The following is a 72,089-nucleotide window of genomic DNA, read 5'->3' on the forward strand; positions in this document are numbered from 1 at the left end:
TAAAATCTGGCCGCCACGAAATAGCCAAAAGTGCTAAAAGTGGCGTTAAACACCAAAAATTAATCAATCAATCTAAACAATCACCAAATTATAAACGCATGACGTTAGCCCAAAACCGCAATTTTGACAGAATTTGCGCATTTATCCCAAAAATGTAAAAAAAAAATGTCCGTCTGATGGGGACGTTAATTCCGAGGTCCCGTGTTCAGGGAGTAACACGCTCTTTGCACGTTAAAGATCCTTCTCAACAAGCTCTTTTTGAGTGATCCATATATAAGTGACCGATTGTTTGGCAAAATTATTTCATACTGGTTTTGGCTTTGATATATTTTTTCTGTGGTTTATAATTTAACTATTTGGTAATTTGGTTTTCATGGTCTAACTTTTGTCTAAAATCTGTTGGTATTCATACTTTGATGAGTTGAGCCTTTTCAAGTTCAATTAATGTTTTATAGTGTGTCCTTTTATGTCGCATTGTTACACCACTGTCTCGGGTTAGGGTGAAATTGGCGCCAGATAAAACGTTCATACCCGCTGCATTTGTTTGCGACTGTCCTAAGTCAGGAACCTGATGTTCAGTGGTTGTCGTTTGTTGATGTGGTTCATACGTGTTTCTCATTTCTCGTTTTTTATATAAATTAGACCGTTGGTTTTCCTATTTCAATGGTTTTACGATAGTCATTTTTGGGGCCCTTTATAGCTTGCTGTTTGGTGTGAGCCAAGGCTCCGTGTTAAAGGCTGTACTTTGACCTATAATGAGGCTTGCATAGGGTATATTGGGATACCGGATATTTGCCATTTTAATTTTAGGGATATGGGATATTTGTCCTAAAAATAAATGGGATATGGGATATTGGGGCATTTTTAGGGATATTGAATTTTGAAAATGAAAAATGAAAAAAAAATATGTGAAAATTAAAAGTTAAGTACAGAAATATTTACATCTCACTTGATAAAATTGCCAAAAAAAAAATTTACTAGAAAAAGTTATTTAAGTGCTTTGTTGATTTTCATTGAGTTTTGTTATTATAAAACACCCATGCAACCACGCATCCCAAATTGCATGATAGGACCCAACACGCACTATTGATTACTATTTTAGTGTTTCGGCAGTTAAAGCTTGGGGTTAGAGGCTCTGGCTTGGGATGGTCATTTTAGATGCATTATTTTGATATAATCAAATATGAAAATCATTCATGTATATATTGATAAATTTATATTTTAATTCTTCATCAATAGGTCTACTTATTATGACAGATCTGCCATCATCAGGGGTCCAACTGTCAATTTTATGTTAAAGTCTTCAACTTTGATCTACTAAGCATATCTCCAATACTTTTATGTTTGCTATACGCAACTATTGGTGCAGCATTGAATATTTATACACAATCTTCGTCAAACTGTAATAAATGCCCGTTTCTTTATTTTATATATATATGGGTTATATTTAGTTATCAAAACTAACGGAATATTTTCTTTTTCCTTCGATTTATTTTGTTGTAATAATTCAGTACGGTCACTTGATAAAGCATCAGTAATACTATCATCTATTTCGACGTTGTCATAGCCCCTATCTAATAATTTCACTTTGAAATTAGTTAGATTGTTTATAAAATTGTTATGGTCATTTGTGTTTCTAATTTGCCGTATTGCTTCACCTTTAATAAATCCTCGGAATACATGTTGTGAGTGACAGCTATTTCTATGCAGATAGAGATAAGAATTTGTTTCTTTAAAATGTATTTCAAGGTCAAGAATGCCATGTGTTGTAAATCTTTGACCTTTAATTACATGAACATCTAAGAACGACATTTTGTCGTTTGAGATTTCATAGGTGGACTTCAATAAGACGAAAAGAATCTGCAATTTCATCTGATGTTCCATCATATATTATGAATCCATCGTCCCTATATTTTTAACCTATAATATAAAATTAAACAGACCTAGAAAAACCTATTGCACGAGTTTGCTATCTATTTATATCTATATTTATGTTTATAAATCGCTTATATGACCGTCGGCAGTCTTCGGAGGTCAACTCGATAGTTAATTAGATGGCGTCTTGACTAAAATATACAAGAAACGATGAAACATATTATCGAGCCCATGCCTTGTAAATTGTTTATTTTATACTTTTTATAATTTGGATATATGTTTTAGTATGCTATAAATCAAATATGAGAATTTGAGTCAAATCGATGAACATGAATTTGACAACCAATGCCCCTTTAAATGAATCTAATGGCAGTAATGTTGAGTATTTAGTTGTCTTGTGACTTCTGTTATGTAGTCTAGTCTGTCTGAAATAACACAATTTGAATTGTTATCTGCCTTTTTTATCACTATTGTTTCATCATTTTTCAAATTGCGTACTTGCTATTCTTTCGACCTTAGTAAGATTGATTTTTTTTTTATTTATTAGAAAAGATAATTCAAGCTTTGTTAAATCGATATAATTTTCCGACGTATGGCACGTAGAAGTAGGTTTATATCCTGCATTGCTATGAAATGAATGACGGTCATTTTTGTCGAGCCTTCGACTTTTGTCGAAAAGCGAGACATAGCGATCCTACATTCCGTCGGCGTCGGCGGCGGCGTCCACAAATATTCACTCTGTGGTTAAAAGTTTTTGAAATTTTAATAACTTTCTTAAACTATCCTGGATTTCTACCAAACTTGGACAGAAGCTTGTTTGTGATCATAAGATAGTATCCAGAAGTTAATTTAGTAAATAAAAAAATCAATTTTTTCCGTATTTTACTTATAAATGGACTTAGTTTTTCTGCCAGGAAATATAACATTCACTCTGTTGTTAAGGTTTTTAAAATTTTAATAACTTTCTTAAACTATCTTGGATTTGTACCAAACTTGGACAGAAGCGTGTTTATGATCAAAAGCTAGTATCTAGAAGGAAATTTTGTTAAAATTTTGTACCTGTTTTTCTGTATTTTACTTATAAATGGACTTGGCTTTTCTTCCAGTTAACATTACATACAATCTGCAATTAAAGTTTTTAAAACATTTATTAGACTCATAAACTATCCTGGATTTTTACCAAACTTGGAAAGAAGCTTCTTACAATCAAAAGATAGTATCGAGAGGAATATTTTTATTAATTTGTTTCCTCATTTTTGTTGAGCCTGCGATTAACAGCAAAAGTAGGCGAGACACTGGGTTCCGCGGAACCCTTACAAATTTTTTTCTTCATGACTGAACATATATCGACATCGCAGTTGTCTAGCAAATTCACTGTAAAATTGAGAATGGAAATGGGGAATGTGTCAAAGAGACAACAACCCGACCATAGAGCAGACAACAGCCGAAGGCCACCAATGGGTCTTCAATGCAGCGAGTAGTCTTTTAGTATAGACATTTTTGCATTTTTGCTTGATGGCGTTGGTATAAATTTCAAGCCTTTCTCCAACAGAATATATTCCTGATTTGATAATTTGCGTTTTAATAGATTAACTACATGCTTTTTTGCATGTGCAGCTCTTTGCTGCATATTATATTCATACCGTTCTTTTTTTTATTGTAGAATTGGATTTTTTGCTTCTTAACATTTTTATTAAAACGACGTGTCATCTGTGAGTTCACATTGGAGGATTCTCTTAGCTACGTGCCTTTGATGAGCTCACATTTGGTGGCGACCGCTTATCTCTACAGTAACTTTTTATTTGTTACAAACGCTTAGTTATATATTGGTTATTCCAGACATGTATATTAAAATTTAAAGGTCTCTGGATAATTCTGAATGATTAACTTTTCTCTGTGAAAAAGTCCACATCCTTGACATCCATACTACAACGCACAACATGTATTTACGAATGTTGTATACAAAAATGGGTTTGGGAAAGAATTAATGATTTTTTGGGATATTTCAAAATAGTTTTAGGGATACGGGATATTTGTAAAAAAAAAATATTGGGATATTAGGGGTAAACATTATAGGGATATGGGATATTGGGACAAAAACTTAATGGGATATGGGATATTGATACCCCCCCTAAACAAGCCTCTATAATGGTTTACTTTTACAAATTGTGACTTGGATGGAAAGTTGTCTCATTGGCACTCATACCACATCTTCTTATATCAAGTTAACAAATACCAAATTTCTGTTTGAGTTAAAGCTATGACTTGCCTTTTGGATACAAATTGATTCATTTTGGTTAGCGACGTCCTTTCGATTCAAATTTGCAAGTTGTAACAAAATGCCTTAAACAGCAACATTTTGATTTTATGGAAACATGTAAAATTGTGAAACAAAACAAGAAGTAAATGATATAGACTCTTTTGTCATTTGGGGGCATTTTATAGCTGACTATGCGGTATGGGCTTTGTTCTTTGTTGAAGGCCATACGGTGACCTATGATAGTTGTTAATTTCTGTGTCATTTGGTCTCTTGTGAAGATTTTTCTCATTGGCAATCATACCACATCTTCTTTTTATCTTTAATATTCAATTTAAAGTAGGATTTGACCATTTTTAGATTTTATAGAATGATAGACCAAAATATAATGTGTAAAAAAATGACCAAAAACGATAAAGAATACAGAATTGAAGGAGCCTCCATCCAGATCCTCGTTTGTGTGTGTGCAAATACTAGTACTAAACATGCAAAACTGCATTATCATTTAGACCAGGTAGATCGATAACATTTGATGTTTTCAATTGAGGAAATTTAAAGTAATTGTCTTTATCTTTTAAAATTGTCTTTTTCCTCAATTTTAAGATATATTTGTGGTGATTGAATGGATATAATTGTGGATGTGACTGAGACTCAATTCTGTTATTAAACGGCAAATACATATTAAACAAGAGGCTCTCAAGAGCCTGAATCGCTCACATTTAATTTTTTGCTTTAATCTTTCATCAATGATTATTTTTGCTTTTCAATATATATTAATGAGTGGCTTAAACATGCCATTTAAATGATCTTTGTGTCTGTCATATTTTCTTCAAAAGCAAAAACATGTATTTTATCCCTATGTTCCATTTTAGTCATAGTGGCTATGTTTCTTGACGGACAAGGATATGAAATACAAAATTTATACTAGATACTCTGAAACTCATTCAGCCCAAGTTTGGCTGAAATTGATTCAGCAGTTTCAAAGGAGAAGATTTTTTAAAGTAAGCAAACTAGATGAACAAATTGTGGAAAATTGTCTTTAAAGGGCAATAACTCCTTAAGGAGTCAATTGACAATTTTTGTCATTAAACTTATTTGTAGATCTTAATTTGTTGAACATTTTTGCTGTTAACAGTTTATCTTTATCTATAATAATATTCAAGATAATAACCGAAAACTGCAAAATTTCCTTAAATTCATCAATTCAGGGGCAATAACCTAAAAATTAGATACCCGATTTGGCTGATAATTTCAGGGCAGGTAGACCTTGACCTAATGAATACTGTAACTCTTGTCTGATTTGCTCTAAATGCTTTAGTTTTTGAGATATAAGTCAAAAACTGCATTTTACCCTATGTTCTATGTTTAGCCATTGTGGCCATGTTTTCTGAGGAAACAGAAAAGAAAACACAAACTTTATTCTAGATAACCTAAGAATCATTCAGGCAGAGACATATAATACAATTGTATTATATGTCTCTGATTCAGGTTAAGTTTGGTTTAATTTGGTTCAGAAGTTTCAGAGGAGAAGAAAAAAAGTTAGAAAACATGATAAACAAATTGTGTAAAATTAATTTAAAGGGCAATAACTTCTTCAGGGTTCAATTGACAATTTTGGTCATAAAACTTATTTGAAGATCTTACTTTGCTGAACATTTTTGCTGTTTACAGTTTATCTTTATCTATCTATAATAATATTCAAGATAATAACCAAAAACTGCAAAATTTCCTTACAACTACCAATTAAGTGGCAGCAACCCAACAATGGGTTGTTAGATTAATCTGAAAATTACAGGGCTGATAGAACTTGACCTAATGAACATTTTTACCACTGTCAGATTTGCTCTAAATGCTTTAGTTTTTGAGATATAAGCCAAAAACTGCTTTTTACCCCTATCTTCTTTTTTTAGCCATGGCGGCCATGTTTTTTGACGAAACAGAAAATAAAACACTAAATTTATTCTAGATACCCTAAGGATCATTCAGCTCAAGTTTGGTTGGAATTGGTTCAGTAGTTTCAGAGGAGAAGATCTTTGAAATAGTTAACACTGGACGGACCACGGACGACTGACGCCAAGTGATGGCTAAAGCTCACATTTCCTTTTAGGAAAGTTGAGCTTACAAAACACAAATTAATCCCAAGAGAAAATAAGAGGCCAAAAGATGTGTTTATATGTCACACAGGTGTCTTTACCACCGTGACATCAAGCTCCGAATATCACCATTTGCCCAGTAGCCAATGCTTTTGATGATACATTTTGTCTGTGGAGTGTCTGTTGAGTTTTATGAGGCACTGGCGTAGTAACGAGGTAGGGGGGAATATTATGTTTTTTTCCCTCCCCCACTTTTTGGTCGACATTTTTCAGTTATTGAAAATAAAAAATGAAAGGCCACTAACTACTAGATGAAAGAAAGGCTATTTGTTCTCTGCTTATCACTTTCATGATTCCCCCACTTTTTAGTCCATTGCTATGCTACTGCGATGATCTGGATCGTGTTTACAGAATAGAGATTCTGGATAATAGGCCAACACTACAGTAAATGGGCCAAAAAGATTAAGAATAGAGGAAAATATACCCTCATAAAATTAGAATAGATTGGGGTACTATATAGAATATAAAGAATAGAGAATAATGGCAAAGTTGATAAAGAATAGATATATAAAAATGGCCTAAAAAATTAAAGAATACAAAAATGAAGACACCCCACCCAGGCCATCTTATGTAGGGGCAATATTAGTTTTATATTGCAAATCCGTTTATATTTTTTGGCTTACCAAACTGTTGGTTTGAGCGTTAAATTTTTTTGATTTAGGTTATACTAGAAACATCCGAAATAGCACATCAGTATGCACACGCAGAAATCAGTGTCATTTATTTTTGATAAACCCGTTGCTTTCTGCATGTGCTTATCCTTAGTTATGAGTTGTAATCCAATGGTTGTCATTGACTGCCCGTTTGTCACGTTTGTTTTGCGTTGTTTTTGTTTTTGTTTTTTTTTATTGTATCAGATTTTGCTACCCTGGGCCTTTTATAATAGCTTACTATATGGTGCGGGTTTTTCTAATTGTTGAAGGTCGTACGTTGACCGATAATCGTTTCCATCCTTGCCCTTTTGTTATTTTGGATATTCGTCTCATACACCTTATCGCTATTTGTCCGCCATTACTGTACATCACACAAGTTCCCGTAAAATTTTGACGTCATAATAGAAAATATCTGACGCCACAATGGAAAAGTGATTGTTGTATGACGTCAAAAGTTCGAGCGGGACTGATTATCGGGTCAAGCGGGATTAGCGATAAGGTGTATTGTATGGCATCTTATTTCTATATTGAGATAGAATAAGCTTCTTTATGTCAGCGTTTAAAACACTTTTAACTTTTGAAAATGTAATTATCTGACTGATCAAAGATCATCGTAAATCCAAGTCATTTGAACCATATACTGCATCGCCTTATTTTTTAGAAATTTGTTTTCTCTATACACCTTATCGCTATTTGTCCGCCATTACTGGACATCACAAAGGTTCCCGTAAAATTTTGACGTCATAATAGAAAATATCTGACGCCACAATGTAAAAGTGATTGTTGTATGACGTCAATAGTTCAAGAGGCGCAGATTCTCGGGTCAGATTTCCAAAATAGCGATAAGGTCTATACATAAGCTATAATTACTCCAATCCGCAATGAGTTGGAGAAAAGAACAATCGCACTGGCTGACTCGATATTAGACAGTTACCGATTTTTTTTCTTATCTGTATTCAAATTGCAGTGTTTCTTAGACCATTAAAAAATAATGTGCTAGTCCCAGAATATACACTGTAAACGGCAAAACAGTTAAACATAAATATGAAACTTCATCATAATCTTAATTGTCCCTTTTTTCACAGTACTTGGTTAACTTTTATGTTTGGTTCAAAAATAATTCTGCATTAGTAAGTAAGTGTAGCATATAAAACATATGTGCCCTATTATAGCTGACTATACGGTATGGGTTTTTCTCATTGCTGAAGGCTGTACGGTTGCCTATAATTGCTTACACCCACTTTATTTGAACTTTGGTGGATGGTTGTCTCATTGGCAATCATACCATAACTCCTTCTTTTTACACTTATTTGAAAAGTGCTAGCGAGCGTTGTTATTACATACTATTTAACAAATACATTGTTAAGTTTGTGTTGCTCAGTCTTTGTTTTTCTATGTTGTGTTATGTATACTGTTGTTCGTCTTTTCGTCGTTTTTCGGGATTTTTTTGCCATAGAGTTGTCAGTTTGTTCCCGACTTGTGGGTTTGAATGTCCCTTTGGTATCTTTCGCCTCTCTAGTACTTAAAAAACATGAGAATTGAAAAAAACGATACGTATCAATGAGTATCAAAATTAAACTGATAATCAATGTCAATGCCAAGAAGTTTTACGGTTGACTTCACCACAGGGACTCGGTTAGCAGATTAAAATTTTGTTGATCAATGTTTTTCAAATCTATTTTCGTAGTTCCTGATAATCTGCTAACCGAGTCCATGAAAATCGGATCAGCATTTTGAATATGTATATATGGGATTTTATTACGTGTCTTTTCCCCAACTGCTAAAACTTGAAATTTGCCAGGACATGTCTGCACATTTATTTTGAAAATTTCGATAAGTCTATGATTCTACAGTAGAAATTAAAACATTATAATCTCGGGATTATAGTAAGATAATGCTTTAAAATTTTGTAGTAATATACTTATGCGTTTAGATTTTTTTATGCTGTAATTTTTAGATGTGCTTTTAATCTTAATTGATTTTCTTAACATAGTAGTTTTTTTTTTATATATTTGAATAAGCATGACACATGTATACCACTCTCCAACCTCAGTTTGCACTCTGAACCGGCCTTTGGTTCGTGTTAGGACATGATTAAATTCCGCTTACTGGTTATTGGGGAAATTATTTTGTGTCCAACTACTTCCGGCTTGGCTGGGAAAGCACGCTTATTATTTTTATTGATGTTTTCATATCTAAATCTTGAACTATGACACTGGATTTTGTGTCCGAAGTTGACAGAAAATTCTACTCCAACAACTTACTCACAAACGATGACTGGGGTAAGAACAATACTATCAAAATTAACGTGCAAGTTGGATGACATATGACACTAACAGTCAAAATGTTGAACGAAAAATGTTTGTAAAAATATTTAAATCAACATTGTTAAAATACATTATAATTGTGTGTTTTATATTTTGTATACACTACGATACAATCATCATTTCTATATGAATGACATTGTCTTGCTCTATTTTTTGTTTGTTTTGTTTACCTAATAATATAAAATCCTGTTGAACTTTATAATGGGTTGGGAATTCCCCACTCGTTTAACACCTTACAGTTCATACATGTATACATTTATAGATTAGAAATTTGCAGTAACTTTTGAAATCTCACGATCATGTTATTGAAAGTAAAATATATTTATTTATACCCAAAAGACTAATTAGATTATACATGCATCAAGATAATAATCATGATAATGATCAAAAGTTCTTATAATATATATCTGTAGCTGGTTTTAAATTTAAATGACCCCTGCATTGTGGTGATGTAAAGTTCCTCACTGCTTCCTTTTAATATATTTTATATTTTTATAAAATTGACCTCATTATACTACACACTTAATTTTATTTCTTTGTGTATTTTTGAATGAATACTTTTATTCTTGCATGTTTTATAATAATTATTGTTTTATGTTTATGTATCTTGCCTGACAATGGCCCATGGTCATGATTGGTAAAATAACAATGTCTTATGTCTATCAATACAATACAATATTTTATTGGAAAGAGCACAAAAGGGACGTGATTCAAATACAGATGCATTTAACTATTAGTATTTCATGATCTAATACAAATACATTGTATAATAACTGTAAAAATTTACTAGTTAACATGTATTAGTCTGAAAATTAATATATGGAACTTGCCTTCAGAAAAAGAAGAATATGGTTTTAATCACAAAAAAAAGTGCAATGATTTTTTTTTATTTTTAAAGCCAAAGGTATTATTAATGTTTAAACCTCAGACTACTCTTTACATACAACACTCAAGATTTAAAAATGCTATAAATTTATTTTGTTAGACTAAAAGTTAATAACATCGATGTAATTTGGCTTTTGGTCTTGTACATGTACATTGTACACTTTAAAAGAGATCAAAATAATAATATGTTAGAACATGAAATCCTTTGAGTTGTTCCTCCTTAGGGATCAATATAAATGGTATTGATGATCATTGATTGGTGTGGACAATAGATACCTGGACAACAATTAACCATCTGAATAGACCAGATGTTTGATGAGTGGACAATATCAAAGATCAATTTTACTTGACTCTGTCAACAAGAACAAACCAGAAAATCCAAATGTAAAAAATGTCTATGAAATTAAAGTTTTTGTTTCTGAAACTGAAAAAGTATTCCAATTTTATAAATCTAATCCTATAGCTACTATTTAGAAAAAGACTTAAAAGTTCTGCAACAATGCACAATTAGTGTATTTATTTAGTCATGATATATAATGTATTCATTTGTACATAGACATTTTTAGTTTTCCATAGATGTCTTTTCACTTTTTATACGACCACAAAAAAAATTTTGTGGTCGTATATTGGTATGACGTTGGCCTCGTCGTCGTCCGAAGACACATTAGTTTTTGCACTCTAACTTTAGTTTAAGTGAATGGATCTCTATGAAATGTTACCATAAGGTCCAATACCACAAAAGGAAGGTGGGGATTGATTTTGGGGGTTATGGTACCAACAGTTAAGGAATTAGGGGCCAAAAATAAGCATTTTTGTAACTTCCAGACATAACTTGTGTGTAAGTGTATGGATCTCTCTGACATTGTATCACAAGGTTCCATATCACAAAGGGAATGCTGGGATTGATTTTGGGGGTAATTGCCTCCAAATTTTAGGAATTAGGGGCCAAAAAGGGGCAAAAAACAAGCATTTTTCTTGTTTCATGACAATAACTTGTGTGTAAGTGTATGGATCTCTCTGACATTGTATCACAAGGTTCCATATCACAAAGGGAATGCTGGGATTGATTTTGGGGGTAATTGCCTCCAAATTTTAGGAATTAGGGGCCAAAAAGGGGCAAAAAACAAGCATTTTTCTAGTTTCATGACAATAACTTGTGTGTAAGTGTATGGATTTTTATGAAATTGTACTACAAGGTTCCATATCACAAAGGGAAAGCTGGGTTTGAGTTTGGGGGTAATTGCCCTTAATGTTTAGGAATTTGGGGCCAAAAAGGGGCCAAAAAACAAGCATTTTTCTAGTTTCCAGACAATAACTTGTGTTCAAGAGTATGGATCGCTCTGAAATTGTACTGCAAGGTACCATACCTCAAAGGGAAGGCTGGGATTGAGTTTGGGGGTGATGCATCATAAGGGGGTTCAAAAAAATTGGGGGGGGGGGGATTTTTTTTCCTTTTTTTTTTCTTTAAAATTTTTCATTTTAAATTGGTTATTTCTGATTTATATATAAAAGCAAATAATAATGATATGGTTTGAATAGGTAAATTAAAAATTTTTAAGTTCTTAGACCACTTTCATTCTGTGTCAGAAACCTATGCTGTGTCAAATATTTAATTACAATCCAAATTCAGTGCTGTATCAAGCTTGAATGTTGTGTCCATACTTGCCCCAACTGTTCAGGGTTCGACCTCTGCGGTCATATCAAGCTGCGCCCCAGCGGAGCATTTTATTGGTATTTAGCTGGATTTTGTCTCTGAATGACCCTTGTCAATGTTTTGTATTGTGATGCAATATTTTGCTGGAACTTATGTGGTTTTAAGTAACCGCAGAAACATTCGCATAAAAGGCCACCCTTAGAAAATTCTTTGTTGGATGTTGCCTACGTATACCCATTCCTTTTAGGGTTGGGTAGGTAGGTAGGGCTTTAATTTTTTTTTGCCAACAACATGTTTTACACAAGAAAATGTATAGAGCAGGAAGAAATCTTTGAAAAAAAATTTTTCAAACAATTTGTGTCATAAAATTTTGCTTTGCTTTTTAACTAAGTAGGCAACATCAAACAATTTCAATTTATTTTTTGGCCCAATTGTAAATACCTCCATAATGTGAGGTCACAAATGTCAGTGTTCTCCCCAGGATTTTTAGATAGCACCAGGGTAATCAAGGAGACAAATTAGATATATGCATCGAACATAATTTGCATCGCGTCACAACTCTTTTCCTCTGTCCTCCTTAAAGTTAGTTCCCATAGAGTTCTCTCTTTTTTTATTAACCTTTTATCCGTTTAAGTTTAAATATATTCAAAGAGGAAGAAAAACATGATGCATTTCCTGGGAGATTAATCTAACCACATGAGCAATATAACCAGATTACTGCAATAAATTTAAATGAAAGTTTTATTGATTTCCAGGTACCGGTATATAAAATGTACACAAAACATACAATCTGAATCAATATTGTCAACATTTAATATAAATTTTTAAAATCTCTCCAAGTCTATTAGAACATGGAAAAGATCAGAAAATCATTACATTTCTTGAAGTAAAATGGCAGTGTACATTTACATATCCATATATTTACGTGAAAACTTATTGTTTTCTTATTTAATTATTAAATATTTTACCGTCAGATCCCAAATTAAAAAAAAAAAAAAGAAAAGATGTTGAAATGTTCATGATGTTAGATTTGACATTTTTTGTAAAAACACTTAAAATATTTAATAAAAAAAATGATATTTGTTTGTTTGGAAATCTCCCATATTCTGCATGCTTTTGTAAAATCCATTTATGGTTGTGATGAGAGACCAGGGAAATTGTACATAAAGAATTTTATTGATTTTGTAACTGTTAGTTGACATCTTATTGTTGTCTCGTTTAATTTTCCCAGTGATGTTGAATACATGTATGTAAGTCTTTAATGATCTTTTATCATTGATCTCATACATGTAGATTTGACCACAGTCATCTGAATTTCTAGCAATCAGTGATCAATATTTTTTTTTTTGGGTGGGGGGGGGATGGAATTATGTTTAACACATTTGTTGTATGCATAAAGGTCAGATATAAAAATGTATTTTCTCAATTTTTAATCATTTTTTGCTAGAAATCCAGGTTTATATATTATTTTTTTCCTGAATTTTCAATCATTTATTGTGTTTATTGCAATAAAACCAGCTTAAACATTATTTTTTACACGAATTTCAATCATTAATGAAAATCAGGTGACTGTGATTCAACATAATGTTAAAGCAGCTTTAATTATTTATGATTCTATGAACGACCTGTGTTCAGTAGGAAGTCTTTCTCAGATCCAGAAACTTTTATGAAAATATATAATCCTTGTGCATGTTGTGGTGACCTGGAAACTAACTATGTATTCATGTACTTTGTATATAAGAAAATGCTATTGTTTTAGTATTTTAACACGATTAATGATATTCATGCTATTAGAAAATTAAAACATTGTTGAGATAACACCAAATGTCCTTATAATTAACTGAAATTATATAATTATTTGAAGTTGTACATGTTATGATGCACATGAATAACTAAATTGTGTCACAGTGTATAATATTCTAATTTTGGACATCAATCTTAATGTGTGTTTAACATATTTAACTTCTAGCTAGATTTGTTTGGTTTGTACTTTAATTTGTTTAAGTGCAGAAATGCCAAGGTTAGACAATATATTGAATTTTTCCATAAAATCATGGATGTTGCAACGTATGCAGGAAATTCTACCAAATGCAGGACAACAGTTATCCTAACACTGTCTGATTTGTGACATTTGTGCATTCTTCATCCACAGAATTGTACTGTGAATTCAGAAACTTTTGTGGTGTTTTATTTTATTGACATGATTGAAAGCAATGCGACATGTAACATGGGTAAAGTCTCAAAAAAATAAAAACTCACATTTTAAATTTGGATAAAATTATTGTTGATTTGTGTCTGTCGTTCAACACAAATGCATGCAAACCAGGGGCGGATCCAGCCATTATTAAAGGGGGGGGGGGTGTTCCCAACCCAGGATAAAGAGAGGGGGGGGGGTTCCAACTATATGTCCCCATTCAAATGCATTGATAGTAAAAAAAAAAAGAGGGGGGGTCTGAACATCCCCCCTGGATCCGCCACTGCAAACATTTCTGAATTGACAGTTATTTAGCTGGGATCTCATCTGTAACAACTATTGTTCATATATATGTAACACTCAGAAACGTGTCCTTCCCCCCAAACGTGTCCGATTCCCCCAAACGTGTCCACATGACGTCACTGAACTGCAAAACATGTCTTAATGTCAAAGGGCGCCAAAGCGTGTCATTTGTATAAACACCCAAACGTGCCCGATACCCCAAACGTGTCCAATCCCCCAAACGTGTCCATATCAAGCTTAATTTTTTTCCTTTACTGGAACTATCATTCGTGTCCATATTATAAATTCGTATGTTATATTGCTTTTTCATTAACGTATACACATTTTACTATTTCATTAAAAAAATACAAATAAATTACTTTAGGTCTTTTTTTAACCGGCAGTATAATCTGAGTAAAAGTGCCAATATGTTCGGCTATGTTGGATGTAAATGTAAGCAGCCATGCTCAGTTCATTTGTAGATATTAAATCAAATACCTCGTGTAGGGAGAATGTCACTCTCTCTGCGCATTAAAACCTGTGTAGCAATTCACTCTTTCATGGTGCCATCAGTTGTATTTTGGAAGGCAACATTCTTTTTTTTTTAATTTCCGCAACTTTTATTTAAAACGGCCTCTTACATAACGGAGATTGAAGTAGTTTCTTACTGAAGTCATAAAAAATTTGGTTGTTACTGGCTCTTAAATTTTTAGATTAAAACCCCAACTAGTGTTAATCCCGAATAACCGTAAAAATTTAGGCCTAATCCTAAATTCCCGGTATGATAATAAAACCTATGTACAGTATTTATTGTTAACATGATGTCGTTCAAATAATGCATGAAATATTTGGCACTGGACGTTATGTCTCTTGTTTGTGTGTCTTTAGTGATGCTCGAAACCTAAAATTTATTAAAAAAACCTGATAAACAGTAAACTTTTGATTTGAAGAGTTTTTAAAATACCAGAACTGTTGAAAAAAGGGAAGTCAATTCTGCGGAAAGCCCGCCGTGCAATATTCGGTTTAATATAAAAGGCATCATCAGAATTTATTAGTACAAAATAATTCACTTGGTGAACGATTAATTCAACTGTACTAAAATTATTTGTATGTTCGCTCTAAATCAGAATGCAATACTTGCAACTTGCATTTCAGTCAAAAGTTAATTCATATGTTACAGATTAAATTTGCAATTATGATAATCATTAACAACCGGCATTGAACAAACTAATGATAATAAATGACCACTTCATCAACTGTGTCCCCCATCATAGAATTGCCGTAAACGTTATTGATGTCATTTGTATATGTATTAGCGCTAAAAGACGTGAGACGTTCTGGCGTTTAACAGTGGACACGTTTTGGCGAAAAACAATTATCGGACACGTTTGGGGGTTATGAAATCGGACACGTTTGGGCAATATTGAATATAACGGACACGTTTGGGGAGAATGGACACGTTTGGGGGAATCGGACACGTTTGGGGGGATGGACACGTTTGGGAGTGTTACATATATGTCTGTAATATCTAACAGACATCATATCTGAGTAAAAAGAGATTGTCCCATAGCTGAGCAACCAAAAAAATGGTGATATTTTCCCAAAAATAAACATATGTTTTGTTATATTGCAGAAAATACAACGATGGATCTCAATGATTTACTGGGTATGGAAAACTATCCCAGTGAACTGATGACAGACTTACCTGATGATTTTCCTGTAAGTTTTACTTGTTTAAAATGTAGGTCAACCTATCCTAAAGGTGACTATTCATGACTATTATTTTTTGGGCCTGTTGAGTTTCTTGAGAGAGGAGTTTTCTGTGTGACCAGCTTGTTTCTATACTTACAACAGACAATTTAAGAAGTCATGTTTCACCTAAGAAATACACAAACTTAAATAATATTTTGAAAGTTCACACTCGAATAGATCAGCTTTACAATGTGTTATAAGTCGGAAAGCTGACCCCGGTATGACCCAATTTCTTAAAACAACAATGGAGGTCATGTGACTACCGTATTTGAGCATATCTTCTGCATTTTTTATTCAACTGCGACAAGTTGGTTTCTTTCAAAAAGTAGTATCAACTCAAATCAAAGCATGCTGTACATTAACATGACAATATGTATCTGCATAATTTTTTTTCACTATGATAATGGTCAAATGATGGTTTATTTAATTATACTTCTCAGTAATGTCTTTCAAATGGCCTTCAAAATTGCCCCTTGGGGGCTAGTAAATGAGCAGTGTTCTGAAGATAACAGACAAATGAGATTTTCATTGTCCATGAAATTACACTTAAATGATTAGTAAAGACATCTTCAAAGGACAGACAATTAAGAATTCTATAAGAGCAAAGAAGTCCTAAGAATTCAGGAAAAGAAGATTGGATGACTTTTTGACTTGTATAAGTAAAAAAGTCTGAATGTCTAAGGGACATAACTAAGCCAAAAAATTATTTACCTATACAAGTAAATAAAATACACTTGTATAAGTATCCTACAAATTTACTTATATAAGTATATTAATATTTACTTCTTTAAGTAAATAAAAATTACTTGTACAAGTAGTACCCCTGACTGAATGAGCATAGAGCATGACATGAAGGAATTATTTCTTAAATAGAGAAAAACAGTTTTAAAATTAAAGAATACAGAAATGATGACATCGCCATCCAGACCCTCATAAATTGTTTCCTTCTGATCAAGATTTCAGTTGTTTGTGTCAACTAATTTTAAAGGTTTTATTGTGCAATTTACATTGTAAATCATTGTTTTCTACATAATCAATCTTGAGCACTGATGTATCTGTATATTGATGAATGTCTAGGCTATTTGTAGTATGAAACATTCAATCATCTTCTTTTCATTTCAAATTTTGTCAATACAGTTCAGATCAAACTAGAACAATTTTTTCGGCAAATCCAAACCGTGTGTATTTCTTAATTAATTTTTTATCAATACAAAAGTTATGTTGAAAATTAATCACACATATTGATGGGGTTATCAAAATTAATGTAATTTTTATGAAAACTAAAGTTCTAACTTCTCATGCAAAGTTCTAATTAATGTACATGAATCTATAGACAGTTTTTGTCGAGCCTGCGACTTTTGTCGCAGAAAGCTCGACATATTGATAGTGATCCGGCGGCGGCGGCATCGTTAGCTAACTTCTTCAAAGCTTTATATTTTAGAAGGTGGAAGATCTGGATGCTTCATACTTTGTTTATGGATGCCTCATGTTACGAAGTTTCCGTCAGTCACATTTCCAATGTCCTTGACCTCATTTTCATGGTTCAGTGACTACTTGAAAAAAAAGTGAAGATTTTTTGTAATGTTAAATTCTCTCTTATTATAAGTAATAGGATAACTATATTTGGTATGTGTGTACCTTGCAAGGTCCTCATGCCCGTCAGACAGTTTTCACTTGACCTCGACCTCATTTCATGGATCAGTGAACAAGGTTAAGTTTTCGTGGTCAAGTCCATATCTCAGATACTATAAGCAATAGGTCTAGTTTATTCAGTGTATGGAAGGACTGTAAGGTGTACATGTCCAACTGGCAGGTGTCATCTGACCTTGACCTCATTTTCATGGTTCAGTGGTTATAGTTAAGTTTTTGTGTTTTGGTCTGTTTTTCTTATACTGTATGCAATAGGTCTACTATATTTGGTGTATGGAATGATTGTAAGGTGTACATGTCTAGCTGGCAGGTGTCATCTGACCTTGACCTCATTTTCATGGTTCAGTGGTCAAAGTTAAGTTTTTGTCGAGCCTGCGACTTTTGTCGCAGAAAGCTCGACTTTGGGATAGTGATCCGGAGGCGGCGGCGGTGTTAGCTTACTTCTTAAAAGCTTTATATTAGGGAAGGTTTTTCTTCAACTATAAGCAATAGCTCAACTATATTTGATGTATGGAAGGATTGTAAGGTGTATATGTCTGTCTGGCAGGTATCATCTGACCTTGACCTCATTTTCATGGTTCATTGGTCAATGTTAAGTTTTCATGGTTAAGTTTGTTTCTTAGATACTATAAGCAATAGGTCAACTATATTTAATGCCTAAATTGATTGTAAGGTGTACATGTCTGTCTGGCATGGTTCATCTGACCTTGACCCCATTTTCATGGTTCATTGGTCAATGTTACGTTTTCTTCATGTTTAAGACTGTTTCTTAGAAACAATAAGCAATAGGTCAACTATGTTTGGTTTATTGAATGATTGTAAGGTGTACATGTATTTCTCGTTTGGTTTATCTGACCTTGACCTCATTTTCTTGGATCATGTTAAGTTTATGTGTTACTTGTGGTAAAGCTTTGTATTTAGGACTAGCAACATAAAATCAATGGTAAGTAAAGAAGGCGAGACATTTCAGAGTGTGCACTCTTGTTGAGTTTTGGTTTTTTTTTCTAATACTATATGCAATAGTTCAACTATAGTTGGTGTATGGAAATATTTTATGATCTATATGTCAGTCACGCCGGTTTTATTTGACCTTGACCTCATTTTCAAGGTTCATTGCTCAGTGTTAAGTTTTTGTGTTTTGGTCTGTTTTTCTTAAACTATAAGCAATAGGTCAACTATATTTGTTGTATGGAAGAATTGTTAGCTGTACATTCCTGCCTAGCATGGTTTATCTGACCTTGACCTCATTTTCATGGTTCATTGGTCAATGTTTAGTTTACTTGGTTAATGTTAAGTTTATGTGACAGTTGTAATAAAGCTTTATATTTAGGACTATCAACATAATATCAATGATTAATAAAGAAGGCGAGACATTTCAGCGTGTGCACTCTTGTTGTTATTATTTTAAATTATGGAGAACCATTTGTAGCCACATCATTGATATAATAATCAATTGAAAAAATACATATTAATATTGGTCCATTTTAATAATATAACTGTCACCGATTTCATAAATAGGTTTATTAGATAGAGCGCATTAAACACAGCAATTTGACTTAAACATTTGTCTAATGAGTCGATACTTCTGCTTGAGGACGGTTAGTCTCCATGTTTTTTGCTGACTATTAGTCATTGCTTTGGAATCTAATAAACCATTAATTTTGACATTCCCAAATATGCTCCATGTTAAAAATTATTTAATGCAAGCAATATTTACATTAAATTCATATACACGTTCTAGAACAGATGTTTAAATATCTCATGTTACAACTATTTTCATCACTAATGAAACAGCACTCGATAAACATGATAAAGTTGTTGCGTCAAACACTCTTTTTTTATGCCCCTGCTGTAGTGGAGGGGGCATTAAGTTTTACCCTTGTCTGTCTGTATGTCCTTTCGTCCCTAAATTGGTTTCTCTAACTTTAGTTTGCCTCAATTAAATGTTATGAAACTTATACACAATGCTTATAACAACAAAACACAGATCAGGTTTGAATTAGGGTTGCGTCAATTTTACCTTTCTATAGTTATGCCCCTTTACAAATGGAAAAATTGCTGAATTTTTCGGTTCTGTTCTCTTTAGTTTGCCTCAACCAAATGTTATGAAACTTAAGATACAATGCATATTACCACAAAACTCTGATCAAGTTTGAATTTTGGTGGCATCACTTTTACCGTTCTTGAGTTATGCCCCTTTACAAATGGAAAAATTGCTGAATTATCGTTTCCGTTCTATAACTTAAGTTTGCCTGAACCAAATGATATGAAACTTATACACAATGCTTATTACCACAAAACTTAGATCAAGTGTGAATTTAGGTAGCGTCATTTTTATACGACCGCAAAAAAATTTTGTGGTCGTATATTGGTATGACGTTGGCGTCGTCGTCGTCGTCGTCGTCGTCCGAAGACACATTGGTTTTCGCACTCTAACTTTAGTTTAAGTGAATGGATCTTTTTGAAATTTGACCATAAGGTTAAATACCACAAAAGGAAGGTTGGGATTGATTTTGGGGGGTATGGTACCAACAGTTAAGGAATTAGGGGCCAAAAATAAGCATTTTCTAGTTTCCAGACAATAACTGTGGAACGGTGTATGGATCTCTCTGAAATTATACTACAAGTTTCCATACCACAAAGGGATGGTTAGGATTTTGCTTTGGGGGGTTATGGCTCAAACCGTTTAGGAATTAGGGGCAAAAAAGGGGGAAAAACAAGGTTGTCCTGGTTAATGGACAAATACTTTAGTACAAAACATAATTTAAAGCAGTGTAAGGGAGATAAATCAAATACATCATTGAAATTATCTCCCTTACACTGCTTTTAAATTATGTATAAAGTAATGGTTAATGAACAATAAAGATAATTTAAAACAGTGTAAGGGAGGTAATCCAAATACAACGTTTTGGTTACTTCCCTTACACTGCTTTTAAATTATGTTTAAAGAAATGCATATTTATAAAGGAAGACCAGTAAAAATATCTGCAAATGTTGCATCTTTTTTTTTTACAAAAAAATCCATATGAAAGATTTGACACTATATTTTTATTAATTCTATTATAAAATAGATTAAGTTAGCACTATGGTAAATTTAAATGGGTAATTATGGTTGCCAACTCCATTGGAAATTTGAATTGAGATTATGACCATATCTTGAGGGAAAGAATTTTTTTGGGGAAAAAAAGGGGGGGGGGGTGGATAAAAAGAAATTGTGGGGGGTCAATTTTTTCTCATTTCAGATTTCAGAAATTAAAAAGAATTATTCTTCAAATATTTTTTTTTTCAAATTTCAAATATTGAAAAATTTCAAGAAGTAATCTTTAATTGCACAGTATGGCGCATTAGATTTGTAAAATCTTTGATCACATTTATTTATTTGTTATGCCGAATCTAACAGTGTATTTAGATTTTTAATTTTGGGTCCAGTTTTCAAATTGGTCTACATTAAGGTCCAAAGGGTCCAAAATTAAACTTTGTTTGATTTTAGCAAAAATTGAATATATGAGGTTCTTTGATATGCTGAATCTAAACATGTATTTAGATTTTTGATTTTTGGCCCAGTTTTCAAGTTGGTCCAAATTGGGGTCCAAAATTAAACTTTGTTTGATTTCAACAAAAATTGAATATATGGGGTTCTTTGATATGCTGAATCTAACCATGTATTTAGATTTTTTATTTGTGGACCCTGTTATCAAATTGGTTCATATTGAGGTCAAAAGGGTCCAAAATTAAACTTTGTTTGATTTCATCAAAAATTGAATTATTGGGGTTCTTTGATATTCCAAATCTAACCGTGTATTTAGATTTTTAATTTTGGGTCCTGTTTTTTAAATTGGTCTACATTAAGGTCCAAAGGGTCAAAATTAAACTTAGTTTGATTTTAACAAAAATTGAATTCTTGGGGTTCTTTGATATGCTGAATCTAAACATGTGTTTAGATTTTTGATTATGGGCCCAGTTTTCAAGTTGGTCAAAGTTGGGGTCCAAAATTAAACTTTGTTTGATTTCAACAAAAATTGAATATATGGGGTTCTTTGATATGCTGAATCTAAACATGTATTTAGATTTTTGATTATTGGCCCAGTTTTCAAGTTGGTCCAAATTGGGGTCCAAAATTAAACTTTGTTTGATTTCTACAAAAATTGAATATATGGGGTTCTTTGATATGCTGAATCTAACCATGTATTAAGATTTTTTATTTGTGGACCCCGTTATCAAATTGGTTCATATTGAGGTCAAAAGGGTCCAAAATTAAACTTTGTTTGATTTCATCTAAAATTGAATTATTGGGGTTCTTTGATATTCCAAATCTAACCGTGTATTTAGATTTTTAATTTTGGGTCCTGTTTTTTAAATTGGTCTACATTAAGGTCCAAAGGGTCCAAATTTAAACTTAGTTTGATTTTAACAAAAATTGAATTCTTGGGGTTCTTTGATATGCTGAATCTAAACATGTGTTTAGATTTTTGATTATGGGCCCAGTTTTCAAGTTGGTCCAAGATAGGGTCCAGTATTTAAACTTTGTTTGATTTCAACAAAAATTGAATATATGGGGTTCTTTGATATGCTGAATCTAAACATGTATTTAGATTTTTGATTATTGGCCCAGTTTTCAAGTTGGTCCAAATTGGGGTCCAAAATTAAACTTTTGTTTGATTTCAACAAAAATTGAATATATGAGGTTTTTTGATATGCTGAATCTAACCATGAATTTAGATTTTTTATTTGTGGGCCCCGCTATCAAATTGGTTCAAATTGAGGTCAAAAGGGTCCAAAATTAAACTTTGTTTGATTTTATCTAAAATTGAATTATTGGGGTTCTTTGATATTCCAAATCTAACCGTGTATTTAGATTTTTAATTTTAAGTCCCGTTTTTTAAATTGGTCTACATTAAGGTCCAAAAGGTCCAAAATTAAATTTAGTTTGATTTTAGCAAAAATTGAATTCTTGGGGTTCTTTCATATGCTGAATCTAAACATGTGTTTAGATTTTTGATTATGGGCCCAGTTTTCCACCTTGTCCAAGTTGGGGTCCAAAATTAAACTTTGTTTGATTTTAACAAAAATTGAATAAATGGGGTTCTTTGATATGCTGAATCTAACCATGTATATTTTGATTTTGGACATTGGACCATAATAGGTAAATTAAAAAAATTCAAGTTCTTAGACCACATTCTTTCTGTGTCAGAAACCTATGCTGTGTCAAATATTTAATAACAGTCCAAATTCAGAGCTGTATCAAGCTTGAATGTTGTGTCCATACTTGCCCCAACTGTTCAGGGTTCGACCTCTGCGGTCGTATCAAGCTGTGCCCCAGCGAAGCATTTTATTACCGTTCTTGAGTTATGTCTCTTTAAAACGTTATATGCAAGGGGGGCATCATCTGTGTCCCATGGACACAAACCCCATTTATTTGAATATACCTTCACCAAGAACTCGCAAACACCAAAAAATTGAAAGCCAAGGTTGTATAAATACTTGAATACCCAAAGAGCATATGATTAATTAAAAGGGACATACAGAGAATAGCCAAATTCACCAAAGATCAACATTACCTTATGGAGTTGAAACCTTAGTTTCTTATTTTTGGAATTGTAAATTGCATTTTTGGGTAAAGATTGCATGAAATGCAATCAAAACCCTGTTACTGACTTGATATCTAAATCTTCCAAGGTTTATCACTACCTTTGAGATACACAAAATATAGTGCATTGATCATATATATATATAACATTCTATACATCCTATCCATGAACATTTCCAGAAATTTATCAATGAAATATATGCTCAGATATTCAAGTCACAAAATGATGTTACACTTGTCAAGAAAATTACATAACTTTTGCAAGGTGCAGGAATCTAATTTCTGTTCTAAAAATATCAATGATGTCATTGTTTAAGTCATCTTTAAAAATTGGAGTTATCTTCTTTTGTCCAGAATTGTAGTTGAATCAACTACAACCAATGCTTTATACAATGCAATATTTAATTTTACTTCCCACTGATAAATTAAAGCAATCTTTACCCTTCAGTGCTTACAAGCACTTTGATTCTGTATGATGTTATTTACATAAACTTACCTGATGATTTTCCCGTAAGTTATACTTTTTTTGTTCAAAATGTAGGTCAACCTGTCCTAAAGGTGATTATTCAAATTTATTATTTTTGGGGCCTGTTTAGTTTCATGAGAGAGGAGTTCTAGTAAAGATGAGAAATCCTGAAAAAAAAATAACTTCAATTTGAACTATGTACATGACTACATGCATATACATGTATGTCATACTCTAGTTATAATGCAATAATTATTTTCCAAAATAATAAAATTTATAGAAACCAAATAGTTATGATTATTATGATTTTGTTTAATGTCACAATAATTTCATAACGCTCCAATGATTTCTTCGCATAATCTTGAAGTCAATAGATTTAAATAAATCCCAACATTTTTTTTTATACAGAATTTTCTTATCTGTATGCAAATGAACACATGTTATACATGTCATGCATGTTATAAGATTGTACTAAAGATTACTTCACACATGTAATAAATTTGAATATTAAATAGCGGATTGAACCTTTATCTTATTTGATTTCAGATGAATATAGATGATGTACAGACAGATTTTCATGATACTTTATTACAAGAATACAGTGACAGTTCTGATAGTGGAATTAGCAGTAAGTTTATGACTTTGCCAAACATTGCCATGGTATATTAGTTGCATATAATGGGTAGCACTTCTTTTCACTTTTTAGCCCCCTACCGACGAAGTCTGATGATTTTGTGCAGAGTTATGGTTCTTGAACTTAGAAAATTCACTCAAGTTATCAGTTTTCCACACTTTTTTTGTCATGCTTGAAGATATTGATTTGATAATTGTTATATAGTTTTATCATGACAAGTAACAGATCAAGTTTGAATTTTGTTCTTGTCTGATGATATTGTGCAGAGTTATGGTCCTTGGACATAGAAAATTCACTCAAATAATCAATTTTTATACTGACCGCAAAAATTGAAAATTTTTTGGTCGTATATTGGTATGACGTTGGCGTCGTCGTCGTCGTCTGGCGTCGTCCGAAGACACATTGGTTTTCGCACTCTAACTTTAGTTTAAGTGAATGGATCTCCATGAAATTTTACCATAAGGTTCAATACCACGAAAGGAAGGTGGGGATTGATTTTGGGGGTTATGGTACCAACAGTTAAGGAATTAGGGGCCAAAAAGGGGCCAAAAATAAGCATTTTTGTAACTTCCAGACAATAACTTGTGTGTAAGTGTATGGATCTCTCTGACATTGTACCACAAGGTTCCATATCACAAAGGGAAGGCTGTAATTGATTTTGGGCGTAATTGCCTCAAAATTTTAGGAATTAGGGGCCAAAAAAGGGGCAAAAAACAAGCATTTTTCTAGTTTCATGACAATAACTTGTGTGTAAGTGTTTGGATATTTCTGAAATTGTACATCAAGGTTCCATATCACAAAGGGAAAGCTGGAATTGAGTTTGGGGGTAATTGCCCGAAACGTTTAGGAATTGGGGGCCAAAAAGGGGCCAACAATAAGCATTTTTCTAGTTTCCAGACAATAACTTGTGTTCAAGTGTATGGATCTCTCTGAAATTGTACTGCAAGGTACCATACCACAAAGGGAAGGCTGGGATTGAGTTTGGGGGTGATGAATCATAAGGGGGTTCAAAAAATTTGTGGGGGGGATTTTTTTTTTCTTTTTTTTTTCTTTTTTTCCTTTTTTTTTTCTTTTAAAATTTTCCATTTTAAGTTGGTTATTTCTGATTAATATTTAAAAGCAAATAATAATGATATGGTAGGAGATACACACCAAACAGGATGTGTAAATTATTATATAATAAGTATTGTGCAATAGCAAGAAATTTTCAATTGCACAGTATTGCACAATTGCAAGAAATCTTCAATTGCACAGTATTGCGCAATAGCAAGAAATCTTCAATTGCACAGTATTGCGCAATAGCAAGAAATATCCAATAGCACAATATTGCGCAATAGCAAGAAATTGTCAATTGTACAGTATTGCACAATAGCAAGAAATATTCAATTGCACAGTATTGTGCAAAAGAAGATACTTCGTATAAATTGCTTATTTCTTGATCAATTTCAATGGGGTTTTATTCTTGAATTCTTGGGGTTCTTTAATATGCTGAATCTAACCGTGTATTAAGTTTTTGGATTTTGGGCCCCGTTTTTAAATTGGTCCACATTGAGGTCCAAAGGGTCCAAAATTTAACTTTGTTTGATTTCATCAAAAATTGAATTATTGGGGTTCTTTGATATGCCGAATCTAACCGTGTATTTAGATTCTTAATTTTTGGTTCCGTTTTCAAATTGGTCTACATTAAGGTCAAAAGGGTCCAAAATTAAACTTAGTTTGATTTTAACAAAAATTGAATTTTTAGGGTACTTTGATATGCTGAATCTAAACATGTATTTAGATTTTTGATTATGGGCCCAGTTTTCAAGTTGGTCCAAATCGGGGTCCAAAATTAAACTTTGTTTGATTTCAAAAAAAATTGAATATATGGGGTTCTTTGATATGCTGAATCTAACCATGTATTTAGATTTTTGATTTTTGGGCCCCGTTATCAACTTTGTCCACATTGAGGTCAAAAGGGTCCAAAATTAAACTTTGTTTGATTTCATCAAAAATTGAATTCTTGGGGTTCTTTGATATGCTGAATCTAACCATGTATTTAGATTTTTTATTTGTGGACCCGCTATCAAATTGGTTCATATTGAGGTCAAAAGGGTCCAAAATTAAACTTTGTTTGATTTCATCAAAAATTGAATTATTGGGGTTCTTTGATATGCCAAATCTAACCGTGTATTTAGATTTTTAATTTTGGGTCCTGTTTTTAAATTGGTCTACATTAAGGTCCAAAGGGTCCAAAATTAAACTTAGTTTGATTTTAACAAAAATTGAATTCTTGGGGTTCTTTGATATGCTGAATCTAAACATGTGTTTAGATTTTTGATTATGGGCCCAGTTTTCAAGTTGGTCCAAGTTGGGGTCCAAAATTAAACTTTGTTTGATTTCAACAAAAATTGAATATATGGGGTTCTTTGATATGCTGAATCTAAACATGTATTTAGATTTTAGATTTTTGGCCCAGTTTTCAAGTTGGTCCAAATTGGGGTCCAAAATTAAACTTTGTTTGATTTCAACAAAAAATTGAATATATGGGGTTCTTTGATATGCTGAATCTTACCATGTATTTAGATTTTTTATTTGTGGGCCCGCAATCAAATTGGTTCATATTGAGGTCAAAAGGGTCCAAAATTAAACTTTGTTTGATTTCATCAAAAATTGAATTATTGGGGTTCTTTGATATGCCAAATCTAACCGTGTATTTAGATTTTTAATTTTGGGTCCCGTTTTTTAAATTGGTCTACATTAAGGTCCAAAGGGTCCAAAATTAAACTTAGTTTGATTTTAACAAAAAATGTAATTTTTTGGGTTCTTTGATATGCTGAATCTAAACATGTGTTTAGATTTTTGATTATGGGACCAGTTTTCAAGTTGGTCCAAGTTGGGGTCCAAAATTTAACTTTGTTTGATTTCAACAAAAATTGAATATATGGGGTTCTTTGATATGCTGAATCTAAACATGTATTTAGATTTTAGATTTTTGGCCCAGTTTTCAAGTTGGTCCAAATTGGGGACCAAAATTAAACTTTGTTTGATTTCAACAAAAATTGAATATATGGGGTTCTTTGATATGCTGAATCTTACCATGTATTTAGATCTTTTATTTTGTGGGCCTGCTATCAAATTGGTTCATATTGAGGTCAAAAGGGTCCAAAATTAAACTTTGTTTGATTTCATCAAAAATTGAATTATTGGGGTTCTTTGATATGCCAAATCTAACCGTGTTTTTAGATTTTTAATTTTGGGTCCCGTTTTTTAAATTGGTCTACATTAAGGTCCAAAGGGTCCAAAATTAAACTTAGTTTGATTTTAACAAAAATTGAATTCTTGGGGTACTTTGATATGCTGAATCTAAACATGTGTTTAGATTTTTGATTATGGGACCAGTTTTCAAGTTTGTCGAAGTTGGGGTCCAAAATTAAACTTTGTTTGATTTCAACAAAAATTGAATATATGGGGTTCTTTGATATGCTGAATCTAACCATGTATTTTGATTTTGGACATTGGACCATAATAGGTAAATTAAAAAAATTGAAGTTCTTAGACCACATTCTTTCTGTGTCAGAAACCTATGCTGTGTCAAATATTTAATCACAATCCAAATTCAGAGCTGTATCAAGCTTGAATGTTGTGTCCATACTTGCCCCAACTGTTCAGGGTTCGACCTCTGCGGTCGTATCAAGCTGCGCCCAGCGAAGCATTTTATTCCACATTTGTTTTTGTCATGCTTGAAGATATTGACTTGATATTTGTTATATAGTTTACATCATGACAAGTTAAAGATCAAGTTAGTATTTTGTTCCAGTACGATGAATTTTTAACCGGTATGGGACTATGTATTGCCAGGCAATACTCATAGAATGCTTGTTTTTATTAGTTATTAAAAATATGTTTTCACATAATATCTTTAATAGTAAGATTGGAACATCTAATGACCCAATCTTTTAAAAAAGTTGATAAATCCACCCTGTCATATCTGTTATGTCATACAAGATATATACATTGTACAAACAATCCATGCCCTTATTTTTTTATGCAAGATGTGTTTTCTTCAGTCCCTCAAAAATGGATTGGTCCAAGGTCCAATACCTATGAATGTTATGTAATGTTTGTTCATAACTTTATGTTTGATGTCTAAAGTACCTTTTAAATATCTGCTTGTTTGAATGATAATATATATACATGTACTGGTACCCTTAGTATGCTTTAATTTAGCATTAACAGTTTTGTCAATAAAATTTATGATGCATATGTAGGATGAGTTTAAAGAAATACAGCATACTAATTAAACCATCAGGAATCTACTTTATATCAGTAACCAGAAATGATAAATGCAAATGCAGGCTTTCAGTTTCATAGATATAAAAAAAACTGAGAAATAAAGCAGATAAGATAGGTACTTACAAAGGGGTTAACTGGGATGAAGTGTAGGAAGTTTAGAATACCACTGGAAAAAAGGGAATTGTAAAGTTGAAAGTTTTTGAAAGGGATTATTTTTCGCTAATTTCATCATTAAGGTAATATCTCTAAATATCCCCTCACAGAAAATTTGACCATTGATTTGCAGAATATGCAAATGCAGGCTTTCAGTTTCATAGATATACTGATGCTTTTAAATTTGTATGTTACAGATTATATATATATATCATTTCAATCGATAGAAAAACAATTTTTTGTTATAATGGTAATACATAATACATTGTATGTTGCACTTGGCAAAAAGGGATAAATTATGATTGACTACTCTTCCTATAACAAATCCAATAAGGTGATTAATGTTATACATTGTATTCATGTAATTTTGCACCAGGTTTGTTGTGTTTATTTGATCAGTTGAGCACAATAATGTAAGGTGTTTAAATACTTGTTAAAAATGCGGTTCAACCACAGTACAAGCCAATGGAGTAAGTCAAGAATTTTAGTTGATAAATTCACTGTTTTTGTCTCGCCTTGACGGAGTCAAAAAGTGAGACATAGGTATGCTGTTTCCCGTTTCCGACGTCAGTGGCGGCAGCATTGTCAAAAATGTATTAGTTTGTGATTAGGTCAGTTTCTTGGGAACCACTAATGGTAGGTCAATAATATTTGGTATGCAGCTGTATTAACATTGGCAAATCTCATTTCCATGGACATTATTTGACCCTACCCTCTCGGGCATGGTCTATTGACTTTGAAACATTTGCTTAGGTGACATGTATTAGGTCAGTTTATGGAGAACCTATAGTGGTAGGTCAATGATATTTGGTATACAGTTGCATTGGCACATCTCAATTCCATGGATATTTTTTGGCCATGTACCTTCAGTCATGGTTCATTGACTTTCAATATTTTGCATAACTTACATGTTAAAGTATTGCTATTTTAATTTTTTGCATTTTACTATCAAAATAATAAAAAAGTGAGACATATCTCTGTGTTAGCAGTTTATTTAAATAGCATTTGGTGATTGATGGGTGATAAAAATCTGATGTATAAACCAACTATTCTATCATCTCTATACAAAGCACAAAAATGTCGTCATTCACCTCAAAAGCTAACCAAACCTTTAAACAGACTTATTCAGAAGGGATATAGTTATGATACTGTTTTCTGTCATTAAAGATGGTATTTTTGGAATTAATATTGATACACTCATAGGGTCTTTGCATCAGAAATATTTCAAATAAACACATCTATTCTAAAACCAGTTGTTGGCATCATACAGGTTATGTTCTTCCTGGATATTTTACGATGGTATGATACTAAATTATTAATGGGAAGGATTGTGCTTGATTTTCATATGATGAAGACCTAATCTTTCAATTAGTTAAATTGAGGTCTGGAGCTGGCATGTCCGTAACTGCTAGTAGTCATTGTTAATTTATGTTGATCTGACATTGTCATTTTGCTTAGTTTCTTCTGTTACCTATTCTAACATCCATTGTTAATTTATGTTGATCTGACATTGTCATTTTGCTTAGTTTCTTCTGTTACCTATTCTAACATCGGACTCTGACTTTTTTAAAACTTGAGTTTTACTGTGCCTATTGCTGTGTGTTTGTTTATGCTACATTGGCTAGAGGTATAGGGGGAGGGATGAGATCTCACAAAACATGTTTGACCCCGCCGCATTTTTGCGCCTGTCCCAAGTCGGGAACCTATGGCCTTTGTTAGTCTTGTATGTTTTTTTAATTTGGGTACATTTATATGTTTCGGAGTTTAGTGTGACATTCATTTTCTCTGAACCAGTATACATTTTAGTTTAGGGCCCAGCTGAAGCCCGCCCCCGGGTGCAGGATTTTCCCGCTGTGTTGAAGATCCATTGGTGGCCTTGAGCTGTTTTCTGCTGTTTGGTTGAGTTGTTGTCTCTTTGACACATTCCCTGTTTCAATTATCAATTTTATATTTTAACATAATATTTATTGAAAGTACAAAGACATATTTCAAGACAAGACAGAATGAATTATATGTTTGCAGTATGTGATTCACTCATTGTTGAAGGCCGTACAGTGATGTGTAGTTGTTAACTTCTACATCATTTGATTCATTTCGGTCTCTGATGGAGAGTTGTCTCATTGGGAATTAAACATACCATATCTACTTATTATATAATATAGCATTCATAAGGATTCACTTTGACAAATCAACACCAAAATTGTATTTTTATGCATGCTGATCCCACTTGCATGATTGATTGATTGTGTTTGCAAACACCCAGTGGCAAATTTTTCATGCTTATGCAGGACCAGAAGACATCAAATAATATGGCAGATAGATAGGTACTTACAAAGGGGTTAACTGAAGTGTTGGAAGTTTAGTATACCACTTTAAAAAAGGGTATTGTAAAGTTGAAAGTTCTCATAAGGGATTATTTTTTGCTAATTTCATCATTAAGAAAATATCTCTAAATATCCCCTCACATAAATTTGATCATTGATGAAGATCAAAACAAGAAAAAAACACAAACATTTACAATAGTTAGAGATAAACTACTGTTTGTTAGATTGGACTTAAATATTGTCTTGCATCCAGAACTAGAGAGTGTATTGGACATAAATATTGTCCTGCATCCAGAACAAGAGAGTGTATTGGACATAAATATTGTCCTGCATCCAGAACTAGAGAGTGTATTGGAAATAAATATTGTCCTGCATCCAGAACAAGAGAGTGTATTGGACATAAATATTGTCCTGCATCCAGAACTAGAGAGTATTGGACATAAATATTGTCCTGCATCCAGAACTAGAGTGTGTATTGGACATAAATATTGTCCTGCATCCAAAACAAGAGAGTGTATTGGACATAAATATTGTCCTGCATCTAGAACTAGAGAGTGTACTGGACATAAATATTGTCCTGCATCCAGACCAAGAGAGTGTATTGGACATAAATATTGTCCTGCATCCAGACCTAGAGAGTGTATTGGAAATAGATATTGTCCTGCATCCAGAACTAGAAAGTGTATTGGTGCTACTCTCTCATCTAAAATAATAGATGATGATGGTGATGGCTGCTCCAAAATAATAGAAGAAGGAAGACAAACCATAAATACAAGTGTACTTTGAATTGTTTTATAAAATTATAATGTATTTAAAGGATGGAAACAGCTTGGAAGTGTCACTTAGTTTTTACCTTAGTTCCACCTGAACAATTTTTGTTTGCACACTGATATTGTTTGTAACAGCTCTTCATAAAATTTAAATAAGAATTGATGTCTTTCAAGAATATTGCAATTGGTTATCAATTGTTTATCATTTAGGCTGTAAACTACCTGTAAGAGTCCATTTTGAGACATGTGCCTTCTACATGTTCTAATTGATCACTGAACAAATTAGTTGAATATCTTTAACTTGAATGCTGATATTAGGTTTCAGTTGGACTATTATCATGATTATGAAGTATAATGTGTGTGTGTTTATTTCCTAAAACTAGTAACATAAATCAAACATAATGTAATGCATGCATTTTAGGGTATCTTTTCCTTTTTTCTTCATATCACAAGTTATTCTAACATTCTGCAGGGGGTCATTCCTTCCTTATTGAAATTATGCATAGTTCCAAAATTGTCAACTAACCCCACTAATTTTGATGCCCAAATGACCTTATTTTGGCATAAAAAAAATCTGAAAATGGCGTTAAAAAGACAATTTCCACAACACCAGCCAAAGAAAGCTCTGCATATGAAAACTAGCTGATTATCAATTATTCATGAGTATTGAAGGTCATGTTTTATGTAGAGTTAATATTCCAATAAGAACTATTCACTATAGTGTTATACATTTGTACTTAAATGTAGAACGTGAAATTAAACATTTAAAAATCTTATTGACATACTCCAAAATTTATAATCAGCTATTATTGTTTTATGCAGTTTTTTCATCACCTTTAATGCCAGGAATTGAGTAATGCAGTATTCATAATGGCTTTTCTTTAATTTATTAGGTATCTTGCCAGAAAATGTATTAAAACATGAACAGAGGTTAGACAGTTCACCAGACATCAAACATGAACCACTATCGCCATCATTTTCATTCACATCAGAATCCTCTGAATCACAGGTAAATATATTCTCCCAAATGTGTCTTCTGAATCACAGGTAAATATCTTCTTCCAAATGTGTCTTCTGAATCACAGGTAAATATCTTTTCCTAAATGTGTGTTCTGAATCACAGGTAAATATCTTCTCCCTAATGTGCATGTTTGCACCTGTCCTAAGTCAGGAGCCTCTGGCCTTTGTTAGTCTTGAATGTTTTTTTAATTTTAGTTCATTTATATGTTTTGGAGTTTAGTATGACGTCCATTTTCACTGAACTAGTACACATTTTTATTTAGGGGCCAGCTGAAGCCCGATTCCGGGTGCTTGATTTTCTCGCTGTGTTGAACACCCATTGATGGCCTTCGGCTGTTTTCTGCTCTTTGGTCGGGTTGTTGTCTCTTTGACATATTCCCCATTTCCATTCTCAATTTTATTTAAATATCTTTTCTCGAATGTTTCTTTTGAATCACAGGTAAATATATTATTCCTTATTGTGCTTTCTTAATCACAGGTAAATATCTTCTCTCAGATGTGTTTTCTGAATCACAGGTAAATATCTTCTCCCAAATGTGTGTTCTGAATCACAGGTAAATATCTTCGCCCTAATGTGTCTTCTTAATCCCAGGTAAATATCTTCTCCCTCATGTGTCTTCTGAATACCAGGTAAATATCTTCTCCCTTATCTGTCTTCTGAATCCCAGGTAAATATCTTCTCTCTAATGTGTCTTCTGAATCCCAGGTAAATATCTTCTCTCTAATGTGTCTTCTGAATCCCAGGTAAATATCTTCTCCCTTATTTGTCTTCTGAATCACAAGTAAATATCTTCCCCCTTATATGTCCTCTGAATAACAGGTAAATATCTTTTCTCGAAAGTGTCTTTTGAATTACAGGTAAGTATATTATTCCTTCCTGTGTTTTATTAATCACAGGTAAATATCTTCTCTCAGATGTGTTTTCTGAATCACAGATAAATATTTTCTCCTGTATGTGTCTACTGAATAAAAAAAATCAGTGATAGTAAGGCTGTATGTATCATCTTTAGATTGTAGGAGAACATGATGTCATAGACTGTCAAATATTAAGTAATTTTGTGTTAACCTTTGAAATCACATCTTATCCATTATGTCTGATGCAGTTGGTGTAAGAGTCAAACATTTCAACCTTCATTTCGTGAGATTTAGATACCCAACGAAGGTGCACTTGGTTAAAATGTTTTTGACCTGTTGGTCGTCACTTTCTCATCCCACAGTAGTTCCTTCAACACCAGCAAAACTTATTTTTAACTGAATAAACCGATGTGTATGGAATGTATTTCATTTGCTTAATTTTACCTGAACTATTTACATTTCAATAGATCAAAAAAATGTCTACGATTTTAGACAGAGTCTTTGTCAGGTGAATAAATAATATTCAATATACTTGTTTTTTATTTTTTTTTCATCTGATTTCCTTATAGGTTAGTTAAAAAAAAAGATTCAGAAAGTCAAGAGAGCTGATAATATTGTGAGACCTTGTCATGAAGCTATGATATGACGAAGACATGTCTTAACCTATGTTGATTAAATTACTTGAGACATGTCTAAATCCTATGTTGATTAAATTACTTGAGATATGTCTAAATCCTAAGACATCTTTGTTATACAGGCCCCTGGTTAGATAAAAGAAAAAGTCAAGAACTGGCTAATAAAAATTTGTCAATTCTGAAACCTTGCAGTCTTGATCATTGTTGATGGAGAAATTGATTTAAGTTCCAAACTTTTTGTAGCAATACAAGGTGCCAATAGTAACACAACTACATACCAAATAGCACAATATTAGCATCATTGATAAAAACACGTGGTAATGTTGAGTAAAGTGTAAGACATATACGATTTTCTTTACAGGTATGCCTTGATGGAGTGAAGGACAGCCCACCACCATCACCATGTTATTCACAGCCATCACCACCTTATTCTTCACAGTCATCACCATTACAGAACATTGTCTACGTAGATGACATCACACCAGATCTTAGTAGTGCTATAAACCCCGTTATCATTACACAACCTAAATACAACACTATACTGAACTCTAAAGTCAGGATTAAACCAAAACCAGTATCGTCAGTAAATACTCAATCTGTAAAAATCTCACAACCGAAACCACCAACAGGTACAGTATATTAGTCTAGGTTATTGGCAAATTTGTTTTAATATACAGAGTATATTGATTGTAATTGACCTGTTCAGAAAATCAACTTCCTAACCTTGTAAATAACTGTAAATTCAGAAATTGATTTCGAGGTTTTTATTAATGCGTATAATGCGACTGGGTGAGTATCGCAATAATAAGAACTAGCATTCTGATATCTGATTCATATTATAACTGTATATATAAATAAGAAGATGTGGTATGCATATTTACCTGAAATCGCAATAATTAGTATTCCATTTTTGTCCTTTTGGCTCTTATTTCTTCAAAAATCAGTCAAGATCAAAGTTTAATATATTAATTCAATTCTTTTACCTTTTTGTACTTATAGCTCCTCTTCAGAAAACAGTTGTAATAACACCAGAAGAGTTCAACAAACTGAAAGCAGAAGGGATATTGAAGTTCCCACAGCCAGCAGCTCCGCGACCTGTGCAGATTATTTCATCTACTACAGTAGCTAATCCCACAGTGCAAGTTGATAATGAGGTATTTATACCAGATTCCAAAGGAATGTTGAGAAAACTAGTTTAATAAACTGGTTGACTCCTGTCAGTTTTTCCTTCTGTTATCCCATGACTTTTTGAAAACTGCCAAATCAAATGGCAACATGTTACCCTTGACCGTCCATCCGTCCCATTTTTATTTCTGCACTCTAACCATAGTTTGCCTCATGCAAATTTAAAGAAACTCATACACAATGCTAAGAAACACAACACGCAGACATTTACCTTTCTAGAGTTAGGCCTCCTTTTAACTGAAAATTGCAACAAGGCTTGTAAATTGCATTGTTTTGAAACTCTGTTAAAGGTTAAATAAAAGATGTAGACAAATATTAGGATAGGAAATTGTTCGCTGAATGCATCACCAGTGTGCATTGTCAATAAAAACACATAGATTTTTGAAAGCATAATTTTCACTAAACAAGTGTATCATGAGAGATAGAGATGGCCATTTGATAAACAAGTGAAGACAGAGTTAAATATGAACATCAGTCTTTATGTGTGTTTCTTTTACAGTATCAAGACAACAAAAGAGAGAGAGAGAGAGAGAAAAAATGATAGAACTGAATGAATTGTATTTTCTGTCTTTTTTTTCCAGATAAAAGCTATAAAAAGACAGCAACGTATGATAAAAAATAGAGAATCAGCAAGCTTGTCAAGAAAGAGGAAAAAAGAGGTTTGTTATAGACATTTTTTAACTTAATCAGATTGAAAAGTTTATTAAAAGAACAGATTTCAAGTTTTTGAATAGGTCCGTTTAAGAGGAACCAATTATGATAAGTCAATAAGGGTTTGCATGCATTTATAGTACCATTGTCAACTCTCATAGCCATGAAGATTATTTGGTCCCACCTCCTCAGTCATGGTGGATTGACATTTTTGATTATGTCAGTTTAAAGGGATCCACAAATGGAAAGTCAATCTAAAACTTCCTTACAGACATGAGCATATGGAGACATGATTTATTTATTAGTTGTTATTGGCTTTGAACTAAATTTATGCACTGTGAGTTGTGTCTTTATTCTTTATATTAGTTGGTTGTTTTATTGCTGCTTTGTGCTGATCTGATGAGACAAGCAATTTCCAACTGATTTTTACAGTTTGTTCATATAATATGCTGTTAAACCACTGTCCCAGATTAGGGGAGGGTTGATCGCTCATTTTATGTACATGTAAAATCAGGACTGTTTACTCTTCCGATTTGCTATGTTCGATGCATTTAGATTTTAAGATTGCCAGGACTTAGTGCTTCTTTTATTTTTGCATAATTAAACATATTTATCATGAACCAAACCCCACTTCTATCTAATAGTTGATGAGCAGTAGACCGAACTAAAGGGATACTTATTACTTGAAAATAAATAGTTAAATACATAAGTATAATTTTCCTGTGTTTACCTAAAAAGGAATAATTTATATGGGTTTACCTGTCAAATGAATGTGCACAATTGAATAATAAAGCTGCCTGAAAACAATGATTTTTATGGGCAAATGTAATGGTAATGCACACAAATGTAATGGTAATGCACACAAATGTAATGGTAATGCACACAAATGTAATGCACTGTCTATTACCGTATTTGCAGTACCTCACAGGCTTAGAAGACAATTTACAAGAATACAATGAACAGAATAGAAAGTTGCAAGAAGAAAATGAGCTGTTGAAAAAGAAACTCCAGTCTCTGCAGGATGAGGTAATGTACACATTCAAGTTGATCTCAGTCCTAGGGACATTAAATTGTAGCTGTTATCATATTATACAAATTGCCTAATGAAATGGATATGATTTAACACTTTTCTTCCTTGATATTTATAATAACTTCCTGGCGTAGAGGAAAATTTTAATTGTAACTCTGTGAGAAAAAAATACTCACCACATGCCTGATTACTTTTTAGTAATTGTTACATTGAAAAAAATATGCATAGTTTGTAAATGATAAAAGTATTATTTAAACATGTACTATTCTCTACATTTAAATGGCCATTTAGCACTCTGCTTCTACAACTATTTCTTATAAGCATTTAGATGATTAAATTCTGAAGCAAAACTTGCTGCTACATACTAAAGATTAAGTTAAAGATTATATAGATGAGAACAAAAGGATATCATATTTTATGCTTATTAAAGATTAAGTTAAAGATTATATAGATGAGGACAAAAGGATATCATATTTTATGCTTATAAAAGATTAAGTTAAAGATTATATAGATGAGGACAAAAGGATATCATATTTTATGCTTATAAAGCTATTTTTAGACAAATTTACATTTTGATAAATTCTATGATTTTTCAAAAACTGTGATTCCAGCTCCTTCAAGAAAAGTTATTTATCAATGGTTTTGAATTGATTTCTTAAGGCCTCTTTAGATTAGTTTAAACAGTAATTTATTAATGAAAAATTATGACAATGAAGTAGTACAATGTTACATGAAATTCAAATATGGGATTCAGAAACAAGTTTGGAAAAACATTTATAAATCTCTTTAGATTACATACATCATTAATATACATAAACTCATCAAAGATACCAGGAATAAAATTTTGTACGCCAGACGCGCGTTTTGTCTACAAAAGACTCATCAGTGACGCTGGAATAAAAAAATTAAAAAGGCTATCTTTGAGTATTTCAGGTATAAATATATTAAGAAGAGTACTGGAAGTACGGCATAGGTTTCAATTTTAATGTACATACTGTATCCCTGTTCTTACTTTGAAATCAGTTGGGATTTAATGAAAATTTTCCATTGTAGAATGATAGATTAAAGAAATGTGCTGGTGCCTCACCAGCTAAAAAGATCTGTTTAATGGCAGTTTTTGCAATGCTCAGCTTGAATTTGATGTCATTGAAGTAAGTTTTTCAGAGTGCTAACAAATTTTAATCTAATTAGACAGGTGTTACCTTAAATTGATAAAGATATTGGGGAAATTAGGGGCAGTTGAAAGGCAATTTTTTCAAATCTACCACTAAAGATCTGTGAACCATTTGAACTCTGTTCTTGATGAATTGATGAACATTACTTAATCAAGATTTTAATTAGGATAAACTAATTATGAATAAATCCTAACCTTGTTAACACTGGAATAACAAACTTTACACAGCAGAATGTACAATGAAAACCTGTTTAATATAAGTACTATACTCTTTAAGGATGTTTGCTACTCGAGTTTTTGACTATTTGTCAGATATTAGGTATCCTTTACTTTTATCCATGTAGTGACAAACAAAATTTAGTCTGCTAACCCCTACTTTTCTTTTCTTTTATATATAGTTTAAAAGGCCATTTTTATAAGCCGTTTACGGGACGTATTATGGTATACCGTTGTCTATCTGTCCGTCTGTCCGTCCGTCTGTCCGTCCGTCATCAACATGTCAGACATTAACTCAAAAATGAATTGTTTATATCTATTGACATGAGCTCCCTTTCGTTTTTTATAAATTTTAGATTTTACGTTTCCGAGTTATGGGGTTTTATTCATTAAAAAAAGGGGGCTTTTCCAGTTTTCGGACAATAACTCAAGAATGCTTTCACCAACTTGCAAGAAATTTTGGTCAATTGTTTATATCTATTGACATGAGCTCACTTTTGATTTTTATAAATTTTAGATTTTACGTTTCCAAGTTACAGGGTTTTATTCATAAAAAAAAGGGGGATTTTCCAGTTTTCGGACAATAACTCAAAATTGCTTTCAGCAGTTCTCATGTAACTTTGATGAATTGTTGATATCTATTGATGTAAGCTCCCTTTAGAATTTTATAAATTTTAAATTTTACATTTCCGAGTTATGGGGTTTTATTCATTAAAAAAGGGGGGATTTTCCAGTTTTCAAACAATAACTCAAAAATGCTTTCAGCAATTCTTATGAAACTTTGGTGAATTGTTTATATCTATTGATGTAAGCTCCCTTTAGAATTTTATTAGTTTATAGTCTGACGACAGATTTACTAAGTATTGCGCAACAGCATAGTGTATTGCACCAAGAAATCTTTAATTGAATATAAATTCAATTCATATAACCAATTTCAAGTTCTTTGACTACATTTATTCAGAAACCTATAATATGTCAAATATTTAATTACAATCCAAATTCAGATCTGTATCAAGCTTGAATATTGTGTCCATTTTTGCCCCAACTGTTCAGGGTTGGACCTCTGCGGGCGTATCCAGCTGCGCTCAGCAAAGCAGTTTATTGAAAATGTGATGAAATCCTTGTTTTTTTCCATAGTTTTTGAAAGAAAAGGTGTCAATGTTATGTGTATGAAAAATATAGTTCATTTCCCCCCAAATTTTCAATAAATTATATCCCAGGGATACAGACCTTTAATTTTTCTTCTTTTTTAAGTTCGGTTATTTATATACTATCAATTTATAACAGTCTTTTTGTCGAGCCTTCGACTTTAGTTGAAAAAGCGAGACATAGCGATCCTACATTCCGTCGGCGTCGTCGTTGTCGTCGGCGGCGTCCACAAATATTCACTCTGTGGTTAAAGTTTTTGAAATTTTAATAACTTTCTTAAACTATCCTGGATTTCTACCAAACTTGGACAGAAGCTTGTTTATGATCATAAGATAGTATCCAGAAGTAAATTTTGTAAATAAATAAATCCATTTTTTCCTTATTTTACTTTTAAATGGACTTAGATTTTCTGCCAGGAAACAACATATTTACTCTGTGGTTAAAGTTTTTAAAATTTTAATAACTTTCTTATACTATTTTGGATTTGTACCAAACTTGGACAGAAGCTTGCTTATGATCAAAAGCTAGTATCTAGAAGGAAATTTTGTAAAAAAATAAATCCATTTTTTCCGTATTTTACTTTTAAATGGACTTAGATTTTCTGCCAGGAAACAACATATTCACTCTGTGGTTAAAGTTTTTAAAATTTTAATAACTTTCTTATACTATTTTGGATTTGAACCAAACTTGGACAGAAGCTTGTTTATGATCAAATGCTAGTATCTAGAAGGAAATTTTGTTTTCTTCCAGTTAACATTACATTCAGTCTGCAGTTAAAGTTTTTAAACATTTATTAGATTCATAAACTCTCCTGGATTTTTACCAAACTTGGACAGAAGCTTCTTACAATCAGAAGATAGTATCAAGAGGAATATTTTTATTGATTTACTACCTCATTTTTGTTGAGCCTGCGATTAACAGAAAAGTAGGCGAGACACTGGGTTCCGCGGAACCCTTACGAATTTTATTAAACTTGTTATTACTTTTAAAGAAAAAAACATTTTTTTATTTAGTTATTTCCCTTGGACAGATAAAATATGTGCAACCTTGGGGACATTAGAACTCTGTACTTTTATTTAGATTAGTTTAATTTTCTAGTCTATTGATTGACCATGCCCTTACATTTTTGTAGTAGCTGTGTATGATGAGCATTATATATATATTTTATTGTATTTCAGTGATTTTATTATTAAGCCCAACTCTAAATCTGAACTACCAGTTCATAAAGGGAGACAGCTTATGTCAGTACAAGAAGAATACTCAGTCAGTAGTTTGGTGTCTGATTTTTCATGGACTGGACTGAAGAAATTAATGGAAGATAATCCATTTGAAAGTTTGGATAATAAGACACTGTATCAGATGTATACTTGTCCATCACTCTTCAACAAGACAGAGTCTATAAGGTGAGACAAAAAATGTTTAAAAATATACCCATTAAAACCAAGTTTACAGATGGATTGGGACAATTTTAATCTTCCCTTGACGGAGTCAAAAAGCAAGACATAGGTATGCTGTTTCCTACAGCGGCACCGGCACTGGCAGCTTCAACAATGTATTAGTTTGTGATTAGGTCAGTTTATGAGGAACCACTAGTGGAGGTCAATGATATTTGGTATGCAGTTGTATTAGCATTGGCACATCTCCTTTCCATGGAGATTATTTGGCCCTACCCCTCAGTTATGGTCTATTGAATTTAAAACTTTTGCTTTGTTTACATGTATTTGTTTGTGATTAGGTCAGTTTATGGGGAACCACTCGTGGTTGGTCAATGTTATTTGGTATGTAAATCCATAAGCATTGGCACATCTCATTTCCATTAGGATTATTTGGCTCTGCCCCCTCAGTCATGGTCAATTTACTTTGAATGTTTTGCATAGTTTACATGTTTGAATATTGCCATTTGGATTCAATATTTGCATTACAGTACCAAAATTTCAAAAAGGCGAGACATATCTCTGTGTCAACAGTTTATTTTAATTCATGATAGATACTTTTTATACGACCGCAAAAATTTTTTGGGATTGTATAATGGTATGATGTCGTCGTCGTCCGAAGACACATTGGTTTCCTGACAATAACTTTAGTTTAAGTGAATGGATCTCTATGAAATTTTTTAAGAATGTTCAATACCACAAAAAGACAAAAGGAAGGTTGGGATTGATTTTGGGGATGATGGTCCCAACCGTTTAGGAATTAGGGGCCCAAAAGGGGCCAAAACAAGCATTTTTCTAGTTTCAGGATAATAACTTGTGTATTAGTATTTCGATTGCTCTGAAATTGTACCACAATGTTTAATAACACAAGTAGAAGGTTGGGATTCATTTTAGGGGTTATGGGACCAACATTTTAGGAATTAAGGGCCAAAAAGGGGCCAAAAACAAGCATTTTTCTAGTTTCCAGACAATAACTTGTGTGTAAGTGTATGGATCTCTCTGATATTGTACCACAAGGTTCCATATAACAAAGGGAAGGCTGTGATTGAGTTTGAGGTTAATTGCCCCAAACATGTAGGAATTAGGGGCCAAAAACAAGCATTTTTCTAGTTTCCAGACAATAACTTGTGTTTAAGTGTATGGATCTCTCTGAAATTGTACTACAATGTTCCACACTACAAAGGAAAGGCTGGGATCGAGTTTTGGGGTTATTGCTCCAAGGGGGGGTTCAAAAAGTTGGGGGGGGGGGGGGGATTTTTTTTTCCCAATTTTTTTATGGGATTCATATTTTTTTTCAAAATTTTTCAAATTGCGAATTTTTGAAAAGTTTCAAGAAGAAATCTTCAGTTGCACAGTATTGCGCAGTGTTCCCGCCTGCCCTAAATAGAAGGGCGGCCCGCCTTTGGTGCCCTTACCCCCGCCCTTCTGCCCTCCAAAGTAAAAGAATGCACCCCTCTGCCTTTTCAAAAAAATAAAATTTCAAAATTTCATGCCTACCGGCGTTTCTGGTAAAATTGTTACCTGATTGTGTAACACTAATTAACTGACAATGGGATTAAGTTAAATACCTAGTGCTTTGGCAGTTTTATCACCTTTGTTAATGATTGTTTACTGCTAATTAGTGGATTTAAAATAATTGAACAAATACTAGATATTTAATACAGAATGAAATGTCCACATGTTATCCATTTGTAATGTTTATGTACAGCATGTACACCTGAAAGTAGGCATAACATAAAAAATAAAATCTTAAACAATTTTAAAGGCATACATAGTATTGACTTAATTGGTAAAAAATGTTTTGTTTCATAACCATGAGTATGAAATTTAAAGAGGAATTAAAGAAATTTGTATTTTGAACATAACAAGATTCACTTCCTGTTTTTAATACTTCTTGTATTTCATAATCCTCCTGACATAGGAGCACTCAACAAATTTATTTTTAACAATGATGGAGAAAAAAGAAACTGTTTATACCTTCTGCAATATATTATTGCATCAATATAAGATATGATCATCTCCTGTCTCACCTGTTATATTTATAAAACTCCTTACTGAGGAGCACTTTGGTGTGCACTTAAAAATACTTTTTTGTAACAATTCAAATGATGATAAATAACTCTCAATAACATATATACTATATGTTTGAACAAGTAATTTAAATGTAGATAATTTAATTACATTCAACATTCAATTTTGCATGTATAACTCCATCTTTCAAAACTACTTGTTTATTTTGGTATAAGTTATAAAACATTGAAATTTCTGATGATTATTTTCCATACCAAATTGTACAAGTTTGTTTAGATTAACATCAAAATGATATGCTTTGCTTCATGGTATGATAATTTGATGAAAAAAAATTCTTACTGGAACCAACATCAAGAACACATTAATTTCTGAATATGGTTTAAATACAACTAATGTTCTCCAGCTGAGCCTAGCAATATTCAAGGTAATTTATACACTGTCCAACATTGCCCTTAAAATCTGGGTTATAACGCTAAAGTGCCCTTTCAGACAACTAGCACCCTTCTGCCCTGAGATTCAAGCTGGAACACTGTTGCGCAATAGATTTGTAAGATTTTTGACCACATTTATTTTGTGTCAGAAACCTATATTATGTCAAAAATTTGATCACAATCCAAATTCAGACAATATCAAGCTTGAATATTGTGTCCAAATTTGCCCAAACTGTTCAGGGTTCGACCTCTGCCGTCGTATCAGGCTGCGCTTAGCGAAGCATTTTATTTGCACTGAATTAAGGGCATGCTTAAAATTTTGAATTTTTGCATAGCAATTAAACTTTTCTGAAAAATTTTTTACAGTATAAATGAATCCAAAAATATGAGACAGCAACTTATCAAACAAAGTAGAATAAAAAAAATTAGAGAAGACTGGATGTATGATATACTTATTGTCTTTCTTCAGATTGGCAGATCAATTATCAGGCTGGATGCAGTCACATGAACTCACCAAGAAGAAATCAGCTAATAAAGAAAAGAAAAATCCTTCAAATAAAAAGAAAAAGAATCTTTCAACCCTACAACAAGCTGTGAGAGGAAACTTCCATCAACAAAGACCAAGTGATAGGAGGTTAATATTTTTAAGATCAATCATTTGGTAATATTTTTGCAGCTGAGAGGCAATCATGTATTCTTTGAAAGTCATGGGAGTACTGACATCAGATAAAAAAGAAGTTCCTCAAAAATATTTAGGACAGGACCTTATTATCACTTTTAGGAAAGTCATGAAAAAGTAAAATAACAAAAATACCGAACTCCAAGGAAAATTCAAAACGGAATGTCCCTTATCAAATGGCAAAGTCAAAAGCTCTAACACATCAAACGAATGGAAAACAAAGCAGTTTAAATAATTTTTTCTTTCAATTTGTAGTAACAAATCTATAGAGATAAAAAAAAAAGCCATTTTCATTGTAATTTCATTTGTAAATGAAATAATACTTGATACATTTTGTGCGTCTGAAGCATTTTTCAGTATTAACCTTTATCAGGAATGCTTGAACCTAAACATTTGACAGCCAGGGATGTATGAATATGTAGAACAGGAGTTATACATGTATGAAAGGAAGGCACATAAAAAGAATCATCAAATACATCTAAGGTCAACTCTTCCATAGGGAGTTGGAACCATAGTTTCTTAATAATCACTTAATTAAACAGTAGGGAATTTTAGAAATATATGCTGAGGTGATGATAAATTATATTTATACTTCAGTATTTGTTCACTAATTTGCTTCCCCAAACAGAAAGTAGGTGAGGTATTATAGGTTAATTTTCTTGTTGTTGCATTCTTATTTTGCATTAGGTATCAACTTAAATTTGCTGATGAAATATTTGTTGTAGACACTTTGATCATGGTTACCAAGTTAAAGTATTTGACGGAGGAGATGGGAACATCTGGAAGTCCATACCAAGGAGAAATGACACCTTTTATGTTTTGTCATTTAGTGAGGTAAGTGACATGCAAAAGTTCATATAGGATCGTAAAAAAGGGGCGATATGATTGGAATAATGGAGAATTAAACTGTGCCATTTCAGGATGAACTTAAAGAATGAAAAAATAGGTTACACATTGCTGTTTTAACAATTTGCTCAAAACACAGTGAATCATGAACATCAACACGAAAAATACTTGAAATAGAATAGCAAAAAAGTTGCATGAGAAGATATATTATTATCACCAGCTTCACATATTGAAATAAAAAATTCTTATTAAAATAGGTTTACATAAATCTTAGTGGATTGAGAAAAATTAACTGTCTGGTGCAAGAACAACTTAAGAAATACAAAACTGACTGTTGCAAATATGATTTTGACAATTGAACACAAAAAGATTAGGGAAGTGATTGGGAAACCATGAAGTTTAATATTAAATCAACTATAACATAAAAAAATCATTAAATTGTATAATTTAACCTTCATATCATTTACTATTGAAACCTAAGAAATATTACGGTTGTTGTACTGATTAACCTTGTATAAAATTGAGAATGGAAATAGGGAATGTGTCAAAGAGACAACAACCCGACCAAAGAGCAAAAAATAGTCAAAGGCCACCAATGGGTCTTCAACACAGCGAAAAAAATCCCACACCCGGAGGCTGGCTTCAGCTGGCCCCTAAACAAAAATGAGTACTAGTTCAGTGAAAATGGACGTCATACTAAACTCCAAAACATATAAATGAACCAAAATTAAAAATCATACAAGACTAACAAAGGCCAGAGGCTCCTGACTTGGGACAGGCGCAAAAATGCGGCGGGTTAAACATGTTTAGCGTGATCGCAACCCTCCCCCTATACCTCTAGCTAATGTAGAAAAAACAAACACACACAGTACACACAGTAAAACTCAGTTTAAAAGAAGTCCTAGTCCGATGTCAGAATAGGTAACAAAAGAAACTAAGCAAAATGACAATGATACATAAATTAACAAAGGACTACTAGCAGTTTAATACTGACATGCCAGCTCCAGACCTCAATTAAACTGATTGAAAGATTATGTCGTCATCATATGAAAATCAAGCATGTATAAAATACATTTAAATTGCAGGATTATTTCCTAGTGCCAGCAACAGCTCACAACAAAACTATGCGACCAAGAATGTCTTTTGTTATGCCAGCAGTTGGTTTAAATGGTGAGCAAAACTTATCTGTAATAAAGCTTTAGTTTGTTAGGTGGTAGTTTCAATATTTGAGATCAAAACCTAATAATGAAAGAAGACCACTATAAACACATAATTGCCTCAGGGTTATAAGAAACACACTTCCATACTTTTCAACAGTGCCTGATGCATGCAGCAGGCTAGGTAATGTTGTTTTTCCACACTATTCAAATAGTTAAACGCTTCATACTAAAATTGTGTGCACTATCAAAGCTTCTCCAACCCTATAAATTTACAAAAAAGAAACATTAAATTCTTACAATTATATTTATATGCTACAATCATGAAATAACAATTTATATCAAGCTTTTCGTTTGTTTTCCAATGCATTGTTGTGATGGTTTTATGGGAAGAATGTGCAGTCATAAATGTTATTTTATTACATTTTATTGAGAAGTGAAATATAATTTTTGATTGCCTCATCATTGTTGTCAGCCAATCAAACGTACTAATTCTTATGAAACTTACATGTAATGTAATTATGCATGTTTGACTCATTAACCCAACAATACATTTTATTACAATTTGACTAATTAACCCCATGCTACAAAGTAGCATGGATCTATAGTATTTGACCAGTCTGTCAGTCTGCCAATCATTATGTTTTCCATATGCTAACTCAAATACTGTATACTGGACTGCAACCTTCTATGAATGTATGGTCACATATAATGAGAGGAAGATCCCTAGCTACTAGTTTTTTTTTTAGGTTGACTTTCAAGGTCATGGTTACTAAAAATAAATCAAAATTGGTGAAGAAAAGTGGTTCTTGATGCTTAGTTAAATACTACTTATGTGATTGTAACCTTATTTAGATATAAGGTCACACATACTGTCTATAAAAGTAAGGAAAGAACCAATATCACTATGGAAACATATAGTAAATTAAAATAGACAACCCTGTCATTATAAGGGGAATATTGATCGAATATATCACCTATATTTTTTTTTTACAGGTGAGTGATTCAGGCTATTAGGAGCCTCTTGGTTGTTTCTTATTCTGTGCACCTAAATAATTTTAAAAATGTTTTTATTTTTTGCAGAGACCATGCAAGCACCTTCAGGAAATGTTGGAATGATGCAGATAGATTGTGAGGTGTTGAACACACAGTTAATACACGTCCATAAATCTAGTTTACCACCTAATCAAAGAAACACTACTTTCTACAGAGAGGAATTTTATCCTTGATCAAATGACAAAACAGTCATTATACCAGATTTTAAAGAAGAGAAGATGATTGGATAATGAGTTGAAGTTCCTTTGAAACAGAGTTTAAGAACAGAAGATTTTTTGATTTATTTTGGTTGTTTAATTGAAACAAAGTGTCTTGGCAGCAAACTTTTTAATAACCTTGTTTGATTATAGTCTTTAGAGTTCAAGAAATTTTGAGTGTTCAATGCATACATAAGTTTTGATAAAGCAGGAAGATAGAATTGAGGTTTATATAATTGAGGTTTATATAATTGTGTACATATTTTTTAGATTCGTAATACTAACCAGGCGAATTCATGAAAAAAATTGCTCTTTTTTATGATATTCTTTTAAAAATGTTGGTGATTTCCAGTGATTAACTTTGAAATTTCTATGTATGGTCAACAAAAATGTGCACACAGGAGTCGTAAATCTGTTTGGTCAGTTCAAATCACCAGCAGTCATCTTGTTTCAAACTTCAGCAAGAGTGATTTTATTCAGAATTGTCCTGTATATTGTTAGTGACCTTTTTCCTTTTGTTCAATCACTATTTAGTTTTTCTCATAGACAATTTTTAATGACCCATTATAGTTAGTTGAGAGATTTTACCTCTTAAATTTGACAGAATTTTAAATCAAAGACATTATTTTAAGAGAGTTTGTCCAATTTTACGAATTTAAAACTAAAAAAATTATTACTGTGGATTCATTTATTTTCTCGGGTAGCAATTTCTCGGATTAATGAAAAATTGTACTTTTGTCAACATTTTATTTTGTGGTTTTACACAAGTCTGCATACACGACTAAATAAACATTGTGCTTCGTTGAATATTTAAATTTGTGGTTCACCAGTGCACACCAAATCCACAAATATTAGTATTCCACAAATGATAATGAAGTTTCATCACGGATAAGTTTTTAAATGAAACATTCCATATAACATTCCAGAAATATTTAGATGTATCTAGTCATGATTTTGTGATATATTGACAGACTAGCCTTCTTTACGAAACTAATTAAGGAAGAATCTTGTACAGAAGGGAATTGCATCAGATTTATGTTTTTTGACCATAAATGAGGTCACTTATTCAAAATAATGTTATGAAATATTTTACTTGCTTGGCAGTATTTAAATAAATTGTTATAGTCCAATTTGCTTGTACTATGTATAATATGACATTTATAATGACGTATTTACTTAAGTGGTGAACCCAGATACTTTTGGAGGGGGTTTGTGGTGACTTTACCTGGGGACAAGGATTGATAACAACCGTTGATAAAAAGGGGAACCCCACCCCTGGATCAGCCACTTATGCCAAGTAATGTATAAAATCAACAGTTGCAGCAAAAATATCAAATATGAAAACGTATTGTTATAGTATTCTGAAGAATATTTTCACATTTTTTTTCTTACTTTTAGCGGTTGAAAGATACTTGGAATTCTCTCAAGTGTAAACGAGTCTATGTAAATGAGTTTTATTGATATGTTTTCTAAGAAAGTTTATGTTACAGATTTTAGTTTATTTTAGTTGCTGTCATTTTTGTGTATTTAAAATGGCAGTTTCTGTATGGAATTCTGGTAAGAAGTTTGTTATTTAGTTCATATTTATCTAGTGCTAATCATATTCATAACAAATCATATTATCATGTCATTTGACAGAAATCCCTGTACTTCAAATATTACTCCATAACTTACTTAATATTTGTCATAATAAATTGTTGACATTATTTTTGGTGTTCAATAAATAGCTGAATAATTTTATCCAGAACCTAGATATGGTCGTATATGTATAATTTCAAAATCTAAATCTAAATAGGTCAATCATGAACAGGGTTTTTGTTTTTAATGAAATACAAGCATTTAAAACCTTTTATTATTGAAAAATACATTGTAAAATAAAAAATGAATGCATGTAGCACTTAACCCAAATCACATGAAATGAGTTTGCAAAGGTGCTCGATTGTTCATTGGATATTTGATTCAGGGAACAATTATTGTTTACTGATCAATATGAAATTTCATTTGACAATCAATTATTCACCATTTTAGAATCTAAAGGATTATGGGTAATTTCATTGTTTAAATCTTGAAATGAAAGTAAAGTCACATCATTGGTTGAATTTTCATTGTTTGGGATGTTTTAAACCAATCACAACAACATTTTGGTGTATGCTTTTGAAAATGTTACCCAGAATGCTTTTAAATTCTCAAAATGGCAAATCATATAACTATACATTATAACAGACTTTTTATGCAATGTAAATGTCATTTATTCATCCTTCAAATGGTTTTGTTTTCTTTTTTTTTAACTTGTCTGACCAGTCCTTTGAGATCTCTGAATTGTTAAACATACAAGGTTTGTTCTAATTTTGCTAATCAATTTGAAAATGAAAAAGCTACTACTAAAAATGTATAATGAAATTTTATTAATATGTCCATATTTTTTGGCAATATGAATAACAATTGCAGATTTTTTCTGAAGTCATGTTGATTAATCTTTTGCTTTGATACATCTTTTGTTGAAAAACAATAATATATCTGGATCGTCATGAAGATTTGTATTATAGAAAATGACTTAATTAGTTATTTTTTGTTCTGTGTATATCTCTAGTCACCATTTCTGCATAATACAATGAATTAGAGAAGTTTTAGTACACAAGGTTACAGTGTACGTCTAACCAGAGGCTATTTTCAACTCTAGGATTCTTTCACCATACAGACACTAGTAATTTATCTACAGTTTGATATTTTTTATATCAAATACCAAAATGGCACTATGGCAGCAAGGTTATTTGGTTTCTACTATATTGAAAATAATTCCACTGGTAAAATTTTCAGTGTTTAACTTTCTACCTCATAGATTTTTAATTTAAGAATAGAGGATTCAGTTTGCATTACAATACACATGTTTTTAGATTACTGAAAGACTCAATATTTTACTGTCGTTTCTTGTCGAAAAAATGAAGATCTCTCTCCGGTCTTGAAGCGATAGTGCTGATCATATCTACTAATGAAAACTTCTTCCTTTGTTGCATGTAATGTCTGCATCATATTATATTATTCAGTAATTAAAAAAAAAATTAAAATGTCATTAAATGACTGATCATTTTTATTATTTATTTTGCATAGAAATAAATGTTTATTTATAGTTATTATATAGTTAAAGATATATTTATTGATATGTATATTGGTTAAAATAATGTTGTAATACTATGTAATTATATGTAATTTATTGTATATAATTTGTTTTAATGATTAAGATAAAAATCCAGATCATCCTTCATCATGATATTTAAACCACAAACCCAAATCACAAAAAAAAATAGTGCTTTGAAAATTGGCCAATCTGATAAATGCAAGTTTATATAATTAGTCAATAATCCTTGCAAAAACATGCATGTCCCTAACTATCAAATATTAACCATATATGACAAGCAAAATTCCATTCACTTTTGAACTGTGAAATTTTTGAAAATATTTGTAACATGGAGTGAGGTGACAGAATTGCCCCTTGCCCTCCTGCAAATATACACTCAAACAGCAATTTTTTATTCCTAGTTCTCAGGACTAACAATTATAAAAAATCTAAAATTACTCTTTGACCTACAGGAAGAATTTAAAACTTCTTTCCAACACCAATTTTAATGGAAAAGCCATTGTTATGCAAATGTATTGAAAGTTGCAATTTTTCCCATCAACCAAATTACTGTTTGTCCTTAAAATCATGATTATGTAAAGCAAAATATTATTATATCTTGGGGTTTTTCTTACCAATCTTACCAAATCCACCATTTTCTACATAAGAAAATGCCTGTACCAAGTCAGGAATATGACAGTTGTTGTCCATTCGTTTGATGTGTTTGTGCTTTTGATTTAGCCATTTGATTAGGGACTTTCCGTTTTGAATTTTCCTTGGAGGTCAGTATTTTTGTGATTTAACTTTTTACAAATTTTGATTTGTAGGGGTTATATGCTTGGTTTTTATCAAAGAATGTCAAAGAGATTTTTTTTTCATCTATGGAGTTCACAGGGAAATGTTTGTTTATTTTTTGTCATTACTACAAATTAAAGGGTGCCATTAAAATATGCTTCTTTAACACAGGAGCTGAAGAAATTGAATTTTATTTTGTAAAATTGTCTCTTAAGATATATGCAATTCTATTTTTATTATATTTGTGCAATATGCTATTGTGTTTTATGATTTGATTTTCTTAATACTGTTTGTGCAAGATGTTTTCATTTTAAATGACAAAGAACACAAAACAGATTACACAACACCAAATGGCAATGAGCACACATTACAGAATACCCAATACCAAATGTCAAAGAGCACACATTACAGAATACCCAACATAAAATGACAAAGAACACAATATAGAATATAGAATACCAAATACCAAATGACAAAGAGCACACATTACAGAATACCCAACACCATTGTATTTTCATAAAAAATATATTGTCATTTTTTATACAGGATCAGTCTTAATTGGTTTGAAATATTACGATAGAATAAACAAATAATAGTTAACCTTAATGCACCAAAACTGACTGATTAAATGCAAGATACATGATTTACAATGTAATCACACCACCGAACTTCATTTTTAGAGTCTGTTTGTCCATTGATGCCTTATGATTTTTAGTACATCAAGTTCATAAACTTAGTTTCTAATGTTATATTTTAAATGAAAATTCTTCATTTTGACTTTTTCTAATATAACTATGCAATCATTAGTGTCCAACTGATCTGACTACTTGTAAATCCGTTTTTTTGTTGCATCCAGTTTGCAAATGAGCGGGGGAAAAAACCTTTACAAGGCATTTATTTGTACCATTAATTTATTATGAAAATACTGTAGAAGATCTATTTCATAAACACCTAACAGACCATTAAAATTTTGTGTATATTCAGGAGAGACCTTTGAAAGTGAAGGTTTCACAGTACACAACCTTTACAACATCAAATTTAAGGAATTCTAGTTATTGAATGTTCTAGAAATAGAAGTTCTGCTGCAGATTTAAATATTATCACAACAGAGTTTTAATGTCAGTTATGACTTTTAAATACTACTATTTCCATATTCAATACCAATTATTAGCAGTTCAGGAAAAGCTGTAGATTGGGATGATCAGGTACACTGACCATGTAGGTTTAATATATCTTTACATGTAGTACAATGGGAATAGTGTTTCTGTTGCCCAGATCTTTTGTCCATCAATGAGGTTTTCCTGGAGTAGCTAAATGAAATAGTGCCTTGGTACTTTTTTTATATTGTTTTTGTATTTTTTGTGATAGGATGTTTGTTTGTGATGTGTTTATATGGGAATAAAGTATCTAAAGGTGACTGTTTTTTTTTTATTGTTTTGCAGAATGGCAAAGAAAGTGTACAATGTTTTAATTCGTGACACGAAATTCCTATACATACTTGACAAAACCAATCAAAAGAATAATGTTCTTATTGCTGTTCTATATGAAAATAACACTTCATAAATTTTGTGCATCTGAGTTGCTTTTCTGGATTTTCCTTCATCAGGAACGCTCATACCCCAATATTAAAAGGCAGGGATGTATAAAAACGTAAAAATTTTAGGAGCTATATGACCAAAATGACAAAATCTCATAAGCCTCACTAGGTTTAAGTTTATACCTCAATACTAGTTCAAGACAGCACCTAGCACCAGATTGAGCTGAATACTATGGTGGAATTACGCTACATCTGAAATGGATCAGAGGGGATTTGGTGTATTAAATCATGACATGTGCTTGACACAGAATAATTCCCCTATTGCCACTACTATGGAAGAACATATATAAGGGATAATATCAACTAATCACTATTGCAACAGAAGAAATATAACCGATACTGTCATATGACATTCAATCTCATGATTATAATACTAATGGTACCATTCCTCTGCACCAGATGCACATTTCGACAATAAATGTCTCTTGAATGATGCTCGAGGCCAAACTATTGGAAAATCTCAAATTTAAAAAAAAAAAAAAAAAAGAACTTAGAAACCACAAAGGACAAAAAGTATAGCCAAAGCCGGGCAAGGAATTAGAGCTATGGTCATTTTTGTCGAGCCTGTGACTTTTGTAGCAAAAGCTAGACATAGCGATCCTACATTCCGTCATCGTTGGCAACGGCGTCGTCCACAAATATTCACCCTGTGATTAAAAGTTTTGGAAATTTTAATAACTTTCTTAAACTATTTTTAATGATCATAAGATAGTATCCAGAAGTAAATTTTGTAAAAAAAAAATCCTGTTTATCCGTATTTTACTTATAAATGGACTTAGTTTTTCTGCCAGTTAACATTACATTCACTCTGTGGTTAAAGTTTTTAAAATTTTAATAACTTTCTTAAACTATCCTGGATTTGTACCAAACTTTGACAGAAGCTTGTTTATGATCAAAAGGTAGTATCTAGAAGGAAATTTTGTAAAAATTTATTTCCTGTTTTTCCGTATATTACTTATAAATGGACTTAGTTTTTCTTCCAGTTAACATTACATACAGTCTGCAGTTAAAGTTTTTAAAACATTTATTAGATTCATAAACAATCCTGAATTTTTACCAAACTTGGATAGAAGCTTCTTACAATCAAAAGATAGTATCTAGAGGAAAATTTTTAATAATCTTTTCCCCATTTTTGTTGAGCCTGCAACTAACAGCAAAAGTAGGCGAGACACTGGATTCCCCGGAACCCTTACAAATTTTTTGTATTCTTGTCTTTCATTTTTGCTTATGTGGTTTGTCTATATGCCATTTTGTTTTTCTTTGTTGACATAGTTGTTTTGTTAGTCCCCTACAGACAAAGTCGAAGGGGACTTTAGGTTTGTACGCTGTCCGTCTGTCTGTCTGTCCATCCGTCAGTCCGGCAGATCAGTTTTCTACTCTTTTTTTCTTCGTGCTTGAAGATATTGATTTGATATTTGGTATATATTTCCATCATGACAAGTTACAGATCATGTTCGAATTTTGTTCCGTTCTGATGATTTTGTCCCGAGTTATGGTCCATGGACTTAGTAAATTCACTCAAATATTCAGTTTTCCGCTCTTTTTTTCTTCATTCTTGGAGATATTGATTTGATAATTGGTATATAGTGTTATCATGACAAGTTACAGATCAAGTTCGAATTTTGTCCCGATCTGATGATTTATTGCAGAGTTATGGTCCTTGGACTTAGAAAATTCACCTAAATAATCTGTAAACCACCTTTTTTTTTATGCCTGTTTGTTTTGTTCACACATTGTTGTCAATATAAGGGAAATTTATGCGACTGTCATACAAGTGAGAGATTTAGCTAACTATAAAACCATGTTTAATCCACCATTTTCTACATAAGGAAATGCCTGTACCAAGTCAGGAATATGACAGTTGTTATCCATTCGTTTGATGTGTTTGAGCTTTTGATTTTGCCAATTGATAAGGGACTTTCTGTTTTGAATTTTTCTTGGAGTTCGGTATTTTTGTTTTTTTACTTTTTACATGAGGGAAATATATAACTTAACTATAAATAATTTCCGAAATTTTGTAACAGCAAATTTAAATAACACAAAATCCGTAGTTAAAACTATATGGAGAAAAAATACAAACATTTAGACTACCCATCCGGATATTTGTTGGAAATCTTTACAGGAAATAAAGTATGAAAAGCTCAAATAATTGGAAAGACTACATAACAATATAAAAAAAAACTGTCTGATAGAGAAAAAGTGATGTAGTACACATGCGAAGAATTATTTCAAACTTAAGAATACCTTTATAGCAATTCGAAATGTTCCAATATCACCCAGATTACAACTCTATGTTGCCATCTGGGTTGGTGTATTGGCCTATAAATTAGGTATTTAGCCTTGAAAATTGAAAAGTAAGTTTATCCCATTCATACAATAGAAGTTCATCTATTTGGCTTCATGCCATTTACCAATACCTTGTCAAAATATTGGACACACCATTGTTATTCCAACACCAAACTGACTTTTAAGAGTGTAAAATTTATCGACAACCTAAATAGCATCATAGAATTTTAATACGGGCGAAACTGGAAAATTTCGTCACTAATCGTACTTTGGCGAGTTGCAATATGACAACTAAGCTTGGACATAGTAGTTTGCTATTCCAGATGACCCAATAAGGTTTTGGCGAAGTTTAAATTAAAAATTTACTGTGAATTCATTATTATTCGTGGGATAACATTTTTCGTGGAATTCGTGGGTATAGGGGAACCACGGATTTAAATTTTCATTTTCTACAGGTTTAAATACAAACTTTGGCAAAACCACGAAATATATATCCTCAATCCACGAAAAATCTGTACCCACGAAAATAAATGAATCCACAGTATAACAAATTCCTCTAAACTTTTATGCAAAACCTTCTATTTTCTAAATGTTATCTTGTATATAGTGATCGTGTACATCCCAACTGATAGATTATAACTACAAACACTCATTGTAATTGATAGTCATTGTTAATGAACAATAAATGTACGTGTTTAGTAATGTTAACAGCATACTGGGTACGCATATCCAAGCTGTTATGCATGTCATTCTGTTATTTCTCGTATGGAAAAACTGCAGACGTACCCCGTCCAGAAACTATTATTAACGATAGGAAATCTTTCATGTTTGAGGCAGCACGAGTGGGGAATTTATAACTTTGAAATGAGGCTCATGTTATGTTTTTCAACAAACAATTGGCATTCACATGGGAACCATTTGTGACCCTCTTCTTGCCGAATTGTTCCTTTATTCATATGAGGCAGATTTCATACAGGAGCTTTTACGAAAGAATGAAAAGAAGCTAGCATTATCCTTTAATCTTATGTTCATCAATATACAATGTAGATGATGTCCTCTTACTAAATAATTCAAAGTTTATTGACTATGTTGAACGCATCTATCCCATTTAACTTGAAATAAAGGATGCAAAAAATGAAAACAACACATTATAAATTTCATGCGTCCGAAGCGCTGTTCCGGATTTACCTTCATCAGGAACGCTCAAAGCCGGATATTTGAAAGCCAAGTATGTATAAGAACCGAAACAGTTGAAGAACTATATTACTAAAAAAGACTTTAAAATAGCCAAATCCATCTTAGGTGAACTTTGCCTGAGGGAGTTGAAACCTTAGTTTCTAATAATTTCAAAATTTATTAACGGACAATTTTAGAAAGGTTTGGTATAAATCATGTCAGTACCGAAGTACTGACTACTGAGCTGATGATACCCTCGGGGACTGATAGTCCAGATAGCCCAGCAGTACAATTCAATTAAGTCTGCTTCATGTCTTGAAAAAGAGAGGCAAAATATATCAAACTCATAAGTCGAAAATAAACTAACAACGCCATGGTAAAAAAAAGAAGAAAAAGACCAAAAGACAAACAACATTATACAAAACACAACATAAAAACTAAAGACTGGGCAACACGAACCCTACCAAAACAGGGAGTGATCTTAGATGTCAATCTTCATTACAATACTTAGGCAAACATCCTAACTAAGTTTGCAAGCACGTCAACCAAAGTTTTGGTCAAAATGGATTGGAAATTAGCTGTTAGAAAAAAAATGTTTTGTATATTGGTTTTCTTTCTTTCTGGCTGTTTTTTTTTGTTTTTGTTTTTCTGTTGTTACTGCCATTTTGCTGAGCTTTTTTCTATTGAATTAGCATTTTTTTTTCTATTTACAATGCTTTTTCATTTGGCTGAATGTACATACTTCACTCATACCACATCTTCCTATATCTATTATTTACATATTTACTAGCTTCTATGTAAACAATCTTCAAATATTCAAATAACAAGCAATTCCTGGAAATATACCTTGACCACATAATACTACCGAGAAAAGTATTTTCTTGGAAATGTTTTGCTAAGATAGCCTAGAGGCATAATTATAATGATGAACTTTTTGTATAAAATACAACTGTAAACAAACATTTATGGTATACATTTTAATCTTTATATTTATATCAATAAAGAACTAGGAAAACGTAACGTCAGAATGTGGAAACTTATTTTAACTTTTTCACTTCTCGTGGTACTGAATGCAGGTATGTTTATCATTACTTACATCAATGTTCTATTATTTATCAGCAAAAACTTCAGGCTTTGGCAATTAAACCAGAAAAGACAAGATAGTACAGGGATTCATATTGCCATAAAAAAGCACAGATACGGTATCAATATGATGATAGAAAAATAGACGCAATTAAGATTTCCTTCCAAATCCATAACATCTTCTGAAAGCGTTACTGCATCTGGAAAATTTGAGATAATGACACTATTCCTGTTTTATCAAAACTAATTGCTCTTTTAAGAAAAAGAAAAGATAAAATAAGTATTTATTACTTCTATGTTAATCAGATATAGTCGTCTCATATCTTCGGAGCTGACGCCCTTCAGATATGAAAAGACTACATCTGATACATGCACATGCTTTTGTTTACCGTCAAAGTTGACACTTTTTACCGCACTCTTCAAGAAGAAACAGGTAAAAAGTTGATAAAAAAAGGGCGTGGGTCGAACATTATCAATATGTTTTACTACACTTTTAATCTCTTTAACCACAAGCCTTATTTAAACAATGTACATAATTACGTATCATTCCAATCAGAACACATCATCTTTCTGAGGTAGTTTTTTTTATTTATATTATTTTGCCGGATTAATTAAATTATCCGAAAAGCTGTGAAATCTTCTTTAAATTTAGATCTTATTATTACCCTCTGCAACTACAAAAGCAAGAACATGAACAATGTAACGAAAGACAATATTCACATTTCTTCTTTGAATTTTAAATGATCATGTTTTTCTTTCAATCATTACAATTATCACTGAGAAAACCTCTTCTAGGATTCAACATTTTCACGTGCTTATCGTGTGTCTATACGTGACTACCACTAAGACATTTTTGTTTAGTAAAATACGTATAATGGTATCATTGTAAAAAAGGCATACATAGTTTTTGGAACTCCCTATGAAAAATTCACATCTTTTGAAAATCTATTATACGAATCCATGTTGCCCAAAACTTTGGTTGAAGTGCTTGCAAACTTAGTTTGCCTAAGTATTGTTATGAAGATTGACATCTGAAGACAATAGATATTCGGAGATTCAGTCTGTATATAATATAACACGATTTGATTTAATGATTATATTTGCTATGGTATTGAAAAACGCAAACAAAAAAAGCGAAACAAAATTCCTTACATACAAATACAAAAAAAAACACATTAAAAATGTTAATTGCTGTCAATTGATTGTTAAGGCTTTGTCAAGTATTTCAGCTTTTGGGTCTCAAATTACGAAACCCAAATGAGTTTGGTAATATATATATATATATATATATATATATATCAAGGAGAATTTCCTTTCAAATATTTTATAAATTAGATCATCATAAACATTTAATAGAACCATTTTATTTTCAGAATGGGGAACATGTATGTCAAATAGTTAATAATGTGATCCGAATATAATCTTCATTTCTTGCAGCATACTTAAAAATTTAAATGAAGGCAAAACAGAGTTTGGGATTTATAAATACTGTTTTTATTGTTATTAATTCAAGAGTAATACACAAATATTTGTGTTAGTGTGTTCCCTTTGTTACTAAAAATGCATTGACCATTAGCACATTGCCAATGCAAGCCAATAATTCAAATTCAAACATCTTACAAGAAAATCACCCGAAATACCAATATTTCTAATTGATGCGGGTAAAAGTGGATATATACATGTAATAAGTTTACAATAAATGTAATTTTCACACCATTATATTGATCACTAGATTTTAAATCTGCTACCTGCTTTACTTTTGAGTCAATTTATAAACCATTTAAATCAGCTGAATAATGAATTTGTTAAACACTTAAAGTATAAGTTTGCTATTCCCAATTTGATTCATATTTTATAGAACCTTTTTTAATCTCTTTGAACATATCAACATGTGTAATCTATTTTTAATCTCCAAATGAAAAAGAACAAAAAGTTAGCATTTATATGATGAAAAACAAACAAAAAAACCCAACGAATTGTATATCTGAGACATGCGACAATTCCTTGACTAACCTTATTGAAATAAGTCTATATCAGCTGGTCGAAATTAAGTTTTTGTACAGCAGATACATCTCTTTTAAAGGATGTATACATATAGTGTTTCAAGGCCATATTCATTACTTGAAACAATATCATAAAAGTCATTGTCCAATCAAATTGTCGTATATTGTAAACAGACTGAAACTCCGCCTAATAATTGTCTTCAGATATCAATCTTAACAACAATGCTTGAGTAAACAACTTAACAAAATTGTCAAAGATGTCAACACAACTTTTGGTCAACATGGATTTATATAATAGCTCTAAATCTTTTCTTTACTATGGCTGTCTTAGATTGATGAACATCTTATAAAATACATATAATGATAGATTTGATTGTATACAGAGCAATTATCTGTAATATATATATCGTCACTCATTATATACTATTGTCTGTATAAATTGAAGGTATATCCACGTGTCAAAGATGTAGTGGTTGTCCGGATCTTGGGTTAACGCCTTGTATTATTAGTCCATGCGACAATCATAATTGTCCAAGCAACAAAAGATGCTGGTAAGTATACATTTGTGTGTCTTTGAGGATAGGGGGATTCTTCGATCTACGAAATCTATACAAGCGAATTGTATACACTATTCTGATAATTTTACTGATTTTTCGTTATTTTCGGCTGTAAATAAGAAGTATCAAAAACCTTTGAAAGAAGATTGCAGTCGCCCCTTGAATCTTATCTTGTTTCGCTGCGGCCTCTGTTGTTTATATACCTGTTCCACTTCGGTGATTTCAAATTTTTATGTTTCTAACTAGATAGAGCTTCCAAGATGTTAAATTCTAAGTTAACGTTTCTTTTCAATGACAAGTTCAAGTTAATCTTTAACTTACTGAACAGAATTACATTTAATTATGTGCTTAACATCAAATTTTCTTACAACAAATCAGACACTTTCCAAAAATTGTGGCATTCGAAAATATAATATGGATTGATTTAAAGGTTACTTTAAACAATAACACAATCGAAAGTGTTTTAATCGTCTTGCCGATATATCTATTTACTTTCTAGTGGTTTTTATTCAATTATAACTTTTGGTAATATACCTTTGCATGCATACATCTGTCGTTTTAATTTTTTTTATCTCGAGTGTAGATTATTATAAGACCATGTTAGCCAGTTATTGCTGATTGATCTTAAACTTGGTAGTTTGTAAGCACTGGGTATCAGGTTAACTTTTCTGACATCTGCTCCTCAATATGAAAATGCATGAGGGTCTGAATGGGGTTTACAGAATAGCGAATAATGGGTCAAAATCTACTGAAAAATAGACCAAAAGATTAAAGAATAGAGAAAAATAGGGTAAATAAATAAAGATTAGAGAATAATTGGATGCTTAAATATAAAGAATAGAGAATAATATGCAAAAAATACAAAGAATACAGAAAAATGACATAAAAAATTAAACAATACAGAAATGGAGGACCCCAGTCTAGATACTCATGTATGACTTGTTATATAGCTTTAATGTATGGAGTATACGTTCATCAAACTTAAGTAGTAGGATATGTGTGACTTTTCATTAAATAAAGAAATTCATCAGATCAATTTAGTCTAAGAAAGTGATCTGTTAATTTATGTTTTATTTTTGTAGCAAGTAAACGAATACGATGACCCCAATTTGATGTTTATTTATCGAAAGCTGCATTGGTGCTATTTTCATATTTTATTTGTAAATTTTATCTTTTAATTGATTTTTTTTGTTGTTGTTTGTTTTTCCCATTAAACAACCTTATTCAGGTATTAACAAGTATTGATGTTTACATTTTGATGTATTTGTGTTAATGATTGATTAATTGATTGTTGGTTGCTTTACGTCCAGTATATATTATATTTCATGCATGTTCAGGAGGAGGACAAATTAACAAAAAACACAATAGATAGGTCCTTAATAGAGACCGTCCGGGATAAAGGTCGGGGAAATTTTGACTGCCACTGAAAAATGAGGGTATAGTGGATAGAGACTAATTTTTTGTCTTGCAACAGACTACCTACGGACCCCTAAAAGAGTTCTTGCAAAGGTTCTGAACGTGCGGACTATGTGACACTCTCTCTATACGATGCATAGGATTTGACCAGCGTGACTGCGTATTTTCAAATCCCGAATAGCCAAACGGACGCCCCACTTCGGCAAGGATTTTACTGCCGGTCGGATGAAGACCAAGAGTGACCTTATGTCTTTTCCCCAGTCACCCTAGGGGATTTTATGTTAATGCATATCGCTTATGTCTTTTCAATTTATTGTAATCTAACCAAGATACCATTTTTGTATTCTATATAACTGATATATAGAGCTTAGTACAGCTGTATAATAATAAACTGACACCAATATTTAACACATCTTATTTGATTTTTTCAGTGAAGACTTATGTAGTAAAGGATGTAAATACAAGTGTATCGACTGATGGTATGTCTTGTGACATGTCAACTGGTCACATGTATTTTCTTCTACAGACAAAAACAACATTTGAAACTTTTTCCAAACCATGTATTCGTACAGAAGTAAAGATTTTCTTTTCTGAAATGTATTTATTTGTTCTGTCTATTCCAAAAAATCTTTTCAGCAAAGTTGACAACTTTGTTAATTTATAGTTAGACACGATTGTTTGATTACGTTTGCATTCATGTATTCATTGTAATTTTGGCTATCCATAATCTTTAGGCTCCCAGCGTCCCAAATAAAGGTTAACAACGCTTCGTATGTACGATTAACTGATTATTCATGTGACATATATTCGCATTCAGTTCATGTCTTTTCTTTTCCAATTCGGATTCTTCTATGTTGTGCCTCAGAAGATATCCTTATGTTTGTACGCCTTTGTTCTTGGAGATAAGGTTTCTTTTTTATAACTGAAGACTCATTTCTCAGATCAACCAAAATATAAAACAGAAATTAAAGCCACATCCATGCATCCATGCCCCCTAGCGCCTTTAATAAAAACAGGGATTTATTATATCCCTTGATATTTCGTCGCTATTGGACATTTCAGGGAACTTTTTACTCAACAATTCAGTCATTGGGGAATAAATATTAATATATATTTGAAAAGATAATTAATTGTGGAATTTTGTATAATATAGTCCTATCACTGGACCATGAGAAACACAAGAAAATTTCATGGAAAACGAATAGTCCTTTTAAAAATTAGTTATTGAATAGTTTTTGATCAGATTAAATATAAATAAGAAAATGTGGTATGAGTGCCAATGAGACAACTCTCCATCCAAGTCACAATGTAAAAAAAGTTAACAATTATAGGTCAAAGTACGGCCTTCAACACGGAGCCTTGGCTCACACCGAACAGCAAGCTATAAAGGACCCCAAAATTATATGTGTAAAACAATCCAAACAGGAAAACCAACGGTCTAATCTATATAAAAAAACGTGAAAAGAGAAACACTTATGAACCACACCAACAAACGACAACCACTGAATTACAGGCGGCTGACTTAGGACAGGTGCATACAAATTCAGCGGGTTTAAACGTTTTAACATACGTCAAACTTCACCCTAACCTGAGACAGTAGTGTAACATTACAACATAAAAAAGACACACTATAAAATATCGATTGAAATGGCTTTACTCGATCAAAAAGACATTTAAACAAAAACAAGTAAACATACGCCGAACGAATAAGTTTGATCTATGACACAATATAAATACAATATTGATAAAAAAAGATGTAGCAACAGTGTCAAAAAGACAACTCTAGCTGGGACAAAATGGCGTTAAATCAAACAACGTACACAGGTAAATTTAAATATAATAATTTTGTTGTTAGGAGTACGGAAGTAAACATTTTTTACAAAACTAAAAAATATGCTGTTCACAGTACGAGTACAGAAGTGAAAATTTATCGTCATACTAAATACTTATCAAAGGTGGTACATATTAAAAATAGTGAGACGAGATATAACACAAAATAAATAAACCTTGAATTACAGAAACGCGTTACACATTGTGTCAACAGGTCAAATTAACTGGAAAGTACGATTTGAGAGTACTCACAGGTACTGAAAGCAGTTAATAGCCAAAAAAAATTAATAATAAAAACTCATGCATCAGAGACTTAAATCAATTAATACACATCCCAGGGATTTAGTGTTTTAACGCCATAGACAGTCAAAGAAGATATGACTTGTGCAATGCAAAAAAAAAAGTATCGGCAGGCAGTAGGATCGTTAGGATTTAACCTTATAATAAATATGTATCATGTTATATATAGATACAGCAATCTCTAAATAGAAAACAAACGTGGATGTGTATTTATACATCCCAAAAACCATTCGAAAAGAATACAAATTTAGTTATGTTTTAATTTGTTGATGACAAAATCGATGTTAGTGCCAATGTAAACAATATTCAAATTTCTTATTACAACATTAATAAGATAACCTTTACTAATAAGTTTGTTTAAAGGTTCGATGAGTGTACACGGATCACATAGCGATTTCTGCGCTTTTAGTATAATATTACTGTAAAATTTAGGATGTGAAATACCGTTTTTAATCAGTTTTCTACAAGTAGTCTGGTATGCATCAACACAATGCCCTGCGAATAAAGGGAAATATGGAGTATTTCAACCATACAGCAACCAAAAGACACCAAAACCAAAAGACATGTAGAGGTCAACATACTGTCTAACAAATGAATAAACAGGTGTTTTTTTCCATTATACAATCTTTTATGGATCTGGAAATCTTAGTTTTACAGCATAAAATCAATGAAACTGGATATAAACGTTGTGTTAAATTAGTTTTTTTTTATAGGTATAGAACCACTATAAATGCGGGTTTAGTCAGAAAGAACACACAAGAAAGTATAGTACACATTTAAAACAAAATAGTTCCTACGCATAGTTGTAACTTTTTAAATAAGTAAATTTTGGGTAATGTTGGTATCAAATAAAAGCTTAAGGACTCGGGAACACTGCAAAACCCCAAGTTGCAAATTTCTTTTGAATGATAATGCATAGTTTTGACATAAAAATTACTGTCAATATAAAAAAAAAGGAGATGTGGTATGATTGCCAATGAAACAACTATCCACCAAAGCTCACATGAAGTGGATGTAAGCAATTATAGGCAACCGTACGGCCTTCAACAATGAGAAAAACCCATACCGTATAGTCGGCTGTAAAAGGTCACTTTATTCAAACTTAATACAAAATAGCTATGAATGCTTTTTATCATCAACACAATTTATGAATCATATGAAATATACAAACAATAACATTTGTAATAGTCACTTAGAGCACGGTCTGTGATATATATGTAGGACTCGGAGGTGAGATGGGAACGCTGAAGTGCGATGGTCTGCTATTTTGTCTTATATTCGACTCCAATCTTAATGAACTAGGATTATCAGTTTTCCTACAGTAGGTCGGTGGTTCTCTCCGGGCACTCCGGTTTCCTCCACCAATAAAATCTGACCTCCACGAAATAGCAAAAAGTGCTGAAAGTGGCGCTAAACACCAATCAATCAATTGATTGCGTGCCTTGTTGTTTGCAATGAACAGTGCTGTTTCTGATGGCTGAAGTCACATGCAATGCTTTCTATTTTGCTTTATGTCTATATTTTTTGCTCTTGTTTTGTTGCTTTTTGTCTTGCTGCATGCTTTTATGGTTGTTTTTTTGTGCGTGTGTGTATTTCTGCAGTTATTTGATATAATCGGTTGTCAGAGCTCCTTCGATCTCATGTATTATTCGTTTTGTATATATGTAGAATAGAATAGAGAATTAAAACGGGGAATATGTTAAAGAGACAACAACCCGGATAAAGAGCAGAAAACAGAACAAGGTCACCAATGGGTCTTCAATGCAGCGAGAAAATGCCGCACCTGGAGGCAGGCTTCAGCTGGCCCCTCAACAATAATGTAAACTAGTTCAGCGAACAACACTAACAAAGGCTAGAGGTACCTGACTTGGGATAGACGCAAAAATGCGGCGGGGTTAAACATGTTTTGTGAGATCTCAACCATCCACCTATACCTTTAGCAAATGTAGAATAAAAAAAAACACAGCAAAACGCAAGTAAAAGTCACTTTAAAAGACGGTCGAGTACGATGTTAGAATATGTAACAGGAGAAACTCAGCAAAATGACAATGATAAATAGAAATGAACAAAGGTCTACCAGTAGTTACTGACATGCCAGATCCAGACTTCAATTAAACTGATTAAAAGAGTATGTCTTCATCATATGAAAATCAAGCACAATCCCTACCGCTAGGGGTATAATATCATGCCATCATAAAAGAGAGGCGAAAGATACCAAAGGGACATTCAAACTCGTAAGTCGAAAAACAAACTGACAACGCCATGGCTCAAAAAGAAAAAGACCAACAGACAAACAATAGTACACAAAACACAACATAGGAAACTAAAAACTGACCAACACGAACCCCACCAAAACCTCTCCGGTGCTCCGGAAGGGTAAGCAGATCCTGCTCTACATGTGGCACCCGTCGTGTTGCTCATGTTAGTACAAACCCGGTAATAAGTATAATTCGGTAGATCACATTCGGGGAAAAGGGGACGGGATTGTAGTTACGACATTTGAAACATATACGCTATCATCTGTGAAACGGATATTCCATAACTGTCAACCAACTCGTGATGGCGTCCGTAAAATTTACGAAGGGATGATTTCAACTTCACCACTTGGAACTTTTGGTTTAATAGCTTTCTTGTGAGCAGCAACAATCATGATAGGAAATTATACGAGAAGAACATAACCCGTATCTTGCCAACAACTGGTTTTAGAATAAATGTCCGATGCACTATGAGTGAATCAGTATTCATTCCCAAAAATGCCATCTTTAATGACAACACTATCGTAACTATATCCCTTATGAATAAGTCTTTTTAAAGGTTTGGTAAGCTTATGAGGTGAATGACGACATTTTGTGCTTTGAATAGAATATTACCATTAAAGATGAGATGTGAAATACCTAAACGTATAAGATGTCTGCAAGCTAATTCATATTTACGAATGATGTCCTTGTAGTGATGATAAAATTTAGTAAAAGTTTTGACGAGTTTGTGATATCAAAAACCCTGATGTAATAATTTTTCAGTAATACAGAGAATAATATCATTAAAATCAATTACGTTGTGGCATACAATAGCCAATCGAACAAGTTGAGATATATAAACACCATACGATGGTGCCAAGGGAAGGTCACCATCTAAAAACGGATAATTAACAATAGGAAATGAAAATTCATCTCATCTCATCGGCAATTTTAGTATTAAGCTTCCCGTTAGAGATATGGATATCAAGATCCAGGAAAAGACAGCGTTCATTGTTAGTATTAGCTTATTTAAAGTAACTTCAACATGGTTAATCCCTTTAGTGTACATACTGAAGTCATCATTATTGAGAGCCAAAATATCATCCAAATATCTAAAAGTGTTATTTTTTTTTATATCAGATGTTGTTTCGATGGGTCATTACTGATTTTAGACATAATTGTGAGTCATTATAATATAGAAACAGGTCCGCAATAAGTGGTGCACAGTAGAATTCCGATAACTTGGCGATATACGGAATCTCCATAGCGGAAAAAAATGTTATGTAGTTAAAATTCAAGTGCAGTTATGATATCAAAGCAGGTCCGATAAACATATTTTGTTTGTTTGTTGTTACTAAAAAATGACCTAACAACAGAGTTTGAACATATATATTCACATTCTGACTTTTTAGAGGCCCATTTAATTAGGTATGTGAATTTGGTCTTAATGAGATTATGTGGCAAAGTGGTATATAGAGAATAAAAATTAAAACTTTGAACAGATTCAAAAGCACCAATATGAGCATGCAGTTTATCAAGTACATCCAACGAATTTTTGACACTCCAAAAGTAATTAATTCCACTATTTTCGTAGACCTTATATTAGTGATTTAATACCAAGGTTTTTGATTGTTCCAAATGTACTGGTAAGTAGAATAGAGACAGTTTTGTAGTGGATCAATGGTTTGAAGACGAAATAAATTTATATTTGTACGGTGTTTTGTGCAGATTTGGAAGCCAGTACATAGTTGAAACTTTCATGTTAATCGGTTCTGCTTGTAAAGATGTAGAAAAAAGTTTATGTTTGTTAACGAAAATTTGAATGTTTGAATGTTGGCGAATTGATGATTTCCTTTTGCAGAACCTCAATATGAAATTTACCTAAGACAATAAGGATATTATTGACAGCCTTATCAGCAGGAACAAATACAAATTCCTTGCCGAGTTCTCTTAGCTTATGTTTGATACGAAAAATAGGGCTGTTATGGTTGTGGTTAGGAGTTTAATGTTCTTTAAAATGTTTAATACGAGTATCAACTATTTTCATTACTGAATTGAAAAAGGATCTAATAATATTTGTCACCTTTTCCTCGTTTTATCCATTTTAAACAGTAAGTATGGAGTGAGTCGTGGATGATATCACGACACTCATTCTAATTAATATTTGACGGGGGACGATATTTATGTCCTTTTCTAAGGAATGGTTTAAACTCTCGGTCCTTGACTATGTTAAGGTCTCCTGTTATAACATGGGAACTGGGGCCATAAATGTATTTGGAATTTGAGCAAATTCATAACCTAGGTATATTGGCACTGATATTAACATCTTTACACACCTCGCTTTAATTAAAAACATATTTCCGGGTATATTTTTTGTAAACATAACAAATATGAAGGAGCTCAGTATTATCAAATTAACTAGGAATTTGTTATTTTACAGCACGATCATTTAAAATACCGGCAATATTTATAAAATCATATCCTTTATTGACATATTGGATTTAAAAAAAATGTTTCTCTTTATCTTCAGGGCGATTAATTTTGGGAAACAGTTTAGGGAAACAGTTTTGAATAACAGTATTCAATTATAATCTGAACGTACTTAGGACTGCAATCTGGAATTCTATTGAAACCCTCCAACATTTGATGTCATTTATTGACAGGTAAAGAACAGAGCTTGGTTAACAGAAGATGTCTTCCGTTAATTTTAGAAATAACAATTAAATCCGAAATATTTGTAATATTAGTACGAAATTTTCTCTTATTGCGATTTATTCTCCGTCCAGGCGAACGGTTTTAATGTACAGTTTTAGAAACTATGTTCAAAATGTTAATAGGATTGGTTCTTGATATACCACAAATCTCCATGATATTATCATTAAGATCGAGAGATCTGACAGATATTTTATAGTGTAACTGATACTTCACCAGTTATATTAAAAATGTTTATCATTGTTAGCTATATTCAGACCCTTTCCCGAATAAAAACTAACAATGAAATACAGTTTATATAAAAAAAAATGTTTCTTTTTATCTTCAGGGCGATTAATTTTGGGAAACAGTTTAGGGAAACAGTTTTGAATAACAGTATTCAATTATAATCTGAACGTACTTAGGACTGCAATCTGGAATTTTATTGAAACCCTCCAACATTTGATGTCATTTATTGACAGGTAAAGAACAGAGCTTGGTTAACAGAAGATGTCTGCCGTTAATTTTAGAAATAACAATTAAATCCGAAATATTTGTAATATTAGTACGAAATTTTCTCTTATTGCGATTTATTCTCCGTCCAGGCGAACGGTTTTAATGTACAGTTTTAGAAACTATGTTCAAAATGTTAATAGGATTGGTTCTTGATATACCACAAATCTCCATGATATTATCATTAAGATCGAGAGATCTGACAGATATTTTATAGTGTAACTGATACTTCACCAGTTATATTAAAAATGTTTATCATTGTTAGCTATATTCAGACCCTTTCCCGAATAATAACTAACAATGAAATACAGTTTATACCTTCAATAAACTGTTTTGTTTATCATAGTTCCCAGACCTTTAGGAAACTATCCCGTAACTGCCAAATGTTTTCCTATTTAATTCTATTTATTAGAAAAAGACAAATGTTAACAGTTAAAAAAGTGAACTACAATATTAACTTCAAATGTACAGTTACAATAATTTTTACTTTAAAAGATAAACTTGAAATAAAGCTTTGCCAGCAATAATACGATAATTAACCCAAAAGATGTTTTAAACAATTTTAAGAACTTTCCTAAATTTTACAAAAGAATAAAATATCTTAAGCAAAAGATAAAAAATGTAGAAATCCGGCTCCTAAGAGTCCGCTAAAAATGAAATATTCCTTCCTAACTTTGAGAATTTAACCCCAAAAAATAAAGTTTGTAAGAAAAATTAAACATTTTGACTAAAATTAATGACGAGCAAAATAAAATGCTATCTTCAACGATCAAAGATTTTAGCAAAACTGCCCAACAAGCGTCAAATTACGTCAATGTTGGAATGTTTGCAAAGTTGGAACATTGTTGGATCGCGCGCTTGCTGTCCAACTAAATCTTGAAATTTTTAAATAAATTACAAAAATCATAATTATATACAGTTTTAGTAACAGTTATATAATAAACACATTTTACATGGTACTAAACAAATTTCTATGGTAACTTAAAAAACATCTCAACCGGAAGTCACGATACGTAAACAATTGCAAAAAGCTTTGTGTGTCACCGGCGGATAAAAATAATCAATATCACGGCTAGTGATTATCAACATCTGCAAATATTGAAGACGATGTTTACAAATACCATAAGAAATTACAAAGATCACGTGAAAACAGTTGCCGAAACGTACAAATAGTGTTTTTATTGAAAAATCGTTCTAAGTGACACATGGGTTCTACTGCGCATGTCAGTAGATTTCATTCATAAAAATCAATAATTGGCCATTTCAGAATCTTAAGGACTATTGGTAATTTGAAAATAACATCACATCATTGGTTGAATTTTTTGTTGTTTGTGACGCTTTTAACCAATGACAACAACATTTTGGTGTATGCTTTTGAAAATTTTACCATATGCTTTTAAAGTCTCAAAATGGCTAATTATATAACTATACATTATAACATACATTTTATGCAGTGTAAATGTCATTTAATCATCCTTCAAATCTTTTTATTTCTTTTTTTAATTTGTCTGACCAGTCCTTTGAGATCTCTGAATTGTTAAACATACAAGGTTCATTCTAATTTATCCAATCAATTTGATAATTATGAAAAAACTACTATTAAAAATTGATAGTGAAATTTTATTAATATGTCCCATTTTTTTTGCAATGTTAATAACAATTGGAGGTTATTCTGAATTTATGTTGATTAATCTTTTGTTTTTGATGCATCTTTTGTTGAAAAACATTGAAATACCTGGATTGACATGCAGATGTGCATTATAAAATATGACTTAATTAGTTATTATCTTTTCTGTGTATATCTCTAGTCAGCATTTTCTGCATATTACCATAGCTTAGCGAAGTTTAAGGACACAAGGTTTCGGTGAACCTCTAAACAGGGGCCAACTTCAACTCTGGGATTCTTTCACCATACAGACGCTAGTAATTTATCTACAGTTTGATATTTTTTATATCAAATACCAAAATGGCACTATGGCAGCAAGGTTTTGAAAATATTAAAAAATTATTGAAAATAATTCCAGTGGTAATATTTTTAGTGTTTGACTTTCTACCTTATATATCTTAAATTTAAAAATAGAGGATTCAGTTCTCATTACAATACAAACTGTATTTTTTGAATTACTGAAAGTCTCAATATTTTACTGTCGTTTCTTGTCAAAAATAAAGATCTCTCTCCGGTCTTAAGCCATAGTACCGATTAGTTCTACTGATGAAAACTTCTTCCTGTGTTGCATCAAATGTTTGCTTCATATTATATTATTCGGTAATTTAAAAAAAATCAAAATGTCATTGAATTTTTATTATTTATTTTGCATAGACATAAATGTTTATTTATAGTTATTATATAGTTAAAGATATATTCATTAATATGTATATTGGCTGAAATGATGTTGTAATACTATGTAATTACATGTAATGCATTGTTTTAATAATTAAGATAAAATCCAGATCATCCTTTATCTTGATATTTGAACAACAAACCCAAATCCCTCCACAAAAAAAATAGTGTGCTTTGAAAATTGGCCATTCTGATAAATGCAAGTTTGTATAATTAGTCAATAATCCTTGCAAAATCATGCATGTCCCTAACTATAAAATATTGAAACGCTGCCTCCCTGGTGCTAGAGTCGGCCACCAGAGAACACAAGGTCACAAAAAAAAGAGAGTAAAATGATCTATAAAGTGTAAGGTTCGACGTCCACTGTTTACCGTCGGACCAAAACACGTTACAGAAAGGGTTATATATATATTCTCAGTTAATAAATAAAATATCTGAATAAAATAAAGTTTCATATTTTATTACTATCAAAAATAATCCACGACGGAGAGAATGGGTCTGGCAGGCTCTGTC

At 32.0% G+C, this 72,089-nt stretch overlaps 1 protein-coding gene and 1 long non-coding RNA gene across 2 annotated transcripts; both read left to right on the forward strand.

Moving 5' to 3' along the window:
• The first annotated feature begins 9,080 nt into the window (after positions 1-9,080).
• On the forward strand, positions 9,081-52,963 carry LOC127729807 (cyclic AMP-dependent transcription factor ATF-6 alpha-like). The gene is made up of 14 exons (XM_052237715.1): positions 9,081-9,220; positions 15,914-15,999; positions 24,282-24,363; positions 32,785-32,900; positions 34,763-35,030; positions 35,401-35,555; positions 36,168-36,245; positions 37,156-37,263; positions 38,321-38,418; positions 40,985-41,209; positions 44,171-44,335; positions 45,106-45,214; positions 46,312-46,396; positions 47,467-52,963. The coding sequence occupies exons 1-14, from the start codon at positions 9,148-9,150 to the stop codon at positions 47,610-47,612; spliced, it is 1,794 nt and encodes a 597-aa protein (XP_052093675.1). The 5' UTR covers positions 9,081-9,147; the 3' UTR covers positions 47,613-52,963.
• A 4,619-nt stretch (positions 52,964-57,582) lies between these two features.
• Positions 57,583-62,260, forward strand: LOC127729837 (uncharacterized). Its single transcript, XR_007994842.1, has 3 exons — positions 57,583-57,681; positions 60,137-60,242; positions 62,096-62,260. It is a non-coding gene; the product is annotated as an uncharacterized LOC127729837 (long non-coding RNA).
• Positions 62,261-72,089: the final 9,829 nt, after the last annotated feature.

The sequence above is a fragment of the Mytilus californianus genome, unplaced genomic scaffold, assembly GCF_021869535.1.
Source record: "Mytilus californianus isolate M0D057914Y unplaced genomic scaffold, xbMytCali1.0.p SCAF_2, whole genome shotgun sequence".
In the NCBI taxonomy this organism is placed as follows: Eukaryota; Metazoa; Mollusca; class Bivalvia; order Mytilida; family Mytilidae; genus Mytilus; species Mytilus californianus.

Excerpts from the sequence above, each read along its gene's own strand:
- LOC127729807 (XM_052237715.1), top strand. The coding sequence starts at position 9,148 with ATGACACTGGATTTTGTGTCCGAAGTTGACAGAAAATTCTACTCCAAC. Across the intron at positions 24,364-32,784 it reads TTCTGATAGTGGAATTAGCA|GTATCTTGCCAGAAAATGTA; the intron begins GTAAGTTTATGA and ends TTAATTTATTAG. Across the intron at positions 46,397-47,466 it reads GCCAGCAGTTGGTTTAAATG|AGACCATGCAAGCACCTTCA; the intron begins GTGAGCAAAACT and ends TATTTTTTGCAG.